General features: G+C 46.3%; 1 long non-coding RNA gene across 1 annotated transcript; it reads right to left on the reverse strand.

The window, feature by feature from the left end:
- Window positions 1-831: 831 nt before the first annotated feature.
- Window positions 832-45,423, reverse strand: LOC146860312 (uncharacterized). Its single transcript, XR_014979132.1, has 3 exons — window positions 45,337-45,423; window positions 36,079-36,224; window positions 832-933 (listed from the first exon to the last, which is right to left on the reverse strand). It is a non-coding gene; the product is annotated as an uncharacterized LOC146860312 (long non-coding RNA).
- Between the last annotated feature and the right edge of the window lie 26,666 nt (window positions 45,424-72,089).

The raw sequence follows: 72,089 nt of genomic DNA on the forward strand, positions 1-72,089 counted from the left end.
ACTGGAAGGAATCCAGAAGGTATGGGGTGCACAGAAAGGCTCCAAATCTGCACAAAGCAAGGCTCCCAAAAGGCGTCGTCGCGCTGTGTGAAGCGCTGCACGAAGCAAGGGTCCGCCACTGGAAGGAATCCAGAAGGTATGGGGCGCACAGCAAGGCTCCAAATCTGCTCAAAGAAAGGCTCCCAAAAGGCGGCGTCTCTCTGTGTGAAGCGCTGAAAAAGAGCGGCGGACTGGAGATATGGCCAATGAAGACGGGACAAAAGCACAGGGAGCGCAAATCAATGGACACCCAAAGGAAGGTGTCCTGCACGCCAGCCAGAAAAGCTCATAAAATGGTTGAGAGGTCTCTACTATGGAGCGGACTCACCAGAGAATGAAGACTATCGCCACAGCCAAACTCCGCTGGAACTGCAAAATCACCAGGTGGGAACTCGCACCACAAGACGAGGAGATGGTTAATGGACAGTGGCAGGAGAATCAGGCTCCGGAGGTGAAGTAGGACTGGAGACGTTACAACAGGTAGGCAGGCAGGAAGAAGACTAGGGAAAGGATCCACAACCGTCCCCAGCACGGTAAGAGAAAACTCGTCGCCAAAATGTTAAGAATACTCTCACAGGAGAAGTTGAAAGAGAGAGTTTTATTGAGGTATGGATCCTTCAGTGCCCGCTCACAGAAAGCCTATAGAAAGTCAAAAAAAGTTACATTTTCATACTTTTCCTACTAACCATTTTATTGTGACATTTTTGTTGCTGAAATATCCCATAATATGGCATTTAAGTGCAACCAGCTGTTCACTCTCACCTGTTTAAAGCTATATTGCCACACCCTCTGTGCCCAAGTAACAATGAGCATGGATTCACTCCGGGGTCATCCATTTTCCATAGATTAAATTGCTTCCAAAGGATAATCCCAGATCCCTCCAATCTGCATCATCTGGGGAGCGGATAATCATTCAGACAAAGTCATATGAAGTGGAAACCTCTGTGATGATGATTTATATACGTAAAATATAAAACTGCAGAGGACACACTTCTGAAGAGTAAGGAAAATGCAACATTACCCAACCACGCCTCACCTTGACATACTTACAAGAGCATGGCAGTGCCTATGCTCGTTAACACTGCCATGGGCACTACTGAAAGCAACTCCATTGCTGCACGCCCACAGGGGAAGCTCTCATCACTGCAGGAGTTACAGAAGCACTGGGACCAGTCAATGAACTGGCTGACTGCGCGCCCACTATGATTGTTTTACCACCCAGTTAGGGGTGGGAGCCCGTTTTGAAGGCTAACTTTAGGAGCCATTTCAGACTTGCTATACCACTGCCAAACTCTAAACTTCAGGACTGGGCAGAGGACAGTAGAAGGTGTGTGATCAGTGCTTTAAATGGACAGGTCCTGCCCGGCACTGAGAACATGCGCTTCTCAGCACCGGTGCAATACATTTAAAATGAGAGTACCGGCACTTCTCATAAGCAAACAGGTACTTTGAAGAGCGAGCACCTGTACTTCTGCATTTGCATTCAGAGCACGTGTGTGAGTGTGTTGAGCCTGTAGAGTATGGGCATGTGTGTGTCAGGGGTAGGACAATTACCATTTCATAGAGCTATCAGTCTATCAATGTTGCAAGGTTTCTCGAGTGAACAAGTCTTGCGATATTCGTTCAGTGGAGTGGATACACAATGATCCTCAGGTTATCTTGGTCTGCATGATGCAGTTTTCTGTAATAAAGCCACCAGTCACTACCAGGTGTGGACTGTGAATAAAACTAGTCCCAAGCATCAAAATAAATGTGGATGTCTTTGGTGACTCATAGCTACAAAACTGGCCCACATTTGCAAATCAACTTAGTTTTAAACTTGTAAAGACTCACTGTGTAAAAGTTTTGCAAGGCATGGGAGACTGCATTTGTGCTGCCTGCAGTCAATGTTCGTGTTAATGTGAACGATATCAACAGTAAATCGACCCACCAGATCATGAACAGGCCCACAAACTGTGGAAATTTAGCCTGCAAACTGAACATTATCTGCGCCATCTTGCCTCCCCCCCCAGCGCCACGCACAGCGAATGCACGGCCGCCATTTTAGGCACCCCACTCTCTCCCCACTCACTCTCGATCGCCAGCGCTTTCCCCTGGCGCTGCGAGCATCCCCCGCGCGCCGGCCACCCCCGCTCTCTCATACAGGCCATAAACCCTCTCCTTCTGCGCGACCCTGCTACGGAACCACATCCGACCGACATCCCATACATGGTCATGCCTCTCCTTTGATAACCCCCTTCCTCTGCGCCCCATTGTCCGAACTGGTCCCAGGCCATCACCTAGCCCTGCGGATGCAGTTTATTGCCCCTACTGTAAGGGAAACACCCCGCATCAAAGGGATTACAGTAGATCAAAGCCCCTACCCCCTGAGACCCGGCCGGTTGCACACACCCCCGGGAATTAGCAGAATTCCCTGCTGCGCGATAGCCATCTCCCACTGCGGGTAGGGTGGGAACCTCTACTGTAACTATGTGTGGGATCGGATCTGAGCCGGGGCTTCAGGGGATGTTCTTTCATGCATCAAGAGAATCTCAAGAATGTACTATATGTAATAAAGCAATAAACCGGTGTATAAGAGACCAGGTCTCAGAGATGCGGTTAGAGCACCTCGTGACGATACCTTGCTGTCTGATCTGATGTGTTCTGCTCCGACGGAATAAAACTTTGTTTCCTGCCTTCCAGTCTCCGGCGCCTGCCTCTTTTATTGGTAAATTATCGAATGGTATGAGAGGCGATTACCGCCGGGCAAATACTTGAAAGGTTATCGACTGAAACTGCCGCTACCATTTAACAATTGGCGTCCCAAACGTGGGGCCCATCAGCGACACGTGGATCCAGTGGGAGAGGTCCCGACGACAGAGTGAACGACTGCAACGATCGGGAGAGCTCCTGCCCAATAGACCCTCGTCTGGCAGCCGATCATCCGAACTTCACTGGTTCCGAGCAGACCTCTCTCGAGTGATCTACGGTCCTGACTGGGAACCATCAGGAGTGCCGCGGCAAATACGGAGAGTAGAGGACGATCGGGCGCTGGAGGCGGAAGACGAGAAACTGTCCACGCGGTCCGGGTAAGGTCGTGATACACGACAAAATGCGAAATAATTGATTGATTGTTTAAAGCTTTGGAAATACTAGTATTGCTCATTGATTGTGCTCATTGATTGTTCTCTTTGAGATATTCGCTGTCTACAAACGGGGAGGAGTAGAAATACTCTCTCTCTCTCTCTCCCTTTGCAGATAGTGAAGGGTAGGTAACGCAGACTTTTGTCCCCGTTGAAACCCGTCGTGCCTATCTTTATCTCCCCATTGATTGATTGTCCGAACATTGATTGTTTTGGAGAATAGTGCTTTTTGAGATATTCTCTGTTTGCAAATAACGTAGAATAGGAATATTCTGTCTAGTCTTTGCAAATAGTGAAGGGTAGGTAATGCTGACTTTTGTCCCCGTTGAAACCCGTCATGCCTATCTTTATCTCCCCATTGATTGATTGATTGATTGTCCGAACACTAGTTGTTCGATATTGGTTCTTTGGAGGTATTCTCTGCTTACAAATAACGAGGAATAGAGATATTCTGTCTAGTCTTTGCAAGCAGTGAAAAGATAGGTAGTGCTGACTTTTGTCCCCGTTGAAACCCGTCATGCCTATCTTCTCCCCACTGATTGGTAGTTGGTTCTGCCCGGACCGCTTATTAGAGGTGAACCATCCGGCTCCACTGGAAGGCACCCCTAATAAGGACATGTTCACTAAATATGGACTAGTCGCCGTAGCTTATAGCAAACTGTGGCATAAATATACCAAGAAGGACCCCGAGAGTCAGTGGCCACTGATGGGATCCTTCGACGACCATAAGATAGAAGCGCTAGAAGTAGCTCTGCGTAGCAATAAGACGACACCTACTATGCTTGACAGTATCGGCATGTGGCGCAAAGAAGCAACGCAACGGAAAAAGAGGGAAGAAGTAAAAGCAGAAAAGGAATTACGAAAGGCAGCTCACCTTGCCGCTAGAAGGTTAGAAGAAGACATAAAGGAGAGAAGGGAAACTAAACTAAGACAGGAGCCCGAAACCTCAGGCCAGTATGCTGTTAGGACCCCTTCTTTGCTCTACCCTGAGTTGTCCTCCAAGCAGCGAACGAATGATGAATTACTGTTAGGTCCCCCGATCATTTACATGCCCCCTCCATATGCACCCTCCCAGTCAGTAGTGCAACACCTACAACCCCCGAACACGAGCGAAAGCAGTACAGGGGCCTCGGTCCTCACGGCCTCCGCGCCGGCTGAGCCTCATGTACTGAACCCAATGTCGGTTACAACGCTAGATGACCATGAGATGGGAAAGAAAGAGTCCACCAGAATGAATCGATTAACAAAGGATGAACGAGCAGGAATTGATAAGATAGTAGGGACACTGGTGGAGCGAAAAGAAAGTGAGGAGTATATAACAGACGTGTATAACTCGTATGCCGACAGCCGCAGACGACACTTCGTCGTACGGCTCTGTTATCACGCCCTGAATACGTATGAGGAAAGATACCACGATAAAGGTCCCGAAGGCTTAGCAGCCCTATATAGGAAGGTAGACATCGGAGAGGAAAGAGAGGGCGACGTTACGAACCTCTTCACTCGTACACTCGAGGTCTACCGACACCTTAAAGAACATGGACAGGCCACCAAAGCAGAAACCCCCATAGCGACTAAGCCCCAGGAAGGAAGGGCTGATGCCATGATGCCCAATAAAGAAGCTGCCCCCTACTGGGTCCCCCCACGAGGTCTGGGAACACATGACGACATCAACCACCAAGATGCGAAGGGAAGGGTTGTATATAACAGGGTCTACCAGCCGTGGGACCGGCAAGACATTTTGACCTTTAGAAAAACTCTACCCGACTTAAGAAAGAACCCGACTGCCTTCTACACTGAACTGGGTACAGCCTTAGGTTCTACGATTATGACTTTAGCAGATATCGACTTGTTCTTTGGGCTATGTCTGCCGGCTGATGTGTGGAAACAAATCCGGAAAGTTGACCAGGCTGAGCCGTTCGGATATACCTGGGTACAACTCGATACCATACATAAGCAGCGAGAACCAGGACAGAAACCCCCAAAAGCCATATTAGAGCTCCCAGACAAGATTGTACTAAAACTGAAGACTCTAATCCCAGAAAGAAAGGTAGACTGGTCGATAGTAACGGCTTGCCACCAGAAACCCCAGGAGGATGTGTCTGAATACTTCTCCCGATTCGAGACTGTGTTTTCCGATTACAGTGGCCAAGACATGACCACCGCAACCGGACATCACCTCTTTGTCCAGAATTATGTGAAGGGTCTGACACAAGAAATTTCCCAGAAACTACAGACCAGCGAGAGTAGCTGGGCAGCCTCCAAACCCGCAGCGATTCTCCAGATGGCCCAATACTACGAAAATCAGAAAAACGAGAACGATAGGGCATCAGAGAAGAAGAAAAAGGAACTGAAGGAGAGGGTAATGATAGCACAGTTGCAAGGGGTGACCATAGGAAGGGAACCCCCGAAAGAGAATTACCACCCAACCGCCCCTAGAAAGCTACCCCCTAGAGACCATACACCTGCACCCTACAACGGACGGAGAGACTTAGATGGGAACCAATGTGCGTTCTGTAGAGGGTTCGGACACTGGAAATCCCAGTGCCCGGTCCTTCTGGAACTAAACAAAAATAGGGATCCCAGAGACACAGCATATGACCCCAGAAACAGAGGACAGGGACGAGGGCACACGAACGACGCAACCAACGTCAGGCCAGGCAAACCAAACACCTTTGACCGCCCCCGACAAAACCAGTGTCAGCAGTCCGACTATGAAAGCACCCATGACTTCGCATAGGACCGCCAGGGGCAAGGGAGGGATCCAGTCGAACTCCGTGTTGACCAGCAAGGCCCTTACGTCACTGCTAAGGTCTTGGGCACAAAATCCCCATTCCTGGTAGACACTGGGGCGACACGTAGTGCGTTATCCAAACGACTGATCCCTAGGGCACCCTTGTCTGGCTCACATGTAACCTCAATAGGCTTCGATGGAACGCCCTCCACTAACCCCTTATCAGCACCAATCTCCTTTGACTTAGAAGATAACACCACTGACACGACCTTTCTGCTCTCCTCCAACACCCCCGATGCTATTATGGGACTTGATTTGCTAAAACATTTTCGAGCTACCATCAGATGCTCCCCAGACGGAGTTCGAGTCATCCTACACGATAACCCAGATCTGTCCAGACCCTGTCTCACACGGCGTATGCTCTCTATAACCGATGCTGACATGTCCCTACTCGACACATTACCTTCACATCTATGGGCTAAAACCGACTCAGATGTAGGGCGCATGGTGATCGACCCGGTACACATAACCGTCCGACTGGACGCAGTGCTCCCAAAGCTTCCACAGTATCGGATATCACCCGAAGGTGAGAAAGCATTGGTGGAAATCATCGAGTCCCTAGTCGAGGCAGGAGTGGTAGAAGAAGTAGTGAGTAATGTTTGCAACAGCCCTATCCTACCCATTGTAAAGAAGCAAGGCGAGGGGGATGAGAAAGCCTACCGTTTCATTGTTGACTTGCGAGAGGTTAACAAAGTAGTCATACCCCAGTACCCCGTGGTCTCAGACATCACCACCATCCTCACCCTGATTCCATCCACTGCCACCATCTTTACTGTTATTGATCTCAAGAACGCATTCTTTTCCATCCCCATCCACCCAGACAGCCGCTACCTGTTCGGATTCACTTTAAAAGCCCGTTCATACAGATTCTGCAGGGCACCCCAAGGCTACACTGAGAGTCCCAGTATTTACAGCCAAGCCCTCAAGAGGCAACTGGATGCAGTCCAACTACCAGATGGAGTGGTGTTGATACAGTACGTCGATGACATTCTTTTGGCGGCCGACACCACTCCACTTGCCGTCACAGCCACCATTCACCTCCTCCGCTTCCTTGCGGAGAACGGTCACAAGGTCTCCAGAAAGAAATTGCAATTCTGCCAGCCCCAAGTAACGTATCTAGGCCACCTACTATCCAAAGACGGGAGGAAACTTACCCCTGACCGAATTCAAACCATTCTAGAAACCCCTGTTCCCAAAACTCAGAAGCAAGTGCGGTCCCTAGTGGGCCTCACCTCCTTTTGTCGACAGTGGTTGCCAAATTTCAGTCTTATCGTAAAACCTCTGCTTTCCCTGCTGGCTAAAGATACCCCCTTCCCCCTCCCCTGGACACCCGAATGTCAATCCTCCTTCAAAGAATTACGAGACGCCCTCTGCTCGGCCCCAGTCCTAGGAACCCCAGACTACACTAAACCTTTCTCCCTCTACACCCACGAAAGGGAGGGATGTGCGTTGTCTGTCCTAACCCAGTCCATAGGCCCTAAGCAACGCCCTTGTGCCTACTTCTCTGCCACTCTTGACCCCGTAGCCAGAGCTTTGCCCGCCTGCCTTCGAGCAGTAGCCGCCGCTGCTGTCTCTATCCGGCAAAGTGAGGGGATCGTGCTCTCGAACCCCTTCACAGTATTGGTACCCCATGCTGTTGATACCCTCCTGAACCAAACCAAGACTCAACACCTGACTAGCGCACGACTGACTGGTTATGAACTGACTCTGCTTGCACCCCACATCACATTGAAACGATGCACCACTCTGAATCCAGCTACTCTACTACCTCTCCCTGACGCTGACCCCAATGCATCCCCTATACATGATTGCGTGACCCTCACCGACGAACAAACCAAGAGTAGGGTTGACCTCCGGGATACTGCCTTCCCGGACCCTGACGGAGAACTGTGGGTGGATGGCTCATGCATCAAGCTCCCCGATGGCACCACCTCAGCTGCCTATGCAGTCACCACAGCTCGAACAGTTGTTGAGACAGCCCGCATCACACAGCGATCCGCACAGGCGGCGGAACTAATTGCCCTCACACGAGCCTGCATCCTGGCAGCAGGGACAACCGCAAACATTTACACAGACAGTCAGTATGCCTTTGGGGTAGTTCACCACTTTGGGCTCTTATGGAAAGAGAGGGGATTCTTGACTTCTCATGGCACACCCATCCTGCATGGAGATCTAGTCTCTGCCCTGACCGAAGCAGTCCTCCTCCCCACACGGTTAGCTGTGATCAAATGCCAGGCACACAAGAAGGTGACAGACATTATAGGACAGGGAAATGCACTAGCTGACATTACTGCCCGAACCACAGCCGAGAACAGGTCCACGACCCGCATGTACGTGACCAGGTCACAAACTGAGAAATGGAAGGATGCTAGGGAAACGATTAGGGATATCCAACTAGCCAGCACACCACACGAATTAACTGAATGGGCCCGGGTGGGGTTGAAGGACGATGACGGTTGTTGGCGGACTAAAGACTCGAACAAATGGTTGCTACCCGACTCATACTTGATCCCCATGCTGACCATGGCACACTCCCCCGCACACATAGGGTCTGCCCCCATGATCGAACTCATCTCCAAAGTCTGGCACAACGACAGAATACCAGACTCAGCCAAACGTCTGGTCCAACATTGCCTAGTATGCCTCCAACACAACCCTGGGAAAGGAACTGCTGTACCCCGGGGAGGGTTTGGGGTCCCCAATCACCCCTTTGAAGTCCTACAAATGGACTATGTCCAGCTAGAAAGGTGCCAAGGTTTAAAGTATGTACTTGTCGTTGTCTGTGCCTTCAGCAAGTGGGTGGAAGCCTACCCAACCCATGACAACACCGCTATGACTACCGCAAAAGTACTACTGAAGGAATTCTTCCCCCGATACGGCCTTTGTCGAATTTTGTGGAGCGACAACGGCCCCCACTTCGTAGTTGAAGTTATCCAACTCATCTTAAAAGGGTTGAACGGTGGGAGAGGTGTTCGGACTTTCATTCGGGTGGTGACAAGCAGTGAGTGCAATCTTATCACGGAGTTAGCACGCCACTATCACCTATCAACGCATTGAAGGAAATAACTATTCTATACGTATTCCCCACTCGGAAATACGACAGCTAATACTTCTATTGGATGTTGTGACCACATGTACAATGTCTTTACTTGGGATTCTCAATTTATGAATTACAGAGCTGGATATACCATCAACTACCGTATTGAATTCATTGCCTTGAAAAAGTCTTTTGTAAGACGAAACACGTGTCGGCTGGTCCGTGTATTTGGAGTTTACAACTTTGCATCAATAAAGGAAAGATGAACAACATCTAATATCCAAAGGGTCCTGGATTTTTCAGGTGACATCTTAACTACCTGAAGGAATTGAGGAAATTCCTTTTCTTTTTCATGTTTTTGGCAATAGGACAGGCATATATGACCTGAACGTGAACTGATAACCTGTATCAGCTGGGTATTTAACCCTCACATATTGTGGGAGTGCTATTTTAGTCTTCTAATTTTGTAAAAATTAAAAGGGTTGGGTATAAAACAGAAATTCCATGCGGTCTTCCACCCCCAATCTGCAGGCCTGGTTGAGCGACACAATGCCACATTGAAGCTTAAGATAGCAAAAATAGTCGCCACCACAGGACTAAGATGGCCAGACGCTCTCCCACTAGCATTGCTATCAATGCGTTCCACCCCCACCAAACACCACTTAACCCCCTACGAGGTCGTCTTTGGGCGGCCCATGAACCTTTGGACTGCACCAAAACCAACATCTATCCACGACGTCCCGGACGTCCTCATGTCTGACTATTTGTATAACCTAACTAAGACGTTGTCTGTTATCCATCAGCAGGTGCTGCACGCCATTCCCGATGTTTCCAGGGGCCCCGGGCACGACATCCAACCCGGTGACTTCGTCTTAGTGCGTAACTTCCAGCGCACCAAGAGTCTGGAGCCCCGCTGGACGGGCCCCCTGCAAGTCCTGATCACCACCCGAACAGCTCTTCGAGTGGAGGGGAAACGCAATTGGCTGCATGCACACCACTGCAAGAAGGTATCACCGACCCTGACAACCACGGACAACATCACCGCCCAAGAGGAACTTCTGGACAAAGACCGACCATCCCTGAGCCGCTGCCCGGATACAGAGACACTTGAATTGATTGAATATCCCGATCCCACGGTGCCATCCAAAGAAGGGTATAACTTGCGACGAAAGGAGAGAACTTCGGCTAAGCAGACCACAGGCTAAGTGGAAATCTCAGAACGGTAGCCTAGTCACCTCAAAGGCCACCAGGAGAGAAACTAAAACAAAGTCTGTGGTTCTGCCCGCTACCGAGTCTCTTGAAGGTGATGGAAGCGCCCGACATGAAGATGATGGAAGCAACCGGACGTCCGAAGATCCACTACAAAAACCCAAAGACTGACCGAATGCACAGCTTTAAGACAATAGCACTTTTCATTTCCCTTCTCTTTTGCCTTCTCCTCGTGGTCACCTTCTGGATCATGGAGGAGAGCACACCCGCTCATAAGACATTGCTGAACACCGTTCAACCTACCACCACGAAAGAACACCATCTGATCTCACTTTCACCCCAACTCCGAGAAAGGCGTAAGGAGTTCTGGAATAACTCTTTTGTGCAGTTGCTCCACCAACACAATCTTGCCACCAACGCCACTAACTGCTGGATCTGTGGATTGCTACCCCATGCCACTGGGCACTCAATCCCTTTCATCCCTTCACCTTTTTCTGTCCATGGTTCCTGCCTCGCCTGGCTGATCCTCCTGCAGGAGAGCTACAAGGACAATGCCACTTCCGGCAGAACCATGTCACACTTCTACCATGGGTTCTGGCTGAACAAAACTGGTAGAACTTCCGCCCTCTTCTGCCCTCTGAGATCGAACACTTCCTTTCACATGGACATCCCCGCAAAGAACGAGTTGAAATGCAAGTGTTCAACAATCCAGCCAGACCCACCTTCTCTTACCTCCGAAAACGGACGGCCGCCACCCTAACAGTGGCCCTGTCCGTCATCAACATCACTGGATCTGTATGCCTCGAAGGCCTGGGGGCACAGCTGGTGGGCCACAGCTCCTGCCTCATCACCCGAACATTGGACTCAGTTGACCCACCCTCCTTTGTTGCCTCCCCGAATATGTACTTCGTCTGTGGTACTAAGGCCTACACCTGGCTCCCGAAAGGTTGGGGAGGCACCTGCTACATCGCCTTCGTCCTTCCCCCGACATATGTGGCTCCAGCAAACCATCACCGACAGAAACGTGCCAAAGACATTGTACAAGCCGACTCCACCGGAGCACAGTTCATGGACGCAGTAAAGGGTCTTGTTCCGCTCTGGGGTCCGATGGCAAACAGCCGTGCCATCCGCCACTTAACCCAGGCAGTCGAAACAGCAATGAACATTACAGCTGGCGCCCTCGCCAACAACACCGCTGAGCTTCAGGCCGTCCGCCTGGTGGCTCTTCAGAACCGCCTTGTTCTAGATGTGGTTCTGGCTGATCGTGGAGGAGCATGCCGCATCATTGGGTCCAGCTGTTGTACCTACGTACCAGATAACTCACCCTCAGTCTACAAAGCAATTGAACACCTCCACAGACTGTCCACAGAGGTCCATCAAGAGCAAGAAGAATGGTCGCTGGGGAGTTGGTTTTGGGACACTATTAAAAGTTGGGGATGGAGGCTGTTTTCATTTATCCTAATACCGATTGTGATACTATGTGGATGTTGTTTGGGGATTCAGTGTCTGCCACCTTTATGTTAGCTTTTTATGAACTGCATCTGCCCTAAGACTTTGAACTTTGAAACAGAGCGGATGAAAGCCCTCTATGAGGTGGAAGTCCGCAGTATTATGGGGATAAATCCGAACTAGACAAGCTGGCGAGATATGTTAAAAGGGAGGACTGTGGAAATTTAGCCTGCAAACTGAACATTATCTGCGCCATCTTGCCTCCCCCCCCAGCGCCACGCACAGCGAATGCACGGCCGCCATTTTAGGCACCCCACTCTCTCCCCGCTCACTCTCGATCGCCAGCGCTTTCCCCTGGCGCTGCGAGCATCCCCCGCGCGCCGGCCACCCCCGCTCTCTCATACAGGCCATAAACCCTCTCCTTCTGCGCGACCCTGCTACGGAACCACATCCGACCGACATCCCATACATGGTCATGCCTCTCCTTTGATAACCCCCTTCCTCTGCGCCCCATTGTCCGAACTGGTCCCAGGCCATCACCTAGCCCTGCGGATGCAGTTTATTGCCCCTACTGTAAGGGAAACACCCCGCATCAAAGGGATTACAGTAGATCAAAGCCCCTACCCCCTGAGACCCGGCCGGTTGCACACACCCCCGGGAATTAGCGGAATTCCCTGCTGCGCGATAGCCATCTCCCACTGCGGGTAGGGTGGGAACCTCTACTGTAACTATGTGTGGGATCGGATCTGAGCCGGGGCTTCAGGGGATGTTCTTTCATGCATCAAGAGAATCTCAAGAATGTACTATATGTAATAAAGCAATAAACCGGTGTATAAGAGACCAGGTCTCAGAGATGCGGTTAGAGCACCTCGTGACGATACCTTGCTGTCTGATCTGATGTGTTCTGCTCCGACGGAATAAAACTTTGTTTCCTGCCTTCCAGTCTCCGGCGCCTGCCTCTTTTATTGGTAAATTATCGAATGGTATGAGAGGCGATTACCGCCGGGCAAATACTTGAAAGGTTATCGACTGAAACTGCCGCTACCATTTAACAAAACGACCAAAGAACTGCCCACACACTGACCTGTCTGGCACTGCCTGATTGCCCCATTGGCCAGTCTGTCCTATGCATTAATTACTGTATATGTAATTTGAGCTTAATTTCCCTCTTTCAATAGTTTTCTTTCAAATAGTTTTTGCAAACAAGCAATTCTTTTGAGCTGCTCTGGTGTCGGGAGAGTGGCCTTATTCTGTAGCGGGAAGATATGGACATGAGACACAGGGCGCATTTGTACAAACTGAGAAGGAATGTTTCCACATCCTGAGAAACCAGTGTTAGGTGGTTTTGTCCATGAAATCCCAGGTCCAAGCATTAGTGAGCTCTTGCTTCAGCATCATGCGTATGTTGAAAAAATTCCTTCCTCTGTTGACTCTAGAGTCGAGGAAAATAGTGGTCCAGGCCTTGGAGACATCAAGACTGGAATACACAAACATTTTGTATCTGGCCTTCCCTCTTACCTTGTACAGCCCTTACAGGCAGTACAAAATGCCGCAGCAAGGGCGATCCTCCAACCCAAACCCAGGTCCCCTACGGCCCCCTTCTTAAATCACTGCATTGGCTGAGACTGGAGGAGAGGATCAAATTTAAAGCTCTTATTGTCTTTTTTAAGGCTTTCCATGGGAAAGGAGCTGGCTACCTTAGTAGAAGAGTCATCCATTACACCCAGGCTCGTTCCCTAAGATCTTCCACCTCCCATAGCCCTTGTACTCCTAAAGTACGTCTGGTTCGGGTGGGTGGCAGATCATTTGGTTTCTTGGGGGCCCGGGCCTGGAACAGGCTCCCAGTCACCTTACGCTTCATCTCAGAAATCTCAGTTTTTAAGAAACTTTTGAAAACGTGGCTTTTCAAAACTTAGCAGTGCGTTCCATGGTCTTCCCCTATCCGCTTATCTCTATCAGCGCCGGGACACTTTTTGAGTAGCCGTTCTGAGCTATAATAAATGGGTTTCATTCATTCATTCATTCATTCATTTAAGGTAAGAATTTGTGACAGCATGGATGAATGCGTGCCTAGAGGGATGTATGTGCAGATGAATGTACAAGATGTGTCTATGTGGTACATGTGCATATTTATGTGTGTGCTGTTGTATGTGGTTATATGCATGTGATGTTTGTGGGCTTGTGTGTCCGTGGTGTGTGTGCATTTGAGTATTTGCATACAAGTGATTTATACTTGTATGCAGACAATGTTGATAAGTTTGAGTATGAGTGTGTCCACTAGATTTGGATAAACATGCACATTTGTTTGATGACTGCATGACAATGGTCAAATCACACGCATTTCTGTTTTAGACGACACAAAGAGAATGTGGTGATGACAGCTGGTAAATGACAACATAATTTTGAATAATATACAGATACACTTGCGCTGCCTGTGGTGGAACCAGATAGTGAAACTGTGGACGGAGTATCTGGGCAGAAGCAGAGGTCACTGGCTCTGTTGTGAGTGTGCAGCTTTTTACCACATCGCTGATGGTTGGCCAAAGACGATCCTGTGTTTTTCTTAGGTGCTCCTAGTCTTTCCGCTCCGCAGCGCCTTTGAGATCTAGTACGCCCTGCAGCGTGGCGCTGCCAAGCGCAAGATAATAATAATCATACCAGAACTGCGCTACAAGAGCCCTGTGGTTTACGTCTTCTAAATTTCATTTACAGCAATTCCTGGCAGAGCAACTGCGAAGATTTTCCACAAGGCACGATTTTCTTTTCTATCGGAAGACACACTGTATGGACAGGGAGGATGGGCTCAGGGGGAGCGCACCCGGCCTAGAAGAATTTTCAGCAGCGGAATTTAAATCCCTTTCTGAAACAAGACTGTAAAATGTGCCCGTCTCCTCAGCATCAATAAATCATACAGTTCAGAGAGAATAATCGAAAGTAAGGCACAATTAACGCAGTGAACAGCATGTTACCAGGAAACATCGGGCACCGGCACAGCAATAGGCATCTTAGGTTATGCAGTGATAATCCTCTGAAGTGAGGAACCAAGTCAATAAATAAAAATAGATGTGTGTGCTGCCGGGTTTACATCAAGCTTATGCCTTAACCTGACCAATGCAGGGAAAGAACAGGACAACATGGCGGGCTATCGCCCTGCAGCACCCTGCACAAGCTTGTAGCGCACTTTCATTTGCATCAGCCGATGAGGTGTTGGGGGCATTGGGAAGGTTCAGGAGTGATAAGTGAACATGGCCCGAGTCTGAGTTCTGAACGTACATTAAAGAACACGTGTGCAAGTGATCTGTAACAAGCTTCATAAACCCGCCTTGTTCATATAATGACATGTCTTCAGTAGTCTGGATGGCACTGGGTGGTGGGGAGGAGAGGCCATCACATGCTATAACAGAGTGATGGCCAAACAAAATATTCTCTTAGTGAAATAGCCACGAGGGAGCTAAGGAAACAAAAGAGGGGCATTTAAACAAATGCACCAATAACAGGCAGCCATTTTTAAATGCTACAGATAACAACCAATGGCAATCGGTGGGTGTGCCAAACCCCACAGAAGGGATACAACAGGTCAAAGCTCAACCTAAAAATGACTGTGTGAAGAGGGGGTAAGGTCTCCATTCTTGCCTGCTTTAGACAATGTAGCAATGCTAGTAGAGTTCTTGACAGCTCCGGCTCTAGTTCCAGCCCCCCTGGGGTCAGTCAGGGGGCGAGACCTTCCTCTCCCAGCCTTGGGAGGCATCCTCATATCTGTCGGTTCGGCTCCGCCCTTTCCCCTCAAGCTTCTGTCTGCTGTCGTGGCCACACTACACCACCAGCGCCAATTCAACTGCACTTTCCAGCGTAGCCAAGCGAGCTGCTGTAAGCTGGTTGTCAGCGCCGCAGCCCCAGCTCTGATCATGCTGTCCTCTGGATTCCGGTACATTGACTTACGGTTATAGATGCATTATTGGGGGCTTTTCTTCCCCTTGCAGTTTCACCCTTTGTGCAGGTGGGGAGACCGGGAGCGTCAGCTCACACGTCCGACCCGACGGACCCCATCTTGCTGCCAGTGCTAACCTTACTGCGGCATTCTGTCGCGTTTGTAACTTATGTAAAAAACGGTTTTGAATATTAATAAAGAGTGCATTACCATAATCTACTTTGGAAGAGATAAGAGTCATAACTACCCTCTTCTGCAGACTTGATGGAATGAAAGGCAGCACTTTCTTTAAAGTTTTCAGAATGAAGAAACATGAAGCGGTGATGTGATTTATTTGTCCTTCAAAAGATAACAATCTGCTTATCATCCGCATATGAGACTAAAGAGAAGCCAACGGTTCTAAATAAAGCTGCAAGTGGGGTAACATAAAGATTGAATTAAGAGGGGCTCAGAGATGAGCCCTGAGGGACCCCACAGGGCAATGAAAAGGCTGGTGAGGCAAAATCACCAAGAAAGACAGTCTGAATGCGGTCAGTCAGAAAAGAAGTAATAAACTTAAGTGAGTTGTCTTTGATCCTAATTGATTCAAGGCGATCAATTAGAATAGCGAGGTTGACTGTATCAAATGCGGCATAGCAAAATAGTCTCAGTATTTGTATAAACAAAATAAGTGTCATCTTGAAATAGCTAATTAGTAGCAAAAAAATATGCATAACATAGTTGGCACATTTTGAATATTATGAACTTCAATAATCTCAGAATTTGATTCATCCTGCACAAAATACATAATTGGAATAATGCATGTTTAAAATATGAACAGTAACTGTCTAGTACAAAAATTAGTTTATATATGCACAGCAGCATACATGCATACACCTTCAATGCCCATTTGCTTAAAATAATGGATATTGTATCTGCATTTAGCAATGTTAAATCACTCTCAAGTGGGTATACATCAATAGGAAGGTCAAATCACAGAACTCAATAGGGTCTATCCCCAGTGGGCCAATATTATGATCCAGTTAACATGTACATACATAGTGCATTTTTTGTTTTTTTAAGGCATGGGGAGAATAAGTCATTTGCCAAGTATCACAAAATGTCGAGCGTCCCTGCCGAGACTCGAACGCGGTTCCCCAGATGCAAAATCGACCGCTCTAGGCGTAAGACCACATCCTCATGTTGTTATCAATATTAATTAAGATAATTAGGATAATAATTAATTTAGCTGCGATGCCAAATATTATTAAGTGACAATATGTGTTTGAGACGCATGAAAAGAAAAAAGCAAGTGAATTGTCTAAATCAATGCATAAGGCGACAGCATAAGATGGCCCCCACTGTTGTAATCTGTAACCATATTAGAATAGTCCTTTGTTGATGTCAAGCATTTGAGAACAACTATGTCATATTACTATTGTATATAAAGAAAAACATGGTACCGAACAAACTGACATTGGAAAAACGCGTCACTGCCGAAACCCGTTCGTCTTTAACAGAATAAATTAATAGAAAACGACCCCGCGAGTGCACGAGTCTTCTTCCCCCCTTTGGGAAACTCTGCATATATGTATGTGTGTATATATAATATGTGTGTATGTGTATAATGTATATATACACACACACAGATAAATACATATATACATATATGTGTGTGTATAGATATATTTACACACACACATATATACACACACATATATATATATATACATACACATGTATGAATATATATATGTGTATACATATATATATATAATCATACACAGAACACAAGTGCATAAAACTCACATCAGCCACATAAAATGTCACAACTCAGCATATATCAAATAACCAATGTTAGATACCACTAATCCCAAACACATGAGCCCCCACATGACATCTTTATATCCAATAAAGTGTGAAAAAGAGTTGGTGGGTTCAATGGGTCAGGCTCTTCTCGACTTAGCTGATAAGTCTGTAAAAAGTAGAGCAGCACCTCTCTGACAAAAGAACTGGAGTTGAGTCTCAAAGGCGACATTCTGAGATGACGTCTAAAGTCAAAATGGTTAACTTATAATCGTGCTCTACCTGGGGTTTACACATTAAAGGTTGGAAGTCGGCAGCTCTAGCTGTTAGGTAGTAGACAGCAATGAAATCCGGCAGCAAGTTTGTTTCAAACCTTCGAGGGATCACATAACCCTGCACTACATACAGTACATAGCACACACTGGCTGGAGTTTGCACATACATTCAGGTTCACGGCACCGGATTGTGCTGTCCATCACCACTGAAAGAAATGGTGCACTGGCTACTCCATCTCATTCCTACTCCTTCTCGCCCCTCATACACATGCACAATCACTCACCCAAAGATTCTTCTATTCCACTAAAATGTGCATGACATATTTTCACTAATTCTGTCACAGAGGGTGCACATCTCAACTCAGATTTATGCTTTCTATTCAACAATCAGCTATGGACCAACCCACAGATAACATGGCACTCAACTCAGCTCCCATGATTCCCTCTGACCCCAGTACCTCAGTCCCTGCATTCCATGTCCAGCACATTGTCCTCTTCACCAAACATGCTGTCGTGCATGGACACATGTTCCACAGTGTTAAAGGCAAAGAAAATAGTGCTCTTCCACCATGCAAGTCACTGCCCCCCTTTTCCCACTGAGCAGGCTCACAAGGAGAGAGACAACTTCGATTATGGTTTAGCCAAGGTATAGCCCCTTATCTTTATTTAAACAGCATCCGTTCTGTGAAAAACAAGAACCATAGTTAAGCTGACATACACATATGGGAATATAGGGCATAAGATCAGCAGAACAGCTCAAAGATTTTACAGGCAATACAACAGACCATAGAACAATTGTCTCTAGTTTCATTACAGTGCAACACTCCAGAATGCATTGTGCACGACCCATCTCCCCTGCCCTCAACCAAGGGCATCCAGGGGATATTGGCAAGCCTACCTTAACACCACGGCACCGCATAGCGCACCAGCCCTGCTGTGTTACCTGTCACCAAGCAAATCATCCAAATGTTCAATTCCAGGCATCCCAGGGTTGAGCAGAAAGGTCCAGGACCACGAGCAGGTCAGTCCCCCCCTCCTGCCTACCCAGTGCCCACACAAATCACCACCCTTCCATGGGGTCAGCACAGTAAATCAGTCCAAATTTTTTGAGTAGATCCCTTTTCTTCTGCTAGGAATTCCGCCTTCCAGAAATGGGTGGGTGAGTGTCTGCTCCATGAAGCTGGATGCTGGTGCGAGGTGGGGTGAAAAGCATCCAAACTCTCGCCTCACAATGCTTTAAAGACCCTGTCCCCGGTGCCTCCCGATGACATCACTAACCTCTTGTGGCGACACAGAGAAAAGACTCCCCCGCCTTGGCTCCTGCCCATGGAGCGACTAATGGTGCCCCACCGCTATTTGCAGGGGACGCGTGGCCAGGAGATGAGTAACTATCAACATCACACTTAAACACTTTGCAGGTCTTGGCACGCATTCAAATCCCCACAGTGTACCCCAGTTACAATTGCACATTCGCCATTCTCACCCACACGCATGCTAATATCAGGATGAACAAGCCACCCGCCTGTGAGGCGGTTCTCACTCCGACATCCCAGCAACATATAGGAACACTCCATTCATACAGCTGTGGCAATCCATATTCGGACAGGCCTCAAGTGCTAGGAGACTACACCAGCAATAGGCATGTGCCATATATGTACCGATATCAGAACTTGAATTAACATTACGTATTCAAGATACTTTGATGAGTACGAACTGTAAAGATTAACTGAATGTTAGTTTTCTTGTATGACAATTTCATTTGAAGGCAATAAATATGACTTGTTTTTTAAATAACTAGAAGAACATCTTTGTCACTACATTAATTTTGAATAAGATACTACAGGCTTAGTTAATATATTTTACAATGGCTGGCAAACCTGAAATAGGCTGTATTTGTTCTTAATGCTAGCGAGTATGCAAACAGCTTTCTGCCCCAACGGCAAAGAATACATAAATAAAATTCATAAACAGTGGGCCAGATGGAGCTCGCCACTTAGAGACATGTTGAATTGCTTTTAATTTCCACTTACATATTGAATCTCTGACAATGTGTACTTTGGACAACTCGTCATCGTAAAGGACTGATGATGCTTAGAAATTAGTCTTTTTATTGTAAAGAACCTGTTAATATTGAAGTCGATGTATGCAATGATACATGTATGTCTAAAAACGGAATCGAATCACTGTTGTTGAAATTGTCCCAAGATGACCTCTCCATCAACCCAGAGTCAGAAATTTGAAGTAAGGCAAGCCCTGTGACCTAGGCCTGAGACAACTGATTGACAGAACACAGGTGGGGTGGCACGTAAACAGCAGGATAAACGTGTGAACAGGAAACACAAAGATTAGTCTCACAGATGGGAAGCGACACCACAATGGTCCCGGGAGATTGGCCCCAATAAAATGCACATGGCCGGAGGCGCGTGCCTCCCCAAAACACCATCAAGTTAGGTACCATATGAACTTAGGAACACTCAGCCAATGAGGACACAGCACACACAGTGATCATGCACTTACCATGCTGGACATCTGCACGTTACCCACTTGAACTCATTGTGTTCACGCATGGTCGAGACCCACCTGCATTTTTCATCAGGTGGGAGTAATCTATGGCTACATGACTAGGCCTACATTTCTTTCCATAAACAGGATCTATGAATTGTTTTATGATGCTTCAAGAAATGTAAATAAAGCTGCTCAAAATGATTGTACTTTGAGACAGTCCCAGACCCCGACTCTGTAACTGTGCTCCCGGCCATAGTGTTTGATTAAACCAACTGTTCCTGTTTGCCAAACACCTCTTTTCTTTGTTTATTCAAGGTAAATTCATTTTCAAGCAACAAACCTACAGTCTGAAGCCCATATTAACAGTATGTCACTGTCATTGGCGATTGCTGGAAATTGGAGATTGCTGGAACACAGGCACAGCAGGAGTACAGATTATATACTTGCCTCTCCTAAATATGGAAAATGTGAAAGTCCATATATTTGAAGCCTTCTTTGGAAAGATTTACAAAGTGGTGTATAAAAAAAAACAGTATAGTGTTTTCTCCTCAGTGGACAGGATCTACATCGTTTTGTCCATTTTGGATGATAGGTAGCCCCCTTACGTTATATGAGCGGGCTTTCTTGAACACAGGGAATGTTGATGAAAGGCAGTCTCCTTAGGTTAAATGAGGGGGCTTACTTTAACACAGAGGGAATGCTAGGACAATCTGCAGAGCTCTCCGTCCGGAGCGGCGATATCCAGTGGCAAGGCACTGGGAGTCCTTCGCTCCCACCTATCCAAAAATGGTCGGCAGTCAAGCCCATCATATAGAGCCAGCCACACACTAGTCTCTGACCTGCTGGTCCACCTGAGCAGCTCCTGGAGGATATCAAGACCTACAGAGAAACTGCCAGATCTGGAACAGATGCGTTTTTTAATGTAAACACTATCGGGCTCCTTACAACACCAACGCAAAACTGGGCGCTCATTCGACAAATACCAATACTGCTGGTGCAGTGAGATTCCTATATCTGTCTTTGTACGACCAAAATTCGGAATGGGGGGCCCGTTTAACTTGATAGCATTAGAGTGCGACGGCGTTGCTATGTCACTGACTTTGATAACACATAAGTCCACTTTCACTGGGATAAGGGGCCAGAAAAAACAATCAGCATTACTTATTTCTGCGACAACATTTTGCACTGGAAGGAGCGCTTCCTTTGCATGTATGGTGCCACGACTGAGATACTAGTGATTGGAGTCACTGAGCACTTCTTTGGCCCTTATACCTTAGAACCTTGCTACCACCTCACCAAAGTATGGAACTTGGGTACTCTTTTAGATGCCACCCTCTCCTTCGCACTCCATATCAACAAATTAGCAAAGGGTAAACATGCAGTTAGCTTTCATTGAGAAAATACTCCAGCTTGATCACAGAGTAAAACTGACAAGAGCATCTCAACTACTGCCATATCATCTTCTCTGACCTTGACAAAACCTCATTATCAAATTTCAAGGACTTTAGAACTAGACTGCCATAACATGTGTAACAACTACCATATTCAGGCCTCGACAGTAGTCCTCTACTGGTTCCCTGTTGATTCTAGAATCAAATCTTAGGGCACGTGTACCATCATGAAGAGAACTGGAACAGAGACCCTCCATAGCTCCAGAAACTGGCACCATGCTACCTTCCAACCAGAGTCTTTCATCCAATGTTTTCCCATCAAATCTATCAATCATTCTATAGTCTGAAGCACAGAGGAAGAGAACTAGATGTCAAAGAACCTCCCCTCTGGAATGCCCTCCATCTGTACGTCTGCTGTGAACCCAACTACTTGCAGATAAGAAAATCTTTGAAAATGGATCTATTTAGGATTGCACTGAGCCGGTGATGATTGAAGAATGCTTCAAACTGTCAATTACTTATCCAACTAGATTCTAAGTCCCCTATACCTACGTTCTGTTGTATCCACCCACTCCTCTGTCAAGCCCTCTGTAGCAACTGAAAGGAAGCACGTAGTGGTTTTTAAGACTTTTTTTGATACATTAATACATATATTATTTAGCCAGTGGATGTGGTTTTAGTGCAGTACTGTGTTTACATCAGCTGTAACTTTGTCCAGTATCCCTGCATGAGATTCCCATTCTTTTTGTGAGACTATTAACATTGCAGCTCAGTGCCAGGGCTACAAACGTGTCTTTAAGGTACCAAAATGCATGAGCAACTGTTTAACCCGCTGGAGTTTGTACTTGTCCAACACCCATGTGAAATATTATTCCAAGATACAAAAAGCTCGCACGGGATCACTAGAAGAAATGCTTGAAGCACTTTATGAAGGCGGATCAAACCCCTGGAAGAGCTACATGCAAGTGGCAGTGTTCAAACTGAACTTAGTAATAGCCAAATGGTCGCTAGCAGAAGTGAGTTACTTGGCAATAAAGAAAGCACTAAATAAACAAGTTTTACAGCTTTGGAGAGCGGAAGACCAGGCCAGACACAATGAAAAGGAATTGCCAGGTCTGACTTCTTCTTATGAAGCAAACATCATGCAGCCACATTTGAATAGTGCACAGGGCAAGAAATGCCTGAGAGACATCCAATGGACTAGAATAGTACAACTTCCAATCAGGTTATTGAACCCTAGGATGGAAATGCCTACAGCAGGCACTTGAATGCCGGATGTGCAAATATAGAGCAGAGTCCCTGCTACACCTTGCATGTTGCTGCCCTGCTTTCTTACAACATCTGGTCCTCTTAAAGCCATTGTTTCTACGGCATGAGGTTAGGACTCGTGCAGAGGCAACCTCATGGCTTTTCACCTGCATAGTGCCGTGGAAGGTACATGAAAGCGGTCCCAATTAAACTAAATAAGGCCACGGGACACATCAGGCGCTAGGAATCAGTAAAGAAGTGAAAATAGAACAAACAACTTGGATGTGGCAGAGAAATTCTGCTGGGAGGGGCAGGAAAACACCCTAGTTCTGTGGTGGGCGGGATAGAGAACACGGAGCCTTGTCCCACAGTGTGGTGGCACAGGCATGCGGTCTGAACTCAGAACTTGGTGGCATCACTTGGCAAGTCACAACTGGAAACATTAAACAATTAGGACTTATTAAGCAGGAATCCATCCACAGGTGTACCTCCCACGCTACGACCAGCGGAAGTGTGAAGGCTAGGGACGGGACCTACCATCTGGGCTGCCCTCAGTGAGGAGGGGTAGACTTGCAATGGCAAAGCCAAAGCACAAAGGACTTAATACTCAATCATAATACTATCTAAATTTACGAGGAGGTCTTATTAGCTAGACTCATTTGAACTCCTGGGAGGCAGATGTAAGACAGACAGGCAATACAGATGTATTGGTGGCCCTCATCACATTAAAAAATATATATTCTGCAATTATAGATGCCCTTGTTCTTAATGTGATTTGTTTTTAATTTGTCTGTATATATGTGCAATTATAATGATTTTAGTTTATTATGCAATACATGTTTAATTCATTCATTCGGTATTCCTGCACGTGAGTCCCATTCTTTTTGTGTGACTCATAGTTTATTACGCCATTACTTTATATTATCGGAATTGTCTTTGGTATTATACAGTAGTGTGTTTTATGTACTTTTCCTTTCATTTGTGTTTACGATGTAAATATATAGCCTATGCATGAGTTTTATGGTGTTGTACACAAACAACTCTTGTCTCGACACCCCTACTTGCAGTGCCCCTAGACTCGCCCACACTCCTCTCTTGGGTTAACCTGTGCGCCGCTCGACCATGTGTAAGCAGGGTCAAGATACCATGACCCCCCACGCTCCCCACACTTTCTTTCAAGGACTACTTTCAGCATTAAATGCTAGGTAGCTTGAGTGTTCTCTCACTTAGAAAGCCCCGAGGCCATTGTTATCACCTGCTCTGGGTAACCCGGCCCGACACTGGGACAGGGAAACATTTAGAGAATCTTGCGATCTGCATTTCATTTTAAACGATCTGAAATAAATTAAGGAGTTACTGTCTGAAAAAACCCAAAGCAAAGGAGAATCGTCATGCTATTCAAGAGCAACTGCATACAGTTGTCTGAATTTAATCTACGTTAGAAAGCAACATATGCTAGCATTTGATCAAATATATTAGAAGGCCTTTGAAATGTCAAACCGTGCTCCCCGTGATTGGCTAGTTGTAGTAGCGCATGTCTTGCATGATCAGAAATGAAACCACAGAAATATTTTCTCCTCAAACCAGTTCCCTTGGCTGTATGATGTCACACTTTGAATGTTTTTCCCCACAATCAATTAATCAATCAATCAAAACATTTGTAAAGCGCACTACATACCCGTGAGGGTCTCAAGGCGCAGGGGTGAGGTGGGGGGAATTCTGCTACTGCTCGAAGAGCCAGGTCTTGAGGAGTCTTCTGAAGGTCAGCAGGTCTTGGGTCTACTGTAGGTGGGTGGGGAGGGTGTTCCATGTCTTGGCGACGATGTGGGTGAACGATCTGCCGCTGGAGGTAGTTCTTCGGATGCGGGGAACTGTGGCGAGGGTGAGGGCGAGGTCAGCGGAGCGGAGCTGGCGGGTGGGGGTGTAGAAGCTGAGTCATCTGTTGAGGTATGCTGGTCCGGTGTTGTGGAGTGCCTTGTGTGCATGGGTGAGGAGCTTGAAGGTTATCCTATTGTTGACGGGGAGCCAGTGCAGGTCTCTCAGGTGGCGTGTGATGTGGCTGCGGTGAGGGATGTCGAGGCTCAGGCGTGCAGGGCGTTCTGGATGCGGTGCAGTCGTCTCAGGAGTTTGGTCGAGGCTCTTGCGTAGAGGGTGTTTCTGTAGTCCAATCTGCTGCTGACGAGGGCCTGGGTAACCGTTCTTCTCGTTTCGGTGGGGATGCACTTGTAGATCCTGCGAAGCATTCGGAGGGTGCTGAAGCATGAGGAAGAGATGGCGTTGACCTGTTTAGTCCTAGAGAGGGTGGAGTCGAGGATGACCCCTAGGTTGCGGGCATGGTCGGTGGGTGTTGGGGCTGTTCCCAATGCGGTCGGCCACCAGGAGTCATCCCAGGCCGAGGGGGTGGATCCAAGGATGAGGACCTCTGTCTTGCCCGAGTTCAGCTTCAGTCGGCTGTTCCTCATCCATTCGGCGACGGCCTTCATTCCTTCGTGGAGGTTGGTTTTGGCGGTGTGGAGGTCTTTGCATTGACATGCGATAGTTTATTTCACCAAACTCCACATAATTTCATATATGTTTTTGCGCACCTACTAAAGATACAAATAATGATTACATTTCTATTGTCTGTTCTCCATGTGCAGACGGGCTCTTGTAACAGCCTTTGTATGAATCAGCCACCAGGCCCTTATCAGTCACTGCACAGAAACAAGGAGGGTAAGCAAAGGACAGAGTCAGGCCATGGAGGAAGAAGATTGCATCTGTGTATAGCTCCGATGGCCCTACAGACAAAGAAGCCAGCAGAATCCCTTCCCCAATGAAGGGGGTGTGAGCGGGTCCTGCGGAGACTCCAGAGAGCCAATGAAGCTGAGCTGCAGATAATGAATGAGTGCTGCTCCACCCCCTCATTAGAGTCGTACGAGGGTCTTCAGTCTTCTCCCAAGATGCGGGCGCTCTCAGCTCAAGCGCGTGCCTGATGTTAGAACTCCCTGGGGCACCAGCGCTCCCAATGAGAAGACACAGGGAACCCTAGATCTTTAGTGTTGCGGATATTAAATGGACAGCGAGAGGACCCCTGCTTGAGTGCGGGCGAGCGATGCACTGCTTCCGAGCAGACTGAAGCGAGCTTGGATGCACTATACCCACCTTACTGAGGACATGCTATCATTTGGAGCTGTTGCAATGCCCTTCACGGTCTCCTGGATTTTAGGTGTTGAGACTTTTTTCCTATTCGTATGACCTTGCTTACAGACCACCGTGGTGCAATGGCATCTTGTACAGTGATTCTACTGTCTCCCTCAATGATGCCTCATAAAATACAGTAAAATACAATGCTACCTGCTGTTGAACCTCTTATCACCACAGCTCTGCAGCTCCCACAATCTTACTGACAAGGGCACTAAGAGTCGAATCCCTGTTGGAAATACCTGACATCACTGATGCTAAGATTAGGGGCTATGGCTTAACATCCTGCATCAGACAGAAGGGGCAAGATGAAGGGGGGTTGCACGGGTCATCAAAACATCAGTGTCCCTCACCACGAGGCTTTGGATTGAGTCCTGGGCAGAGTACAGGGCTTCCTAATGCTACACAAGAGGCCACTTGAGAACACTGGGTTCTGGTGCCCCACTACTGAGCGGGCAGATGCCATCACTAGAGGTAAAGAACTGCTTGGAGCTCTTCATACTGGCTGAATCCTCCACACCCCTTCCAATTACCTGTGTCTGCCTGTTTAAACCTATTCTAGCCCCCCCAAGGGACATTATTTTTTTATTCAACTGTATCCACCTGCGGTGATCACCAGCAACTACTTTTCATCGAAGTGGTGGAAGGGGCCAAGACAACTGCACTTGCAGCAGCACCAGAAGCACAGCTGGAAACCATTCCTAAAGAAATCACCCTGAAAGGGCCCCATGGCAAAAAAAGTGGCAGACCTAATGACAGAAATAAAGACAATGCAAACGGAGATGGACCTACTGCCAAAAGGAAGAAGAGTTAAATAGAAGAATAACCACAATAGAAGGCAAGCTAGAAGGAGTGGTTGCCGATGTCTGGTATCTCATGTAAAAAGTGACTGCCTTTGAGGATCGAGCCTAATTTGATAACGTCAGATCTTATGGAGTTCTAGAAAAACTAACAGCATGACAGGTTTTTTTATTAATCTCATAACTTACCTCATAGGCTTTACCTTCTCACCACCATTGGAACTTCAGAGAGCTCAAAGAAAGTGGACCTGAACTGCACTAGATAGCAGCATGGAAATACACAGGATCATCATAGCTTGCCTCCTCTGTCATGAAAAAGCCCGACAGATATTACTGGTGGAATGTAAACATGGACTGTATGACAGAGAAGGAAGCAAAGTTTGAATCGCCACTGACTTCAGTAGAAACCAATCTTAAAAGGAAAGCTTTCCTGTCCTTGAGACTGAAGCTTAAGAAGTGGGACATTAAATACGGCCTTTTTGTATCCTGTGACAATGTGGGTAATGTTAGATGACAAATCTAGGCAAATCTACAGACTATACGTGCCATGTATAGACAACTCGAGAATGGACACTGTGTCGCCATCCCCGAAAGTAAACAGGAATTCTCAGCGTGATGACCAGACCTCAGATCACCTCGGAAGACAGCAAGATCAATCCTTCCGAAGGCTTAAGGGAGAGGGACAAAGCAGTCAGGATTGTGGCAGAGACTACACAGGATATGTCGCAGGGCAAATACAGATCACCACTGAAATCGGCTGTAACACTGGAAGAAGAAGCTTCTTTGCATCTACTGGCCGTCAACAAGAACAGAGGAGTATTTCTTGGTAAGAAACAATGAACAGTTACTCTATTCCATTTTGTTCCTCTTTTTTTAATTGCTGATTTATACTTCTGAGTTTTTCTTCCTTACTATACCATCAAGCATCTTATAACTAGACTGGCTCCTCCCTCATTTGCCTCCTTCATTCCCCTGCCTTCCCTTTATGTGGCCCACATCTAAGATGGATAAAGCTGGAACTGAACTAAACATTATGAGTCAAGTACTTCAATATTAATCCCGAATGCCTGCATGACAGAGTATCCATACATATGAGCATATTCATTATCTTTGCCCTGCCTCAATCATGTCTCAGACTTAAATGAAGTGACCTCTTCGAGGCTTCGCTCCCCTCATACCCAAGATCCCCCAGGATGTTGGGTGTCTCCAGTATACTCCAGGAAAACAATATTCCTATCTTTCCACTGTACCTCGTACACAATGAAGATTGGATTTTTTTTTAAAGTTTCAATTTCTTTTTTTATTAAGGATAACTTAAGTATATAATGCAATATTGTAATAAAAGAGGGGGTTGTAGATGGTTTGGGGTGAGAAAAGCCTGAGTTATATATGGAGAGATCCAATACAATGCATGTAAAATATAAAATAACAATAATAAACATATTAAGACATTTGTAATATCAATGATGGGAACATCAAGGAGGTTGAAGAACTTCCTGTTGAGCAGGTGTATGTGTAAAAGAGCATTTTGTATTGTCATGTAGGAGACCATAAAATCAAACGTTCCACAGAAAGAGATATAGAGTATACATATGCTGTATCCAATCTATGGTTATGGCAAACTGCATACCACCATGCTGGAAAAGATAATTTTGTTAGATCTCTCCAGTTTTTGGTAATCTGCTGAAATGCAACTGCTAGTGGTAAGTCTAGAATTCGCACAATAGGTGAGCATGTGATCCAATCACAAGATAAACTTCCCAGAAAGATGTTAGCAATGGAAATGGGTACTGTGGAATGAACAATTGAGTTAATCTGCATCCAAAAATTGGTTTCCAAAAATCTTGAGCAGAAGGACAGATGAAAAGTAAGTGTTTTAAAGCAGCTTGTTCTAAGGAACGCGTCCAGCAAGTGTCAAGAAGATCAGAATGTATCTTATGTAGGACCATAGGTGATAGGAGAAGTCTATTCTAAATTTAAAAAAGTGTTTGTGTGGTATTTGCTGCTCTAGAGGACTTCCTAAGTTACGGCCATATTCTATTCCAAAGGGGAACAGAATAAGTCATATTCGCAAGATAGTTCTATATTTGTTTATTTGTTTTTTCTCTGTAAGTAGTGGAGCTAAGTGTATAGGAATAAATAGTAGATGCTTTAGGGAAAGTGAACAGAAAGGTGTGCAATTGCCTAGTAGAGGCTGAAACAGAAGTAAGAGAAGAGCGAAATTGAGCTTATGCGGTACAAAAAGCATGTTGTAAAAGCCGATATTTACTCTGAAGAGAGGAAGGAAGACGACGAGCTTGTGAAAACTGAATAAAAGTTCTTTGATAAAAAAGTTGATGTACCCAGATTAAACCTTTTTTTCTTCAGGATTTCCAGTAGATGGGTTTTTTATGAATGAATATGAATTTATAATGCCAAATAGGAGAATTAAGAAATGTTTCGAGATCTGTGGAAGTATATGCTCAAAATGATTCTAACAATTTGCATGGATATTTAAAGACGGGAGTAGAGAAAATTTGTGACTTGCAGGTAAAAGAAAGGTATTCTTGAAAAGAGAAAGGGGAAAGATGAGATTTTTCAAGTTTAACCCATAGTGGACAATCTATTTGAGAACCTGAAATCCAATGAGAGCATTAACGTAATAAAAACTCCTTATGATATTTGGAAAAATCAGGAAAATGTATCCCACATTCCGATTTTGCCTGTGTTAGCTCTATCACCAACATACAATGCTTTTTGTTACGCCAAAGGAACAAGGAATATAATAAATTAATCTTTTTAAAGGATTTAAGAGATATCGCATAATGGTATATTACAAATGCTATAAATTATGATGGGCATGTACATAATTTTAATAGTATCAAGACAGCCCCCACCAAGAGAGGTATCAGGGGTGCCAGTTACTAGTTAGCATAGATAGCCTTTGTATACAATTCTCTATATTTAAGGAAATTGAAGTTTTAATGGATTGAGTGAAGAATAAACCCAAATATTTTATATGCTGGGGACGCTACACAAAATTTGATTTTGTAAAATCATCTTTAAAAGTGTATTTAGTAAAAGGTAATATATCACATTTATCGTTTCAGTTTATAACCAGATACCAATGCATATGATTTCACTTCTTGTAAAAATGTTAGAAGTGAGGATTTGGGTTGTGGGAGAAATAATAAAACATCCCCAGCATATTGCGCTAATTTAATTTGCTGATTATTTAAAACAAATCCATGAATGTCTCAATTTTGTCGTATTTTAGATAAAAAATGTATAATGCTAAATTAAAAAGAAAAGGGGAAAGAGGGCATCCTTGATGAACACCTCTGCCGAAAGTAAAATATAAAGAGGTGAGGCCATTGGCAAAAATAGCTGCTTGTGGCCTTGAATAAAGAAGATAAATAAGGGATATCATTTTTGGGCCAAACCCAATCCATTTAAGTGTTTGAAAAAAGAAAGTCCAATAGACTCGATCAAGAGCTCTTTCTGCATCTAAGGCAACTGCTACAAGAGGTTCCGACTTATGGCAAGTATTTGATAAAATGTCAAAAAATAAACGCATGTTGTCAGAAATATATTGTCTGTTAACAAAACCTGATTGTTCTTTACCGAGTTTGGGACCGATTACGAAGGCGGACGTACTGGAGTCCGCCCGCCATTGTGGTGGTTACCGGTACTGTCCGCAATACATGTGGTGGTCCCGCACACCCAATTAGGATGCGACCGTCACGATGGCGGTCGCATTTTGCACTTTAACATTGTGGCGGATGCTGCTGACTGCAGCACCCGCCGCGATGTTCAAAATGCATGTTGTGCATTTCACTGCACTACGTGGCAAGCACCACACGGTGCCTACCTCTTGGTGCAGTGAAATGTAGGGGGGTACCCATCATCCAGTGCACAAACACCACCCCAGATACAAGGGGGGCCCGCTCCGGAACACGCCGCTTTGCTCGCCCCATTATGCAGTCCCACGACATACTGGATGCCAAGATTAGTGCAGTCGTCTCAGAGATCTCCTTTCTCTGTCAAGACCTAAGGAAGGCACTAGACAGCATTACTGAGGTGGAGACCAGAGTGACATCGTCTGAAGATATGGTGGCAACTTTACAGCAAAAGGTCAACAAGCTCACAGTCGTGACCCAGGAGCTCCCTTCATGGGTGGAGGATGCAGAGGGCATAGCAAGGCGAAACAATTTATGATTTATCAGCTTTCCGAAGGGGTGCGAAGGTGCCTCAGCAGAAGGCTTCTTGACACGGTGGCTGGGGTCTCTCCTGCTAGAGGGCTCACTGTCTTCTTGTTTTGTAGTAGAACAAGCCCACAGAGCCCTTCTTAAGAAGCCCCCCCCAGGGTGAGCGACCCCGTCCTATCATAGCTAAACTGTTGAAATACATGGATCGCGACGTTATCCTCCAATTCGCCAGAAGCCACTGAGATAAACTGATACATAACTCACATAATATCATGATTTTCCCCGACTACACATCGGCTTGTCCAGCAACAGTGCCAATCATTTGCAGCGGTCAAACGCAGACTCTGAGAGTTGAATGTCCAATCTATGCTTCTGTACCAGGCTCGGATGCAGTTCATCTATAAGTAAAAATCCATATTCTTCGACACCCCAGAGGCTATCTTCACATCTGGCGATGGGACGGTACATGTTATGCCCCATACTCCACATCCACTAGAATCTGACTCCTCTCAATGCACCAGGAGGAATCGGCCAAAGAAATCTACTTCCAAGTGACCGCTCGGGTTGAGATCCAGTTGACGTTCTCAGGCGTACATGGCGTCGACTCCTGATTATCATACTCATCCTCGAGGAATCCAGAGGTGTGCCCCCGGGCAGCCCTCACATGGACTTGGATCGATGGGCCCGCCCTTGGAACATTACATGGCTTGGCGGATGCAAACAAGCACTACCTACACACCCTGAGACATTATGGTTGAAGGGATTGGTATGTTGGGGAACCATTGGTGGGAGTCCCCATGGGTCACCCATTGTGGCCTGGGGTTTACCTCGACTGCGACAGATACTTCGTGTTGTCTGAGTTATTTCGGTGGAGGAGGAGGGAGGAAGAGCTGTTTCTAGTTTTTCAATGTTTATTTCAGCTGCGGCACAGCTACACCATACACTTTACACACACCCTTCGCGTATGGAATTCCCCTAGAGGGATAGATGGCTACCCATACTGCTAATATAGAGCCCGGTGGGCTCAAGATCATGACGTGGAATGTCCGTGGGGTACTAGACAAAATTAAGAGGGGAGCAGTTCTAAAACAAGATGAATGGCTAGATGTGGACATACTTCTTATGCAAGAAACCCATATGCTGGGAACCAAGGCACACTGTCTAGCCTGATATGGGTTTACTCAGGTTTTCCACTCTGGGTTTGTCCGGGGGTCACGTGGCACAGTGAGACTAGTGCACCCCAGGGTCCCTTACAGTGTCTCCAGACTATGGTCCGACCCTGGTGGGAGGTACACCTTTATCACGGGCACAATTTGTGGAGAATCCCTGACACTTGTCTGTCTTTATGCCCCACCCTCACTGGGGCAAACACTGGTAGACACAATCATACACCTATGGGGGGAGCTCCTGGACAACCTAACAGTGATAGGGGGTGACTAGAACAATACAATGGCTCCCTTCGACCGCTGGCGGGCGGCGGGCCAGAGAAGGAACACAGGGTAAACTAGACTGCACGGCCTGGTCTCTACCCTGGGGTGGTCGGATGCATGGCGGGTCTATCACCCAGAGGAATCGCAGGTGTTTCTATCCTTCCTAGGGGGCTCTCAGATCACTCCTCAGTAACACTGAAACTACATATAGGGCCCCGCTCGTCCCCCTTTAGATGATGTATGTCACCCTGGCACCTGAGCGATCCGGCCTACCATGCCTCCATTAGGCAAACAATTTTAGACTACTTAGACTCCAACGTAGACACCGCCCCCTTTTGTTCGATACTTTTGGAAGCACTTAAGCCCACAATACATGAAGTTGATATCCGTCACCATTCTGGGGAGAAGCACTACCATCAGGCACAGGTGGTGGAGCTCGAGGCACGCCAATGCGCTCTAGAGACCGAAGTAAAAGAAGGTACTTGACCCAATGCTACTAGAGATCTCCTTCTTACGCAACAGCGGCTACAGCAACTGCCTACAAATGAAGTTCAGCACATCTGGCAGGTGACCCAATACAGAATACATCAGTGGGGGGATAAATCCAGTAAAATGCTGCACTGTTTCTGTCAGGTTGCGTTGTCGCCCACACCGGAACTGGTGTTGAGTAACTCAGTAGGACTCTGTGTACTACACCTCCTGCAGTTCCTCAAGTGTTCGCATCATATCACTCCACCCTTTACATGAAACAGGATGACATTACTCAAGACCAAATCGAGGAATTCCTCCAAGACATACTCCCAAAATCGTTACCGGGTCACATTTGCAAACAGTTGGATGAACCAATCACAGTCGAAGAACTTAGCCAAGCACTGTTGAGCCTACGACTGGGCAAAGCTCCGTGCCCCAATGGGTTTTCTGAGTGAATTCCTGCAATCCCATATGTCCCTCCTAGGCCCACATCTCCTTACGGTACTCCATGAAGACCTAGAGCAGCCCATCCTTCCCCCAGATTGGCGTCATGTGTAAATTGTGATGTTTCTCAAGCCTGGTCATCCGCCTGAGGAGCCCTCCTCATAGCGCCCTATCTCGCTTTTGAATTTAGAGCCTAAACTCTTAGGTAAGGTACTGGCAGACATCCATGAGCTCATCCACCCAGACCAGGCGGACACAACATCCGTCGGGTGCATTACGCCATTGCGAAAGCCCCAGATCTTAGACGCCCTGTGGCCCTCTTACTTGCTGACATTGATAAGGCCTTCGACTCCCTTAGCTGGGAGTATCTATTTCTCCTCTTGTGAACACTCAACTTCAGCCCACGTTTCCTTTCATATGTCTGCCTGCTATACACGGGTCTCTCGGTCTCAGAGCGAGTGTCGGGGACGCACTCGGAACGATTACCCATCCACCAGGGCACAAGACAGGGGTGTCCACTTTCCCCCTTAATCTTTGCTTTAGCGATCGAGCCCCTGGCAACATGGGTAAGGAGAGAAGACCCACTGGTGCGGGGATATGACTGGCCGGCAGAAACATCAGACAGAATCGCATTATATGCAGACGACGTCCTGTTCTTTTTCACAGAACCCTTGTTTTCTGGCCCATGTATTCTGCAAATCCTGCGAGTATTCAGAGAAACCACTGGGCTTAAAACCAATCCGGTGAAGTCCGTGCTGTTGCCGGTCTGTGGAGATGAGGGGAGGGGCACATGGTCAATGCAACTTACACACATTACGGTGCAGTTCCGGTACCTGAGGGTGTTTATTTCCCTGCACCTGACAGTCTCATGGTCGCATATCTTCCCGATTGTGCCACAACTCAGTGAGGAGATTAAAGCATGGTCACTTCGGCCATCTTTAACATGGTCTCCCTCCTACCAATGCTATAACAACTTCAAAACTTTCTGAATGACATCTCCCCTTCATGGTTATTGCACATTAACACTCTCCTGAATCAGTTACTGTGGGGAGGAGGCGCAGTTGGGTGGACATGTACACAATCTACTATCTCTATCAAAGGGATGGCCACTGCTGACATTTATGCCTACTACACTGTCTATCACCTATTCAATATTAATGAGTGGTGGTAAAGTGCACAGACAGACCCAGCTTTCACTGTCGAAAGACGAGCAATGAACCCTCACATCTTACTTGACCTCCTATACTCCCAGTCAAACCTGGATCATCTGCCACCAGCGTGTAAAGTGCTCATACAATTATGGTGGGATTCAGTTAGGAAAATTAGCTGGAGGAGGCGACTGACTCAAACAACTCCACTCTGGCCCAGTACTTACATACAGCAGGTCGCCATACTACCCAGGTTTAGGGCTTGGGACAATATTGGAATCTCAGCACTTGGTGATGTAATGTGCGGGACAGTGCTCAAGTCCTTCCAACAACTACAACCAGAATTGCAGCTACACTGCAGTCAGTTCTACAGATAGCTCCAACTAAGGCCTGCACTGACGCCTTACACACGTTCCCCGATTGACCTGCCGGACTTCCACCCATTGGAGGGACGTTTACTGATGGGAGACCTAGGCTCATACAAGATTCAACAGATTTACCAAACGTTAATCACTCATATTCGCACTTCAATAGACACAATGCGAGTGACCTGGGAGGGAGATATCCCATATCTCACTGCGTATGATAGGACTGAAGCAGTAGCAAGTCCCCGTGGAGCTGCCATTGGAACCCAGTATCGCCTCATCCAATTTAAGTATCTACACAGGGCATACTAAACGAGGTCCCGGCTGTGGCGAATGGGCGTGATCCCATCCCCCACTTGTCTCCGTTGCGGAGACGAAGAGGCAACTTTTCTACACATGGTGTGGAGGTGTAAGGCGCTGCTGCCCTTCTGGCGAAGGGTGTCTTTATCCCTAGAACAGGTCTTATCGTGGCAACTTGCCCTAGACCCCAAAATATATTTTTTACACAGCACAGAGGGAATCGTGTGCAACCGATATAAGCAACACCTTCTTTTTCTCGCATGGGCCAGAATGTGTCGCTGAAAATACCAATAAATTAGTTGTTTAAATATAAATAAAAGGATCAACAATCTGATTACAATCACCTGCCAGGATAAAATTATTATCGGGATATTTTATGAGTTGCTGGGTCTGGCACGACCAAAAAGAGCAATCAACAGTGGTGGGGCATATACATTGAACAGAGAGACTGCAACCTTCCCAAACAGTAGGTTGGTGAATAGCCATCGACCCTTATCATCAGATTTCTGGGAAAGCAACTTTGCACAAAGTGATTTATGACAAAGAGTTATAACTCTGTTTCTTTTACCATTTCCCGGCAAGAAGAAAACGTCAGATAAAATTTCCATAAGGTGCAATTCCTGGATTAGAGCTATATTGGCTCCAAGCTTTGATAAATCAGATAATACGCAGAATCTCTTAATGGGGGAGTTTAAATCTCTGACATTCCAAGAAACAGTTTACATAGACAAAAACATTTCAAGAAAAAAGAAACAAGGTAAACCAGACAAACCATCTAAGAAACTAGATAAAAACTAATCTAATCAAGAGGACTTTAAAACATAGTAAAAATGAGGTAAAGAATAGAAAAGGACAAGGTAGTAAAAAGGCATAATGATAAAGGGAATGCAGAAAGTGATAAATATGTAGAAAATACCTAGAAGGGAAGAGTTAGAAGAACAGTAGTAAGATAACGAGAAAAGAGCAAAACATACCTAAAAAATGCCAAAAAAGATGGGAGTTGATGAGACCACATGGAACAGATGACACGTCTAAATTCCATGGGAAAAGGCATGAGGATTACTGCAGCACATAAAACATGGAACGAGGACAGGCACAGACGCAGACAAGAGAACAACACCTGTAAAGGAGGAAAAAATAATTAGTAAGGAATATCTACAGTGGCAACTCTCAAAATACAGAACATTACACAACTAAATATCAAAATAGTAATATATAAAGTTCATTTTAAGTAATCAAAGTCAACATAGAGGATCTATAAATTTAAATGGATAGAGAGTTAGATGCTCCATAAGTATCCATGTTTTCTATCTTGCCAGTGTTGATGAAGCTCTTCAATCCTCATATGTGGTTGTTTATGTTATTGTAAGTAACTTTAACCCCTTCGCTGCTGCGGACATTCCGCTGCAGCGCTGGGGGGGGCAGGGGGGCAGCGCGGCGGGCCTGTGCTCATGACGGAGCCGCTCCGTCATGAGCCACAGTTGAGCTGTGCTCATGACGGAACGGTTCCGTCATGACTCCGCCCATTTGCGTTGTCGCCCCGCACAGGCGGGGAAACAGCGCCGCGCAGGCGGAGCGGCCGCCGACAGGATTGTCATGACGGAACCGTTCCGTCATGAGCACACGGCAACCGTGGCTCATGACGGAACGGTTCCGTCATGAGCAGGGAAGGGGTTAAATAAACAAGGATGAAAGAGACCATACCGGTTTCAAGACAACGAAGGTCTGGTCTCATATTTAGGAATTCTCTGTGTCTGTCATCCGTACTCTTGGCATAGTCTTAAGAAAAATACAGAGAGTACCCTGACCATGATTGCTGATTTTACCGCTGAAAGATCCTTAAGGAGGTCAGTATACTCAAAAAAATAAAGGATAACTCCTCCCGGCTGTCTTGAAGTGGAAGTAACAGCAGGTTGATGACCTAGTCTGTGAGCACGCTGGATATTAAAGGAAGTTCCATCCGGCATGTTCAGTATTTTAGGAAGAAAGGATTTAAAAAGATGAGGTGTTCAGAACTGTGGTTGCTGCTTGACCAGGGCTTACACCCCAGTCAACCAATAACACAACTTCTAACAGGTTGTAATGTCATGTTTTGTGTCTAAAGAATGTAATTTGGAAACATCTTTAATGTTAAAGTCAGATTTTAAGCCACAATTTTGAAAATGCAACCTTTAGAAAGTTGCCATTTTCTTGTGCTAACCATTTGGGGCCGGAAGCCTAGTTCCTGGTTCACTTGAGTAGGTATAGTTGCCATTTGTCTTTTTTATATTCCTTCCAAACAGCCATACAAAAGGTGGACTGGGTGTTTGCGGTAATGGCCATTCTCGCAGGATAATGGGGCGTGACTTTGTACAGCCTCACTTGCACTTCAAAGGCATTTCCTCAGCTCACACATAAAGATTGGCACACTAGCCTTTTGTGACTGTAGACAGCCTGGGACCAGGGCAGGGAGACTGGACATTTCAGGAACATCTGTGGTGGGGAGGAGGACTCCAGAAATTTCTTTGATTTCAAAGCTGGCACCACATATAAAATTAGTACACTCAGACCCACTCTTCAGTTCACTACTGGATCTGCGGAAGAACTCTCAGAGGACTGCCCTTCTGCCAGTGGCCTTCTGTGTACTTCAGAGGACTGCCCTGCTGCACCAAGAGGACTGCCCTGTAGCCCGAAGCATGCCCTGTGCCCTCAGAGGCCTGCCCTGCTGTTTGAGTCCTGTTTTTCTGCTTGAACCCAAGACTTCCAGAGTGACTCCAATGGATAGTTGGTTGGCCTCCTGATCAGTGCCTCAGGGACAGGAAGGACTCCAACTATCTTGAACCCGCACCTGGACCCAGCCTGAGTGAGTCCTGACCTGCCAAGTGTTGCCCCTCCAGTCTTGGACAATTAGACATGATTCTAACCCATCCCAGATAGCCAAAATCCAAAACTTGGGACTTCTAAACGTTTCTAACAAAAAGTGCTCTGAGAAACGAGAGGAAACTGGGACCTAGCCGATCCACCCAAGATGCATCGCCAATTGGCCTGACTTTTTGGCAGCTTGCACTACGTTCTTCTCCACAGCAGCTAAGCCTCCTCAGTGGCTCCTCACAGAAGGGGTATTCGGCCTCTTGCAGCCCTCGATGGCTACAGCATTCAGCTTCCTCCCACTGGAGATTTTCGACATCCATAAAAGAGACTAAATCTGAACATAGAAATCGTTACTGCAACTTTGTCCATCGGCTCCCAAAAAATTACACCTCCTCCTCGAACACGACTGGTTGCCTTGCCCTAATGAATTTTTCCTTCTCAGGCATTTCTTTTCCAAAATTCTTCTAAGTCTGAAGGTACGCTGAGATCGGACTCAATCCATTCCGTGTATCCAAGCTGTGTTCCATCACAGTCTGCCGTAACTTTCGACTTTGCCCCAGTCTCTCCCGACTAGATGTCTGCTATTGGGACTTTAATATTTTAGGGGCTATTTTTCACTTTAAACTGATTGGATTTTGTTGTTTTGCTGTCAAATAATTTATTAAAATGCACTCAGGTGCACATGCATCAACAAAACCAAAAGCGATTCCTTAATAGCGATTAATAAGGAATCGTTATCAAGGAATCGCTTTTCACAATGCATCAACAGATTCGGTAAAAAATAGCGATTCCTTAAAAATTGCTATATTTTACCGATAATACAAGTGCGAGTATAGCAAACACCGATTAGGCAAATGCGAAATCGGTATCACCGAATTAGCTAATAGCGAAATCGCTATTAGCGAAATCGGTAATAGCGAAAACGTGAATGAACGGGTCGCACAGGGAACGGTATTATGACATCACCACCAGGAAATACTGCAGCCCCACCCCATTCCCTCACCAGAGGAGCTGACAGGAGCAAGGACTGGAGACTGCCTGAGCCCAGTGAAGTAATACTGACAGGACTACCACCCTACACAACCAGGATGGAGAAAGAAGCACCATCCAGCGCTGAAGCTGCACGCAAGAGAAAGTGCAAGTTCTCCGACCGGGAGCTGGAGCACCTGATCGAGGGGGTGAGCAGCAAACACGATCGGCTGTTTGGGAAGCTGTCCCTAAAGGTGCCAGAGGCAGAGAAGCGGCGCATATGGCTGCGCATCCGAGAGCGGGTCAATGCGGTGGGAGTGACGCCCCGCAGCATTGACGATCTAAGAAAACGGTGGTACAACCTCAGGAAGCGGGCCAAGGAGAGGATTGCTGAGAGGCTCCGGGAGGCATCCAGAACAGGAGGCGGCCCATCAACAGTGCAAGCTAACACTGCCCTGGAGGAGCTGGTGGAAGGGACCATCGAGCCTGAGGCCGTCGTGGGAGTCACACAGATGGACACCTCCGGCGCAGCCACAAGTGCCCAAGGTAAGATGCATGCCTGTGCCCATACCCAGCATTGCGTAAAACCATTCCCAACCCCCCAGCACAATCACAGTGTGCATGCAGATTTGCCCCACACAACTACACTCATAACAGTAGTGCATCATGGGAGTTGTAGTCATGTCAGCCCGGTGTGCATGCACAGGAAGAAATAACAGTATATTACAGTACATCATTAGAAGCTAGAAATAGACAGTTTATTAAGGGAATCATAGAGGGACATGTGTGTTTAAATACTACTGAGTTGTAACTATCCCACTAACCATGCACTGTTTCCCACACAGATGCATCTCCTGGCGATTCCGACGACAGCGGCCGGCTGATCATTTCGGAGACACTAGCCGATTCGGACGTGGATACGCCACAAGAGACGCAATCACCACCTCCACCAGCAACCACACCACCACCACCACCAGCACCACCACCAGCAACACCTGCTGGCGCACCATCTGCAACAAAAGAGCGGAGACGCAGGTCACAAGTCCCACCCATGCAGGTGATGGATGCATGTCAGACACCTGCAATACCATGGGCCAAAGTCTGAGAATCGTCCCACCGCCTGCAGCACCACCAGCACGTGTCCGACTCTCACTGCGCCGCAGGTCTCTGCGCAGTACACAAAGTGTAGGCCACGATTCAAGCTCCCCAAATGGTGGCATTGAGGAACGGATGCTGCGTGTCCAGCGCCTGCAGGGGAGACACATGGCTACAATCAGCACTAACATAGCGCGCCTTGCAAAAGAAATGCGTTCCATGACTGCGGCAGTGAGGGACATGACCACTGTGGTGGCAGAGGGCAATGGGTACCTGAGGGAGGACATACAGGAACTCACCCGTGCCATGAGAGAAGGGCATGACAGCGAGAGAAGGAGGCACCGGCAGAACTCGCTCCGGTCCGCAGCCTCTACGAAGGCCATCACCAGGCTGAGCAATAGCACCGCAGTTCTGTCACGCCGCTCGGTGTCACTGCAGGTGGACCTGGGTCATTTTTGCGGTGATGTTGCCAAGGCCCTAGGCCAGGTGACCGCTGCAGTTGAACACCTGCAGAGCGGCACATTCAGTGCTAGCGCATTGGGAGGGGGAGGACGGCAGTGAGGCTGCCTCAAGTGTGAGCAGTGTTTCGGTTGCGGAGGCCAGCACCAGGAGGCGCAGTTCGCGGTGCTCCACAGCCACAGGGACAGGCCATGGTGAGGTGGAGGAGACACCTGAGAGAAAGCTGGGCGTTCGGGGCAAGCGCCACTAGACAAACTGACAGCCAAACATGACCGTGGTGGGGTAACCAGAAATGATGTTGCGTGATGTATGGCCGCCTCCTATGGCCCTCAGCTGTGTTAGGGACGTGTGCCTGTCGGTGTTGCGCGGGTGGTTGGTCATCCCGGTAGTCGTCATTCCTGTCCACCTCTATGGGTATCCCCCTTCTGGTCGCAATGTTGTGCAGCATGGCACATACAGCTACAATCCTGCAGCAGGTATCAGGTTTGTATTGCAAGGCACCGCCAGTCTTATGTAGGATTCTAAAGCGACTCTTCAGAATCCCAAAGGTCCTCTCTATGACATTCCTTGTGCTTATGTGGCCCGCGTTGTATCGTTGCTCCTGTGGGGTTGCTGGATTGATGTAGGGGGTGAGTATATATTCCCACAGGGCGTATGCACTGTCACCTACAAGATAGAAGCAAAGGCTTAGCAACGGTGATGTGTATACATGTGTGGTGCTCATGTGTGGAAGAGGTATGTGTACGTACCAAGCAGGAGTCCCTCTCCGAATTCTCCGTTCAGTAGGCGCCTGTGGATGCCACTGTGTCGGAATATGTAGGAGTCGTGTGTGCTCCCCGGAAATTGTGCCACTAGGTCCGTGATGATGTGCTTGGCATCGCACACCACCTGCACATTGATTGAGTGGTAGGACTTGCGGTTGCGGAATATGTACTCATTGGCAGAGGGTGGACAGATGGGGACATGCGTGCAGTTGATGCATCCAATGACATGGGGGAAATGGGCCACCTGGTAGAATCCCTGTTTGTTGCGGTCCAGCTGCTGTGGGGTTGTGGAGAAGCTGATGTGGGTGTGTATCATTGTCAGCATGGCATCAATGAATTTGTGGAAGAAGCGTGAGAGTGCGCTTTGCGATATGCCTCCGGCTACGGCGATTACCCCCTGAAACCTACCTGAGGCCAGTAGGTGCAGGCTGCATAGGACCTGGATGTGCGCAGGGATAGCATTGGTCCGATGTGTCTGGTGCTGCAGTAGTGGTTCGAGGTCTGCAATTAGGCGCATGATCATGGCACGATTCAGTCGATACTTGTTGTACACCTCATCCTCATTCTGTCCTAGCAAGGTGATGCGCACTCGGAATACTCTCTCCTGGACCCTTCTCCTGCGCTTTCCTGCTGCATTGATTCGCATCCTCCTTGCAAGCACGAAGAGGGCTGCCATTTTGGGCAAGCCAACAGGGTCTCCTGGCCCAAATTTAAGGGTTTACTGATTGGTAACATCTGTGGCACACGTATATTTTTTTTCCCTTTTTTTTTTTTTGGTAACTTTATCTCCAGGTTCTGATTCCCCTTATTCTGCTCATGCTAAATAGCGATTTTTGGTATTTGCGATTTTTGATGCATTGAGTAGCGATTCGTTATTAGCCATTGGCACTTGCCGGGAGCTAATCGTGATTTCGGTGATTGCGATTTCGGTATTTTGCGATTCTGTATTTTAGCGGGTTGGTTATTTGCGATTAGTTATTTTTACGGTATTTATTTTGCGATTCTTTATTTTTTAAGGATTTGTGTTGATGCATTGGGATTCTGTTTTTGAGACTCGCTAACGGCTGATTTTACCGATTCGGTATTTTACCGACTGGGTTTTTGCTTGATGCATGTGCCAGTTAGTTTTCTAAATTAGTGTGGGATTTGTCTTGTGTTATAAGCAGAGGTTAATGTAGTGAATCTTTGTGGTTCACCATGAGAAGGATTGTGGCTGTTGCTTGAGTAAGGTTACACCCCCATCAACCAGCAACCCAATTTTTACTAAACAGTGGGCAGGCTCCTTTCTGTGCAGCTTAGACAGAGGAAAGCAATGGTAGCTATTTAATTGATAAGAAATAATGGAGGCCGCTTGATCAGGGAAGCAGGAGATAGCAACAATGTTTGATGCATACTACAGGGAACCATATAGCTCATAACTAGGGGAGAATAAGACTCAGGAGGAGAATTTGTTCAATAATCTAAACCTCTAGCGTCCTAACATGGAAGGTCAAGCACTTCTCGAGGGAGAGATTACTAAAGAAGAAATTGCTAAAGCAATATCTAACCTTCCCTACATTAGGCCACAGGAGAGGATGACTTCCTAGAGGAATTCTATAAATTGGTTAAAGATGATGCCATGGAATCCCCCTATGATACATTCAAGGAGGCCTAGCAATCTGGTAGTTTGTCACCCTCTCCAATAGAACACTGATTAAAACTCTTCTATAAAGAATTCACTGCAATGTAGCAGCTGCCACCCATTATGCCTCCTTAATGTAGATATTAAGATCCTGGCAGGAATCTTAACCCCTCAGTGTAAGCAAGTTATCTTGGACCTTGTTCACCATGCGCAAGTAGGTTTAGTGACTGAAAGTACATCCTGCAACAACATGCATACCCTGGCCCACCTTTTTTGGCTTTCAAAGAACTCCAGGAAGGATAGACTTGCCTTGTTTCTCGATGCTGATAAGGCGTTTGATAGAATCAAGTGGTAATTTATGCTATGTAGCCTTCAGAAGATGGGTCTAAAGTTAAATGGCTATGTGAAATTCCTACTTCTCAGGTCAATTGTAGAGGCTTCCTATCAAACCCCTTCCTTATCTGCAGGGGAACTCAACAGTCACTCCTGTTGTTTCTACTACCATTGGAACTCTTAGTTACAGCCATCCATCATTCAAATGACATAAAAGGGATCCGTACCCTGGCAGTCCCTTCACATATTCTGGTATATACTGATGAAATCCTGCTTATGCGTACTGATCTGGGGTGAATGTTTGATTTGCTCTGCATTCCGTCCATCATCTGTGTGTCTTTTGCTTCTATCAGTCAAAGCAAATTTTCCAGAATATTGAGCTATAAAGGTCACTTGGCAGAAAGCAAGTCGTTGTCCATGCCCCACGTCAAGACGAAAGCCGCCAAAGCGGAATATCAGTACCAGTAGAAATCTGAACATGTAAAGTATTTAGGAGTTTACGTTAACAGGGGCCTTGCAAGAATGATTCCAGACAATCCAGGCCCACTTATAGCTAAAACTAAAATAGATTATGTTAAGTGGTGACAGTTACACCTCTCCCTATGGGGTAGGTTTCAAGCCGTAAAGATAGTGGTGGTATGGTACCCCTATTCCCATGTGTCCTAAGTATGCTACTGCTGTTAGTGAGGACCACTCTACAACAGTCCATTGAAAAGGGTATTAGAAATTTTATCTGGGACTACATGAAACCAAGGTTGAGGAGCTCCAAATTGATTGCTCATAGAAAATGCGGGGGTTTCAGCCTCTGCTGTGTTCAAGATGACTACTCTAGCTTCACCTGTCACAACTAGTCTTTGGCTGAGGACTATGGATACTCCTCTGTAGGTCCCAATTGAGCACAATCTCCTCATACATAATGCATCAGGTCCACCATTGATATATACACACAGCACACCTTGCTCCTGACCTCCAACCCCATGGTAGAAGCAATGGCACAGATTTGAATCTCTTCCAATAAAACACTACAGATTAATGCCAGGTTACATACCTGAGCACCTATATGAGACCACGCCACCATCAGTGTGGAAGTGCAAACCATCCTGTGGAAAATGCGGCAGAGAGAAAGCGTTCTCACCCTAAGTCCCCTGATGCAGATCCGTTGAAATGTTACAGGAAGAATTCCATCTTGCACAGAATCAGGAATGGCGATCCATCCACCTGGAGCACTGCCGTGAGAGCACACTGGAGCGCAGCCATGGACTCTTCAGGACTGCCTATTCATCAATATTGAAACCCCAGGGACTCGACCAGGGCGTCATGACCTGGTTCTACAAGAGAGGTTTTGAATGCAACTGTTGGACAGCGTACAGCAGTTGCATTCAAAACAACAGTTGCATTCAAAACCTCTCTTCTTACACCCTTACGAAAAATGGCAGAGACTTTTACAGGTTAAATACATGAAGAATGACGGGAAGGATACAATATAGAACCTGGACAGGGGCTCGAGAGGATCGGGAATGAAATTCTGACTTTTCAAATCACCCCAGGACTTGTAGTGGGCCCCTCAGAAACTTTCAACAGCAGGTTTTCTGGAGGTGTGGCCAGCCGGGCTGTGATACAGCACGTCCTCCACGATTGCCCAGATGCATTACTCCTCTGGTCGCAAACTGGGACTGCGTTAAACAAATCACTGGAACCACCCAAACTCATGACCGAGACGTTGGTCTCGTTACAAGACCCGGCAGATCTGCCCTCGTTGACAGGTCATGAGTGACACCTATTGCCTTTGGCTGTGACTACTCGCAAATTATGTAAATAGCGACATCGGCAAGCGCTGCACCCGCTTACAAATAACAAATGATATATCAGAAATGTATACAACGGCCCCTCCCCTCATTATCGCCTGTAACACAAACTGCAGGATAATATGTACATTTCCCAAAATATTTAGTCACCATTCCTTGGTCCTCACATTACCACCAAGAGAGAGGAAATACGCCAGAAGGGGACGGCGTGGGAAGGGGTCTAGAGGATAAGGACCCCGTGCTGACAACGTACCCCTCCCTCCCCCCCCCCCCCATATTTCCGTATTACTGTATTCCAAAGTTTCAGCACTGTGCACACATCTTACAGTCTCGTACGTCAGAGCTCTTTGGTGCGCCCCCTATCAACCCTGCCCAGGCTTTGCTGCTTGCATGTTGGTATATTTCTCCATTTCTTGGGTTGCATGTTCATATGTTCATGTATCCTAGCCGGGACCCGCGATACAGAGGCTGGTAACGAGGGCTGTTGTGTTGCGTTTCCAGCTTGGGGATTGGCTGAGAGCTGTGCCTGCCTTGAAAGCCGCCCATGCGCTCGGGGCTTTGTTTTGCTAGTCTCACATTGCTCCGTCCTTTCCTTTCTAGCACTGTAGGCTCTGCTCACTTTTTGCGATGCCTGATTCTGTTACACACGGCCTGGAAACAATGTTGTTGGATAAAGATAACTACATCGTTTGTATTCTTCTTGATAAACCAGCAAATAAGAAAGAAATATAAAAAACAAAAAAGAAACAAATCTCAGACCTTGGAGGTCGCACCCATCAAGATTAAGTAAATAAATGAAGAATGAAGAATGACATCTCAGCTACAACCAACACAAAAGAAAAGGTGACAGGCGAATCACTGCCAGAGTCAAGTGTCCTCTGAGGATAGTTCAAAGAAATGTTCTAGCACCAGGGAGAGATAATAGCCTGTATAGCCCCATAAACATACCAACACTCAGAAGACGTCAGAGCATATTTACTCTCTCGCCTCAAGGACACCAGAAGATGGCTAACTACAGCTGGGCTGCGACCCAGCGGCCAATGCCCGCCCGCCCCGCGCTCCGGCTATCTGTAACATTCCAGTGTAAACACGCACGCAGGTGACCTGCTGGGCTTTGATGTCACTTATCACCTTCAGAGGTGGTTAACAACATAATACGACAATAACCCACCTCCTGCTATCAGTCTCTCATAAAATATGCAAACACAGTACACACGTCAGCTCACACGGTTAGGGTCACAATGTGCTCTTTTACCCCCGCAATTGCTCATCTGTGCACCCATTGCCTTCCACCCGACCCGATGCACTTCGTTCTTTTCTGCCCACTTTATAGCACAACATTCATGTTACATTAACTACTGAGCAGGTTTTGTGTGTTGGCTTTCTGTAGCCTCACTAACGCCGTCAGTGCTGTCGCAGTGAGCAGGCTGGAAGAATCCAATCCAAGGACTGTGCCACATCTAGAATTAAATAAATCACCTTTGCTCATTCACTATACTTTTGTAAGTCATCGTATTCCAGAATAGTTATAAAACTTAGAATGTATGAACATCTATGAATTCAGCAATATATGCCTTTTGTTCCAACAAGCTGGAGCAGACGCTCTGGGCACCGTCATATTCGAGAACAGGGCCTCCCCTTTAGGCTATGTTGTCCTCTTTGTAATGTTATTTTCGGCTATTTTTTAAATAATTGTTTTGTTTTATTTTGTAAACTGCTACCAAGGTAGTCTCAGATAACTGTGGGAAGGGGGCGCGTGGTAATAACGTATAAGATTTGCAAGGTCCGGAGTTGGAGCCACCCATCAACTATGACAATGCCCTGAGCATGCAGCTGCCGAGTATGACCTCCACTAGGCCATAAACCCTTGAGCCTCAGGACTCTCCGAAAGCCGGGCTGAAGAGGCCCAGCCAGCGTGAGTCATTTCATCAGGATGGACATTTGAAGCAGGCAGTGATGGCTGTCAAGGAGGAGGTGCCAATTAACAAAACTCCAAGGTAAGGAGTTGAGTCTGAAAGGATCTTGAAGGAGTCTCTAGAGTGTTTAAGGATCTTCTGACTTTACATGGGTATTTTCCATTCCCAGGTCAGGGGGACAAGTAATACTGAACTCTCATGTCGAATGTATGCACCTGATAACAAACCCACAGACCGCCTTGTTGATAAGGCAAAGTGGTTTGCAGAAGGTTTTCTTTTTTACTGGGGGCAATGACGGGGTCTAATGACAGGGATGACGTGGTTGCTTCGTTCCAGGCTAAACAACAGGACGGCTACATGGATATGGATAGTGTATCGACAGAGAGTACTGGTTTATATAGGCAATTGCCATAAACCCAGCGTGGTATGACCACAGCAACTATTTGGGCAGTGTAACATGTAACAGCAGCAGAATCCCTGTCAGTAGCTGAATATGATAGCTCGCAGCTTTGGACATCTCGTTATTCTTGGGATTCACTGTCAAGGCTCACACGCAAATTCCAGGGGTTAAAGCACCAAGACTACACAGGTACCAAGTTCCTTCGGCTAAGATAGAGGGAAAAAGACTGGACTAGTAGCTCTAAAAGCTGGGTTTCAGCTTTTTCATCGTTTAGGCAGAGACAATAAATAAGCATCGATGGTGAACCCGAGAGAGGAAGTGAAATTGACTGAAGAGGTTGCCAGGGTCTTGTTTGGGCTTAAGATGGAAGGGGGGCATCACATACATGTGATATCCTATTTTGTAAATGGCTAAGGTGTCTGCCAAGGCGGCCATTATAAGCATCAAAAATTGTTACGGATAGGAGCTGGGTTTGCCATATTTGATGTTAGCTGTACTCAACTGGAATCTACCAATATTGACTTGATAAGTCCAGTTTTGCCAGAATGAGTGGAACCACCATAATGCTTTGCTGCTAATGCTGGATGAAGGGGACGGTCTGTCTATCAGCACTTGGTGGTCAACGGTGTCAAAGACAACAGAGAGATCGAGTAGAACAAGTGAACCGAGGTGGCCTGATTATGGGACTTAAGAAGCTCTTCCCCACACAAGTAAAGTAGTCTCAGTACCCCCTACTGTGTCTGAAGAATGACTGGATGACACTAAATACATCATTTGCCTCCAGTTGGGTGGCCAATTGTCAAGAAGCAGCAGTTTCAATTGTTTTAGTGACACAGGGGAGGCCAGAGATGGGTCTGTAGTTCACTTGATTTTCAAGGACTGTGGTGGCTTTCTTTCAAATGGGTGTGGCAATGGGAGGTTTAAAGGCCTAGGAATGACACCACTGGATATGGCAGCGGTTATTACATTTGTGATGATTGGTGTTACTACACTGTTACACACAGACTTCGGGAGCCAAACAGAGATAAGTACAGCGTTTGTTCCCTGAAGTGCAAGGTAATAAGTAAGGAACCCACTCGAAGCCTCCCTCATGCATCAGAAGACTCAGCAGCGCTTGGAGAGCATATAGTGAAAGAAGCGAACACAAAGCTGGAAAACATAAGCTACAAATATAGCGACTCGTTAAGGGGAGGGGGGAATGGGAGTTGAACCCAGTGCAATTTTGTTGAAATGTTTCTAAGAAATGGTAACACAGAAGAAAAGAGGAATAGAACAATAGCATAACCCATATGTGTATGTAAATACCATGACATGATAATAATGGTACTGTACATGAGCCAATTGCCCAAAAAATCTGTTTTAAAAAAACGAAGACTCAGCAGCCATGCGGGACAGCAGTGCAGGCCATAAAGCAGTAACTTAAAAGGAAATGTAGCACCAGGAATGCTTTTACTTTTGACAAGTGAGCTTGCTCTGCATCGCAGGAGCTCGCACGCTCCGCATAGCAGGAGCTCGCACGCTCCGCATAGCAGGAGCTCGCTCGCTCATAACAAATTCTTAAAGGTACAGCGCACTCCATACATTACATTACTGAAATGTCTTATGACACAACACCTTCCCCTTTTTAAAAAAACAAAGCTAAATAATTTAAATGAAAAAAATAAAAAATAAAAATATCTAAAATAAGCATAACAACACAATATTTACATCTATGATTTTTTGCTGTTGTAAGAAATATAGTACTTCTTAAATGTAGAAGGTATAGTAGTATTGCAAACAGCTCCGTGTTACGGCACGCAATGCAATCATTAGATTGTTCAGGAAAAATGTCTATAGCAGGTTGCCTTCGTGTAAGTAACAAACCATTTGCTTTAATAATCTGAGATGACCCTTGACTGCCAGTTGAATGCTCTTGAGTTGTCTCCCACCAAGTGCTTTCAAGTGAAGAATTGTTACCATCATAGCTTCACACAGCTTGAATTTTGGCTGCCTGCGCCTGGGTAATCTTTACCAGATCCCTCTTACTCCACTAGCCTTTGACCTTTATAAGTACTACACCTTTAGACACTCTATCTTTCAATGTTAATTCTTTTACATGGTGAAATTTGTCATAAGGTTCTTCAATCTGACTTTGCACTGCTCCAGCTCTGGATGCAGTAGACTGCAAGGCTGTTGTGCTCTTTTTGCTTACCTCTCTCACCCAGTCAAGACAAACTGAAGCCCTTGGAAATCTTTTGCGAAACATCATAAATTGGGACATACCTGTTGTACAGTTTGGATTTATTAGATATGACTAAACTTTCTCCCTGAGAAAAGTTTTGACATCAATACCCATAGTCAAGGCTGTTTGCACACCCTCTTTTAAGAATGTATTAATGCATTCAACCAGACCATTGGCAGAAGGTGAGTCAAGTGCAACTCTGAGTTACGTAATGTGAAAACCTTCAATGAAGTTCTTCATGCGCACTCATGTGAAGTGGGTGCTTCTGTCTGTAACAATTTCTTCATAGCGTCTGGAAACAGAGGTAAAACCAAAATACACACATTTTGAAAAATAATCATTTAAAACCATCATGTATCTTTTGTTAATAAGCGTTTTTGCAAAGCTTCCTCTGGTAGAGGGACCATATGAATAGGTGACTCATTTACCTTCTAGTGCTTATAAGATACTAAGCAGGTGGTGCAATTATTAATAAACTTGGAAACTTGAACTTCGAATGCAGGCCACCAGTAAAATTCTTTATATATCTGCATGAGCTACTGACTCCTAAATGACCCTTGTGTGCCTCCCTAATAATGTAATCTCTGATAGACACAGAAGGCACACACACAAAATGATGACAAAAATTATAGGTCCACTGAAATATGTACAAAGGGTCTCAAAGAGTCCTCAACATTTCTTTCCTTGGGCCAACCTTCTTTCATGAATTTGAAAACACACTATAACGTGGCATCCTGTTTGGAAGCTTCTAACCCCTTTGTTCCGCAGTATGTCCTCCACAAAAGCAATCACATTCTCATTATCCTGAATTGTGTTGTATTCTTCACTTCTGATGTGTAACCTGAAAAGACTGTCCGCTCTTATGTTTTTCCCACCAGGTATGTATTTCACCCTAAAATTTAATTCGTGCAGCTTTGATAGCAATCTGACCAAATATGATGATGCTTTCCCTGAACCATTGCCATCCAGCAGGTAGAGCAATGGTTTGTGATCTGTGAAAAGATCAAAATGGGAACCCTAAATGTCCAACAACATGTCAATGCCTCTTGTTCAATGGTGCTGTAATTGGCATTCCCACTACTGAGAGAGTGAGAGGCAAAGGCAATGGTGTTTTCTTTGTCCTGACAAAACTGTAAAAACACAGCCCCCAATCCAACTTGACTGGCATCAGCAGTTATGATACATGTTCTGCCTGCAACAAAGGGAGTTACAGCTGGAGCTGAAATAATGAGATTCTTCTCTTTCTGAAAAGCTTCTTGCACATCATCAGACCATATATACTTTGCTCCTTTCTTTTTTTTTTTTTTATTTTATTTTTTTAAAAACCTTTATTTTCAAAAGGCAGGACACAGCTATTCAGCCGACAACCCGGAGGTTCGGCAGCATCGATATATAGCAACAGAGATGCGTCCCCAGTACCGTGAAAGGAGAAGTGCAAAGGTTCAATTTTAATTAAACACAAAAACACACAACAAACCCCAGCAAGGCAAGAACACTGAAAGCCCATGGTGAAGCCCCCCAGGGGAGGCCGGACCCCACTCATCTACCAGTTACAGTACAGTGTAAAGAGGAAGAAGGGGGACAGCAGAGGCCAAAAAAGTCCATAAACCATACTGAGCTGGAAAGAAGGTTAGGAGGAAAGCTGTTCCTCGGGAGGATCCAGATCCGGGGCAAGACACATTCCCCCCCTGTATTGATTCCACCGCCCCCAGATGGCGTGCCACTTCCGGGGGCGGCCTCTAGCGCAATAGACCGTCTTCTCTCTTAACATACTCCAGTCCATATTTTCTTTCCACGCGGTCAATGTGGGGGGCCCCGCGGAGCCCCACAATCGCGCGATATCTCTCTTAGCGACCATGTTACCCAGAGTCACCCATTGGGTCTGTGCCTCATCGTGGTCAGTGGGCCCCCAGACATTCAGGAGGCAACACCGCGCTTCCGGCTGCATAGCAATGCCCGTCACCTCCCCCATCACTGCATGGACTCTCCTCCAGAATTCCGTAATGACACCACATTCCCAAATGATATGCAGGAAAGTACCCACCATACCACATCCCCTCCTGCATAGGCCGTCCTCCGAGAATCCCATGTGAACCAGCCTTGGCCCCGTCACATACACTCGATGCAGTATTTTAAGCTGCACCAGCCTCAGACGCGACGGGATCGCGACCTCCTTAGGAGAGGAAACAGCCGACTGCCAATCCTCATCATCCAACTCGAGGCCATCCCTAGTCCACTGGTCCCTCAGCCCCAAAAGCATGTCCGCCCGGACGTTGATCAGTTTCTTATAGATGAGCGAGATCGTGCTCTCGGGCATATGGCCATCAAGGACCCGGTCCTCCAAAGGAGAGGACTCAGGCACCTTCTCACCCTCTACGAGGACTGATCGGAGGGCGTGACGCACCTGAATATATCGGAAATACTCGGAGGGCCCCAGCTCATACTCCGTCTGCAACTCTTCAAAGGACTTCACCTTCCCCTTATTCAGCACATCTCCCACCCTGGAGATGCCGATCAGGTCCCATTTATCAAACCCTTTTGTGTGCCAAAGCCTTCCCAGTCTCTCCGATTCAAACAGCGGGGTAGCGAGGGTGAGCCTATCCTTCCAGCCCAGCGAGTCAGTTGCCATCTTCCACACACGCACTGCCACACCAGTGGGCCCCGTGAGGGACGAGTCTAGGGACCGCGAGTACAACGCCCTGTAGTAGTTACCTCCACGCAGCAACCACCTGTCCATGGCATACCCAGGGCTGAGGACAGGGCCATAAAACCCATGATTAATCGCGCTCAGCTGGGTGGCCCAATAGTACCGTCGGATGTCTGGGAGCGCAATGCCCCCGTCGTACCATGGAAGCGTCAACTTTGCAATAGCTATTCGCGGCCGCCCATCCCAAAGCAACGCTCGTTGGAGGCCTTCGACCTCCCGAAAGTATTTGGCCGGAACCCAGTCCAAAGTATTCTGCAGTGCGTAGAGGAAGCGGGGAAGAGACATCATTTTGAACAGGGCCGCACGCCCAACGAGGGAGAGCGGCAGCCTCCGCCAGCCTTCAACATCCCGCCTCAGGCGTGCCAGGGGGGGGAGCAGGTTCTTCTCATATCGCACAGCAGAGTCCATGGAGATAAAAATCCCCAAATACACGAAGCCCTGCTGAGCGACCTGTATCGAACATGTTCTAGGGATCGGTGGAACCTCGCCACTAAGAACATACAAATACGATTTACTCCAATTGATAACAAGACCCGAGTTCCTACCAAAAGATGTGAGTAAGTCACAGACCACTATAAGTGATTTCTTGGGTGAGGCAAGATACAGCAGGATATCAAGGGCATAGAGCGAAATACGGTCTTCGTGTTCAGGCGATCATCTAAGGCCCCGTATATCCGGGTGCCAACGTATCCACGCAGCCAGCGGCTCAAGGGCGAGGGCGAACAACAAAGGCGACAGAGGACAACCCTGCCGAGTACCCCTCCCAAGCTGAAACGGAGTCGACGCCCGACCATTCACCACCACACTCGCAAGTGGCCCCTCATACAGCAACCTCACCCAGCTCACAAAACCGTGGCCAAAGCCGAACTTGGTCAGCACGGCCCACAAATATGCCCATTCCACCGTGTCAAAGGCCATCGTGGCGTCAAGAGACGCCACAATAGCTGGTTCACGCAGAGTGCCCGCCCTGGCGATTACACCATGAAGGCGCCGAAGATTTAACGCTGTGTTTCGGTGCGGGATGAAGCCGGATTGATCCGGGTGGACCAAGTCACCGAGTACCCTAATCAATCGGGTCGCCAGGATTTTAGCCAGAATTTTCGGCTCTGCGTTAAGAAGTGAGATAGGCCTATATGAGGCGCACTTATCTCGGGGTTTGCCCTCTTTGTGTATAACCACGATCGTCGCCAGTCGCTGGTCCAATGGGAGGGTCCCACTCCCCCGCGCCTCCACAAACATGGCGCGCAGGTGAGGGGCGACCCTATCCGGAAATAGCTTGTACAGGTCGACCGGCAAGCCGTTCGGTCCCGAGGCCTTGCCTGAGTTTAACGCGCGGATAGCCCCCGCCACCTCGTCAACCGTTATGTCACCATCTAGATCGTCCCTATCTATATCGGAGAGACAGGGCAACTCGATATCACGGAGGAGATCACACGAGTCCTCGGGCGGCCTATCCGACACTGAGGCATAAACCCTACAGAAATAGTCCGAGAAACACTTTACAATCCTCTCAGGTTCCACAATCGCCTCTCCCCTCTCTCCCGTCAACTCTGGCACAACTCTATTGACCCGTTCTTTTTTGTCCAGCCAAGCCAGGAGTTTCCCTGCCTTGTCACCAACATCATACAAACGGCCCTGCTGTTCCCTACTGAGGGTCTTAGCGGCGTTCGTCACCAGGTCCTTATACTCAGCTTGCTTCAAGCAAAGCTCATGCAGTGAGGACTCTGTAACCTCCTCCTCCAGCGCTCCCTCCAGAGCCGCGATCTCCTCCTCAACCTGCAGAATCTCGCCATCTCTCCGCCGCTTGGCAGCTACTACTAGGGAGAGGGCTTCCCCTCGGAGCACGGTCTTAAATGCTTCCCACAGCGACACTGCCGAGTCCACGGATCCCTGATTGTCCTTGAAAAAATTATCTACTTTCTTTACCAGCGCGCTGCGCATCTTGGGGAAATACCACGGGTTGATAGGGGCCACCCTTCCTCCTCCCTCCCGACCTAGATCCAGCCGGATCCACACTGGCGAATGGTCAGATATACCACGCGCCATGTGCCTCGCCTCGGAGACCAATGAGGCATGCGCAGCCAGAGTGAGTAGGTAATCAATCCTGGAAAGACTACCATGTGCCCCGGAGTGGAACGTGTATTGGCTCTGTGTGGGGTGCCGGAGCCTCCAGCAGTCTATCAGGCCAAGCGTGTCTAGGAAGTCTGGAAGCCACTTCTGAGCCCCCCCTGTGTCTCTGGGCGGGTATCTATCCAGCAGGCCGGAGCCAACAGCGTTGAAATCACCTCCCACCACAAGCATACCCCCCGGGAGATCTAGCAGGGCCCTACCCAGATCTGTGAACGTAGAGGCCTGCAGGGCCGGCGGGACATAAACCGAAACTAAAACCAAAGTTCTTCCTTCCCACCGCCCCGCCACCGCCACAAACCTCCCCCTATCATCAACAATGGTGGAGTCCACCTCAAATGGTAGCGAGGCTCTGACTAGGATGCCCACACCCCTGGGCCCAGAGGAGAATCCCGAATGTGCTATGAATTTATAACCCTTCCTATTCAGAGCGTAGCACGTATTACCTATAAGATGCGTCTCCTGCAGCAGGGCAACATCCGGCATTGACCGTTTCAAGAATTGCAAAACAATCCCACGCTTAATGCGATCCCCCAAACCATTAACATTCCAGCTTATAACACTTAAAGCCCTACCCCCCATCCTCAAACGTAAAGAGGCCCACCCCACACCCGAAGAGCCACCATGGAACAGTCCTGGAAAGAATCACCATGCCTTGCAGAAATAAACCCCCCAACAATAAACCCAAAATCCCAGAAACCCCCCCCACCCTGCACCCCTGCTGCAGCTTACAAAGCCCCCCCAACTTGCAGTGTGCCTGTCGCCCTACAAAACCCAAAATCTACAAAAAGTACCCTAAGGGAGGAAAAGAGCGCCCCTCGTCCTCCCGCAGCCCTCCGCATTGACTGCACTCTATTCAAGTCTTCAAATATAGCCAAATCGAGTCAGACCGGCTCCGAAAAATCAGCCCTGCCCATCCCGGCCACTGTCCCCATCCTCGGCAATGTCCTCCCCCGTCCGTCGCCGGGGCAAAGCGTCCAGCCATTCATCGGCCATAACAGGAGAGTCAAAGAAGAATGTCCGATCTTCGTGCACCACACGTAATCTGGCAGGGAAGAGCATGGCATACTTCAGATCCCTCTCCCGGAGCCGCCTCTTCACCCCCAGAAAGCCCTGTCTCTGCCTCTGCACCTGCTGGGTGAAGTCCGGATAGAAATTCACCGACGCGTTCTGGAAGGGGACCGGGCCCGTCACCCTCGATGCTTGCAGGATAGCGTCCCGATCTCGAAAATGAAAGAGCCGAGCGACGATCGGCCTCGGTGGGGCACCCACCTTGGGCCTCCCACCCGGCACTCTATGGGCCCTTTCAACCGCAAAGAACTTTCCAAGACCCTTAGGCTGCAGATGATTAAGCACCAAGTCCTCGACAAGCAGGTCAACCGAAGCCTCATCCGAGGACTCCGGAACCCCGATGACGCGCACGTTGTTGCGCCTGGCCCGGCTCTCAAAGTCCTCCAGCCGGCGGGCGGCGAGATCACTCTCGGTCCTCAGCTTACGAACCTCGATCTGCAGTTCCGTGACATCATCGGTGAGGCCCGTGGTCTTGAGGTCCAGGGTCCTAACCCGTTCATTCGTTTTGCCCAAGTCCGCACGGATCAGGTTAACATCCACCAAGATGGCATCCACCTTATGCGCCAGGGCATCAAACTGTCTCCCAATCGAAGTCTGCATCCCTTCGAGCGCGCCCATGACATCCTGTAGTGAGAGCTCCGGGGCCAAAGGCGAGGCCGCCTTCTGGGTGTCCGGCGACTGGCTCGACCCACTCGGTGATCCCTTCTGCAGAGCATAGCGGTCCATACTATTGACTTGGGTATAGGCTCCCTGCCTGGTAGACTTAGCCTTCAGCCGATCCACCTCTGCTTTGCCCGACATGGTTGATACCAAGCAGGTCGGTTCAGATAAGACGGGTTCCTCTCAATGAAAGGAATCAGGAGTGATCAGTTCTGCAGTGGGCCACCAGAGTAGCCTGCAGAGCGTCCATAGGGTAATAAAGCCACCAAGAGCTCTCCGGGGGCAGGGCTGACAAAGGGAGAGAAAGCGAAAGTGAAAGGACGGGGACCTCCGTCCGACAGTTCACACCTCGCCTGGCCGTTGTTGTTCAACTAGAAGTCGGGCATCCTGCCAACTCTAGCCCCTGGCATCCCTCGGAGATAGGCCGCAATCTTCCGCCAGGCATAAGTCCGGTTCCCGGTGGGCGATCCGACCGCGGGTAGCATCAATCGCCTCCCTGACAGGTCATCCACACGATGCCATGCATACCGACAGGATTAGAGACAGGATAGCGACGGAGGGCGCGAGGGTCTCGGGAGCTCAGAGCTCACGCGGCCATCTTGGTCAAGCGCTAGGCTCCTCCTCCACTTTGCTCCTTTCTTGAGTAAATTCCTCAATAGCTGCACAATAAAAGCATAACCTTGCACAAATCTTGAATAGTATTCGCTTAGCCCGTGAAAGGAGAGAAGTGCATCTTTGTCACTGGGTGGATGTGCATCTTCAATAGATTTAATCAATGAAAATTTGGGAGAAATACCATTTGGAGTGGTATAGTGTTGTAAGTAGTCAATGTTTTCTGCTACAAATGTGCATTTATCTTTGTGAAGAGGTATACCAAACTCTTTAAAGTTAGTGAAAACTGCTTTAAGACTGTGATTCTGTTCAGGTAAAGAATTTGCACAAATCAGCACATCATGTTGAAACGCTTCAATATGTTAGCCATGAGGTGTTGAAAAACTCTAGCTGCTGAAGCCAATCCAAAAGGGAGTATGCAAAACTTGAATGCTCCGAAAGGAGTTACAAAGGTGGTTAACCCTTGGGACTTTTCATCTAATGGGATCTGGTGGTAAGCTGATTTGAGATCCATAAGGGTGAAAACTTTCTCCACTGTTGCAAGTAAGTCTTGAAGCTTGGGCAAAGGATGACAATCAACCACATTGTTTCTGTTGAGACTACACAGATCAGCGCACAAGCAAATTTCACTATTCTTTTTGTGCACAATTACAATGGGACCTACCCATTCAGAGGAGTCATAGGGTTTGATAATGCCATTTCCAACTAACGTCTCTAATAGCTTTTTCAGTTCAGCTCTAACACTTAGGGGACAGGTTTGTGTGTAATAAAAATTGTGCACATATTTCTGAATAACCCCAATCTTACCAGAAAACAATTCAGGAATTCTTTGAACAATACCTTCAGTGGGATTAAAACCCTCAGTGGTGAGTAAAGGTAATTTGCTACCCTGACTGGTGCATCAGTAGCAGACATAAGCATAAGACCAAGTTTTACAAGGTATTGCCAGCCAACAATATTTCTACCCTTTACTGCAACATAGATTTTAGTTGACATTGACATGCCAAGACACGACACAGTGTCTATGAAGAAACCAGCCATATCAATATCCTGATCACCATTAGCTTTAGTATGTAAGTTCAGCATGCTCAGGATAACATTAGACCCTCACTGTTGGTAAACTAAAGAAGCAGATATGATCGTAATAGGTGCACTTGAGTCACACATCATGTTAGGAGTTATTTTGGAATCTAGAGTTACCTCAGAGAAATATTCCTTAATTTTGTTAGTAGACAAGAAATCATTCTCCAAATTTAGGACAATATTTGATACATACCCAGGACAGTCCCCTTAATTTAAGTCAACACTACCTTGTTGCACCACTTTAAACTCTTCTCTTGAAATATTGGGTATTACTATCAGGTGAGCGTCAACCTCTAGTCCCCAAAATTTACCAGTGTGACTTTTCTAATCATTTTTCTACTGCTCTGACATTGCATATAATTTCTTAAATGGGATTTAAAAGCGTTTTATTATGTCGAATATTCTAAAAGACTTTGCCCTTAATTTGTAAAGCATCAACATGTACAGAACGCCCCAGAGAATAAACAATTGGAGAAGATGTTGAGTGGATTCTGAGCCTTCATGCAACTGGGGATTATTGAACATTCAATGCTTTTGGCCAGATTAACATTCTCTGACAATGGAGGGTCTCTGCAACTGAATAGCCTTTCTTGTATTCTGTTTTTTAAAGCATCTATACACAAACTGATCTCCAATATATATTGATGGACTCTCCAAAATTGCATGTCCCAGCTAATGCCCTGAATGCTGATATGAATTCTTCAACAGTTTCATCAGTTGTTCGTTTCTTCTTGAAAAAATTAAATCACTTGAATAAGAACACTAGGTTGTTCTGTGAATTTGACTCTAAGTCTTGTAATCGCTTCTGAGTTCTCATTAGAATCTCTGTATTGTCCAGATGTGACAACAGCTGGAGGCAAATTGTCAAAAACCTGCTGCCGTTTCCAAAATGACTAAACAAAATAGCAACCTTTCTTTCAGGTTCAAAGCCATCTGCTCCAACTGCAATTAAATAGTTCTCAAAAGATCCTAATCAATCTCAATTAAAGACTTGCCAGGAAATTGAAGAAATTATAAGATCTGAGCTGAATTGTTAGACACCATTGAAATATATTGTTTAAGATGCCACTATCCAATGAAGAGTTGATATAGGTAACGACATAGCTCTGAGAGGTCTCTAAGTATTTCCAAGTTCGCCTGAGCAAATTCAAAATAAAGCTCTCAAGTTGAAAAGAAACGTTGCCGTAAACATGAAATATCCAAAGCAATATAGCACTGGCATTGAAATATGAGTGTGTTGGCACAGCATAGATAATTAAAACAGAAACAGATCAGACAAGTAATGTAAGTTCCAGGAGGACATATGCACATGCGCCTAAGTATTTACTTGTAGGACAGACTTGCAAACTGAAGAAATTATATCAAGTGCATACGCAAGCGTGCTGGCTCTGTGGCTCGCCTTTGTTGATGAAGAAGTGGAACACAAGGAGCTGAAAGGAGGAAGTGGGCTGAGCTATGATCGAAATAGACCAAAAGTTGCCTTCGGCTGTGAGGGCTCAAGGTGGTACAGGAGACGCACACCTATCCAGTAACAGGTTTGACAAGTGAAATATTCCTGCCTGGAAGAAATCTCCAATTGGATGGATCTATCCCAGCTCAAACTAAATGGGGGAAAAACTGAGATCATGGTACTAGGGAATCCACACTGTTTCCAGCCACATCTCATGTGGCCCCCCGCTATGGGTCCCCCTCCCTCCCGGAAGACTGAGATCAAGAGTTTGGGCATTTGGCTCGATAAGGACCTGAGTTTCAGAGTTCAGGCCAGGAAAACTGCAGCCATCTGTTTTGGACTGCTGAGAACGGCCCGCAAGGTTCTTCCCCTCCTGCCCCCCTCAGCGAAAAAAGTCATGGTGCAGTCCCTTATTCTCTCACGACTGGACTATGGAAATGCTCTTTATCTGGGCTCCCCGGCATCTGCTATTTCCAACCTTCAACTAGTCCAGAACTGCGCAGCCAAAATACTCACAGGCTCCTCATCCAGACAATCGGCCAAGCCCACAATTCAATCCCTCCACTGGCTCCCCGTGCGGTATCGCATCAAATTCAAGTCTCTGTGCATTGTGCACAAAACATTACATGGGACAGGCGCTCCCATTAACTCATCCCTTATTAGTCGCTATAAAGCCACTAGGGTACTAAGGTCTGACAATCTCCATCTGGTAAAAGTTCCCAGAATACAAAGGACTAGAAGCGGAGGGAGACTGTTTTCCTACAATGCCTCCAAGCTTTGGAACTTGTTGCCACTCCAACTTCGGACAATTGCTAACCATCTAGCCTTTCGTAAGAATCTAAAGACTCTGCTATTTCCTTAACTCCGTCCCCTGGTCCTTGATCAATTCCATAGCGCTGGGACACTTCCGAGTAGCCATGCGCTCTACAAATGTCCTTTCATTCATTCATTCAAATATTACCCGATGATACCGTGGGTTATCTAGAGTACGCTGCAGGCTCCAATTTCTCAAAAGCTTCAAACTTCTTGAAAAGCATTGCCAAATGTTACACAGAGACTTTGGGAGCCAAGCAGAGTTAGGTACAGCATTTGTTACATGGAGTACAAAGCAATAAATAAGGAGCCCACATGTAGTCTGTCCTCAGGCATCAGACACCCAATGAAGACTCAGCAACCAATGTGGGTCTGCGGTGTGGGCCATAAAGCAGTAACTTAAAAGGAAACATAGTAACCGGAATGCATTTACTCTTTACAAGTTTCCTCGCTCCGCAAAGCAGGAGCTGGCTCATAACTAGTTCTTGAAGGTACCATTCTCCCCATACATTAATGCAATGTCTTATGGTACAACATACAGGGAGGCAAACATTGGTCCTTTTAGCATTGGCAATGTCTCATGAAGTAGAAGATTTCTCGAATGAGGACAGGACAGTGCTATTTTCAAAGTTTGAGATGGGCAAAAACTCGTTCATAGATCTTGAACCGGAAAAGATAAGAAAATAATGGCACAATTCAAGGACTGTATTGTAGAGGCTTTATAACCTTGTTGGTTTTCAGGTTTTATTTACAAAGATATATTCAAAATTGTTACAGGGATCAGGCAAGGGGGTGAGCATACTGGAGGAGTGGCAGGGACTCACACCTACTTTTAGATGTAGAAAATTGTTTTGGTAGAGTTGGAGGATTCAGCAATGTGAGACTGTGAGTAACTCTTCTATGCCCTGGCACAAGCTGGTTTATTACCTACCACTATATGGACTTCTACTGTACAATGTTCACCTAAGAAGACATCTTACAGCATGCATGTTCCTAATGCATTTGTGGCTATGACAGAAGGGTGCTAGGCTGCATTTATAAATAAAGGCTTTTTTTCTGAGGAGGTTATTTGACTCCAATAACCAGTGGCAAAGAGTTCTAGGGCTGAGCAATTATAAATATGCAAGACAGAATACTGTAGGCCAATTCTTCATCCAAGGTACAATGAGCAGGAGGTGCTGCGAAGAGCATCAGAAATGGTGTACTGAGCCCATAAAAGGCTCCATTTACAACACAGAGATTCTTAAATTTTGTTCAGGTTGTTAAAAGAAGACTAATCAGAAAGCCAGATGTGGGCATAGAATGATATTAATTAAGAAGAATGTACCTTGCTTCCAAATGATCTCTCTGAAGTTTGGACAGCGCACACTTTGGAAGGCCTAACTAGACACTGTTTGCATGTTAAAGGCATGAACAATGATGCTGAGGAAGCAGTGATGCAATGGTCAAAATCCACTCATGGCAAGATCTGTTTGTTATCCCAATATCTGTCAGTGAACCCAACCCTGAATTTGACCCAACAGAATTGAGCAGAAAGTTCATCTGAGGCACGAAGAGAAGGACTTTGCCATATAAGATCCAACCACACCTATACCAAAACCAACTCCAATATTTTTGCAGCTGTAGCTGACAACTGGTAAGTGCCCAGAACAGAGCAGCAAAACATTGGCTGAGGAATGATTTGAACTAGGGTTGGAAACTTTTGTCTGAGAATTCTACAGCACAAGCTTTACTAGGGTTTCAGTGTTGTAAAAGGGCAGTCGGTAGGAATTAATACTGGTTGCTAATGGCTGAATATAGAGGTTCAAAAGTAGCAGACAAAGGCCTGAACTTTGGCAAGTAAGTGTCTGAGTCTCTGAGGATCGATGGGTCCAGTGGCGGCTGGTGACATTTGAAAGTTGTGAAGCGTAAAACCTCTGTATGGTTGCCCGGTGGCGAGCAAGCGTAGCGAGCACCCCCGACCACCATAAGAGTTTTTTTTAAATAAAAGAGTGGGCAAATGGTGCATTCCAAGTAAATTTGAGAAAGCAAGAAATTGATAAAGCAATTGTGAAAGAGTAGTTATGACATCACCTCAATAAAGAGATTTCATATGATAATAACATAGGTAGCTGCTTACGTAATGAGCAGGTATTATGGGCAATTTTAAAGGGACATTCTTTGTTAAAAAAGTGCTCATCTTTAATTCCAGCTACATGCACATCGTGTTATTCCACTTAAACAAGCATGTTTTGCTTTCAGGATGCCCGCATGATCCCTTGTGTGTGGAAGGAATGGCTGCTTCTTTCCCGCCTATACAATATAGATGACATACGTCTTGTAAGAACATCTTTTTGAAGAACCAATGTATGTGTCCCTTCCTTTGAAAGTAATCCCTGTGCTAAGAATATTCTGCTATGTGTTTTATCTCGTACCAGGGGAGAGTTTCTGCAAGAGAAGCCCATCAGACTCTTGTTGAGAGAAGCACAATTCAAATGATTGCCTTTCTTTTGGTGTGCTGCTTCCCCTTGCACCAAATCTACTCCCACCCCCTTCTCAGCTACTCGGCACCTTCACAGAGACCTTGTCTGACCTCTTTCCAAACAAGGTACCGAAAATGCTTTTTTTATGGTCCTTTTCAACATTACTATGTGAATATTCAAAAGTATTGACGTAGGGTGAAAGAACATGCAAGAACATTCATTCACGATTTCACACATCCAATCCCTCTCGTACAAAAACACATACAAGTATTTGAATAAGAAGACAAATGTAAATACGGTGCTCATGTACAGCGCTCCAATACCTTCGGGTCGAGTTTGCGCTATATAAATATGCAAAAAAAAAAAAGTTTCCATTCCTGCCAAGAGCTTCAACGCGGGAGCGGTGCAGCCGAGGGACGAAGCCGAGGCTACGCTCACTTTGGCTGCACGAAACATGGTTTGATGCATACCATGCGTGAGAGTACGTTTCTAAATATAGCTATATGTGTGTATAAGCATTGTATGCTTCAGAGTGCAGTGGTTCCTTGTACCCTTGCACACATCTTTTGTGGGCTGAGAGGTAATGTTCCCAGGACGGGTTTTATCCTGAGCCCTTTCTTTACACAAGATGGTAGTTCCCAAAATAACTACAACCCCTGAGACAGGAACTTGTCTGCTCTTTTGCAACTCTTTGTTCTCTGAGGATGTGGCCAAAAATCCATGATCTTAACCCCCCCACCCCTGTCTGTGCCTTTTTTACCCATCCCCTCCCGTTGTCTGTGCCTTCTTTGCCCCGCCCCCTCCCCCAGCCGTCCCTTCACTTGCCCGTGGTACCTTCTGTTTTTTGACAAATGTTGCTGTGGGGTGCATAATTATTTCCATGTATTATGGACGGCTAACTAATAGCTGCTGGGTGTTTTGGAAGCAAAATAAGAAAGTAATTCAGCACTCGGTTCATACATATGCGAACTGCAAATAGACTGCGCACACCCAGTCACGGCCGGAATTACGGGCGGGTGGAGGTGGGTGGAAATGGGGTTGTCGCGGGGGAATGGTGGGAAGCGGGAGGGGTTTAATTAAATACAATTATCAAATAAAAAAGTACTTACTTACTCAGCTTATGGATGTGTCCGCCGGTCCGGGTCTGACTCCCGCTGTCCTACACCAATTCCTGCAGCTCTCCTGAGTCTCCTTGTGACCTCGTCACCAGGAAAGGAAGCCTCCCTCCCTCTGCCTCCGCCAATCACGACGCTGCTGAGGCGCTGGGGAGTGCTCCCCAGCCGCGCCATTTTCTCCCGCATAGAGAACAAGGGAGAGTGGGCAGTCGCGCTGAAGGGCAGGGGGGGGTGCCTTACCCAGTGTTGTGGGTACTGGCTGTGTGGTCGGCTCCAGGGGCCGACCAACCAGTCAGTACCCACAACAGTGGGTAAGCCACTACCCCCTGCCCTCAAGCACAACCGCCCACCCTTCTGTCCCCAACCAGGCACTTCTGCTTTCTCGCAGTGCGAGAAGCAGAAACATAAAATGGTAGTTTTTACCATTCTATGTTTCTGCCTTCTCGCACTGCGAGAAAGCAGGGGGGCGACTCCCAAACGCCCCTATGAAGGAGCCGCCACTGGATGGGTCTGAAGCTGGTCTTTAAGAACGAGAGGAGAATAGAGAGTGCCATCACTCCAGGATCTGTCCCACGTGACTGCCTTAACTGGCTACCCCAACATTGCAGGGCAGGGCTGTCATCATTGCTGAACGGCTTAGGGAGTTCCAAGAACACCAGGGGGCAAATTGCACTTCTGTCCCCTTTAAGTCTTTCCTCTCGGACCCCCAAAGCAGTAGTTAAGATACTCAGCTGATTAGAGGAGATTGATCTCTCTTGCCTAGAGGAGGATGCAATACCTAGAGGAAGCCACAGAATAACTATAATTACTTCCCCAGTACCTTTAGTGTTTTTATATACATTGTATTTTAAATGGTTACTCTCCGTTAAAATTGGAATGCGAGTTATGGGTCTCTTAAGAATGAAAGGCTTACTTTTCATGACTCAGTGCCGAGAACTCAAGCCAATTGAAGTACCAGCCCTCCAATACTGCTTGCTGCATTACCACTAAGAGGCTTTGTGTAGTGAGAAACACGTGAAACAGAAACTAATCTGCTTAGCACCCGTGCAGGTTAGGGGATGGTATTGTGGGCATTTGCATTGGGCGGTGACATCAAACTCGAAGCTATTTAAATTCAACTGTAGATGCCACTCAGCATCTCTCAACACCAGCTCCTTCAGTTTTTCAATCCAAAGGGTTACAGAGCTAAAGTAGCTGGTGTAGAGAGGTGTACTGAGGGAATTGGGGTTTTGTACTTCAGACAGCTGACACCACTAGAAAAATGCATGTTCCTGGTAACCCAGCAGGATATGCATGCAATACCTAGGGCACACATGGTTACCAATGCTGAAGTGCCAGAGGGAGTGCTGGCAAGGTTTTTACGGGATTGGTAGAACTGTTGTGGTCAGGCAGGGTTTTTGGCATCTAAACTGTATTGGCACATTACGTAAAAAGTTGTAGGTATCCTCCATTAATCAAGACACTTTGTTTTTCCTTCCTTTGGATTAGGATACATATACATACTTTCATACAGGATCTTTCAACCAGACCGTTTCATCCACTGGCCGGTTGAAGCGTCATTCACATCACGCTGCCACCCAACATAGCACAGAAAATGAGGAATGGGTCAGTCCTTTCAGACAGTAGCTCCATCACTCTAAAGCCATTATTAGTCATTGATACTCTCTGCCATCAAGAAAGTTTAATTTTTCAAAGGATCTGACTGGTTCTTTGACCTTACCAATCCCCCCAGCACCTGTTTCTGGCCTGGGAAGATGCTAGAGCATTTTTTACCTTGGCGCTCAGCTATTACTGGGTCACGTGACCCGGTTAGGTCAACCGCGTACATGTGTGACTGTGTCAACTCTTTTATCCATGTCATGTCGTTAGGCATTAATGCTCTGAATTTCTACAATATCTTCCTCTTATAGATGTCGTTGTTTTATGGACACTGGGATTTTTTTTTTAACTCCAGCACAAAAAGGTACAGTAGGGCGAGCAAGAGAGGGACTTCTTCTACTATTCAGAGAGTCAAGTCGGAGTCCTGGTTAAACGGCACAGGAATTCCCTCAGATAACGTGGAAAGCCCAATCTTTTGGAAGAGGAATCGTCTCACTTCAGCTGCTGGGTATCACTATGGATCCTTGGCCCTGAAGAATGCCCAAGACCTGGATAGGCTAACTATAGGGGCAGAAACATGTTGGCTTAGGGAGATGGATTAAGCCATTGTCCTCACTGCCCATCTCATTGATGATTTTAGATATACCCCAACATTAAAGGTGATACACCTGAGTAACACAAGGGATTTCTAACTTTTACCAGGTTGGTTGGTATTCAGATGTGGTCTAACAGAATTCCTGTGATGTCCAAATAGGTCTCTGACTTGACTTTCCTGAAAAGGAGAAGAAGTCCTTAACTTGGTCGAGCTACCGTACCTTATTGCGTTGGAGTGTTTAGCCTAGGGAGGACATACAGTGGCTTTTCTTCCTCCTTTCCATTTGTGTGTTTACATTTTTTTAAAACACATTTCATGCAGTTAAACCTATCCATATAAAACATGTAGATGTATTAATTCCCTGTCTTTGTGTGCAAAGAAAATGCTGGAAAATGTTTTCAGCCCCGTGCAATCCCAGGTATCCATGCCAGTCTCAATGGTCATTCATGGGAGGGATCCTTTATGCATTTAAATATTGATTACTACTGGGGACTAATGTATCATTTGTGCCCCTTCCTGTCTTATATATGGAATTCTTGGGTTCCATTCCCTCTTTAATGAGATACTCCTATTAGAGTGGTTTAACCATGAGCCTTGAACCTGTTTTAAACACATTATGACAATTGTATCCCTAGTCAATATGGTCCCTTGAAAAGATCATCTGTTCATCAGTGCTCAAGGGATAGTATCATTCATCCCTACTAGGTGGGATCAGCGGCGGAACACTGAGTGTTTTTCTTTCTCAAAAAGTATTTTCTAGGGTTCCTTGTACCTTTCTCTAGTTATTCCATTGCAACCCACTTCAGGTCTGTTACTTTATAGCCTTTGGTAATATAGTTATTGGCCATTTATGATTAGTATTTGTGCAGCATCAAATTAATTCTATGCTCCCCTATTCTTAGCTTGACTTTCTTATGTCATCCCCACATACCTCAATTTTCAGGGTCAGGTTATCATATGTATGACGTAGGTTGAGTTACAGTTTGTATGTCATCTTAGAACCCAACATTTATCTAAATCAAGTTCCAGTGATGTTGTATGTGTTGTTAGGTTGCACTCACTGCACTGGCCACAGAGAAAATGTCCTGTAATCTTGGGGAGGCCCCAGTGTATCTGTGTGTGAATCTGATGTTTCTGCTTAGGACAATGCTGGGTTTATACTAGAATATGGCTAAGATTCCTAATCCTTTCATGTGAAAAGAAGGGCTTGTCAAAACTAAGGGACCCTGTATTCAGGAGACACCAATGTTTTCAGATGGTTCTTGTCTCCTGATTAAACCTCACGTTGTATGTTGTAACTCAGATAAGACTTGCATCAGTCTTTTCTTTTCGTGCTTTATTCAACAGACTGTTCCTGTTCTCATGTCTTGCTCCTTTTTGTATCTTCCTAATAATATGTTCTGCGTAGTTTCTTAGCTGCAATTTCCTCACATGTTCTTTGTATTGTGTTTTATAATCTTCCACCTTTGTGCAATCCCTCCTTGGCCATAGGAACTGTCCATACGTTTTATTTTCCCTTACTGATCTAGGGTGGAAGCTGTTATATCTCGATAGGTTGTTCTTGTCGGTTGGTTTGTGATGTGTGGTCGTACACAGCCCCCTTCTCCTGCAAAGATGTTCACATCTAGAACATAAGTTCAGAGTTATTAACGATGATAGTAGATTTTAAAAATCGATCCTGGTTATTAAGCCAGGGAAAAAAGAGTACAATAGAATCCAAGTCACCTTTCCAGACCAAGAAAGTATTGTTGATGTATCTCTTCCAAACAAGAATCCTGTTCCAAAAGGAATTAGTTTCAGTCAGATTAAACTTCCTTTCAAAATGATATAAGTACAATCCTGCCACACTGAGGGTGAAGGTACTCCCGATTAATGTACCAAGTATCTGTTTATAGAGAGTCCCTTCAAATTTTAAGTAGTTTTCTGTCAGTGCCATTCTGGCACATTCTAGTATGAAGTGGCACGTGTGCTGTATGTCCAAGACTCCTGCAACAATATGAGTTCCAGCCCTCGCAGTGTCTTTTCCTGGGGAAGGCTCATGTACATGCTCTCTATGCCCAAGCTTACCAGCATTTTCTTTTTCAGGGTAAAATCAAACATTTCTCTGTAGGATCGTCGGCCCGGGGGTGGGTTCCCATTCTTATGAAGCTTAGGTGTGGGTGTAAAATTATGGTGGAACTGAGACTTTGTTTCTCAGGAAATCCCCTTCTTCTATTATCAAGCCCCCCTGTTTCGGCTTCCTATACCATGTTGCGAATTTCTAGAATAAGCCTGTGTGTGGATCTTTGTTGATCTTCTGATAGTTCCTTTCATCTTCTAGGAGGCATGTACATGCTAGTCTGTAATCCGCTCTTGTCTGCAATACCACTGCCCCTCCTTTATCCACCAGTGGAATCACCACCTCTTTGGCCTCACTCAGTTCTTTTGGTCTCCTCATGAGACATATTCTGAAAGGTTTTTTTTAGTGTCCTGATCAAGTGAGTCTACTTCCTTGAGGACTGCCTATCCAAAGGACAAGATTTCAACAGGAATGCCGATGTTGGAGGGTTGAAAGAAGAATTTGTCTTAAGCTGTGTATCACCCATATCAGTAGTGTCCTCTACATCATTGAAGAAAGCACAAAGTCTAATCTTCCTGGAGAATTCCACAAGTTTGTAATGCAGCTTGAACCTGTTCAGTGAGGTGGTTGGTATAATTCCAAGGCCTATGTTCAGAGCCCGTAGTTGCACCTCACTCCGCTGCTTAATTTTTTTGGTTGACTACTAGGTTCCACATACTCGTCTGTGCTATTGCCTCTTTACTTGTATTTTGTGTCTGTACTCTCTGTTGTTCGTTCTCTCACTGTACTTGTGTTCCTCTTCTCTTTTTCTCTCTCTGTTCTCCTTCACCTCTCCCTAAAAAGGGAATCTGTTGGCTTGTTGCAAATGTTGTTGTAAAAATTGCTCATATGGTTACCCACTCAGGATACTGTGAGGGGTAGAAAGGGGGTGTTGGTTGGTAGAAATAAGAGGGAAACGTATTGCAATTCTGCCACGAGTATCCCGAGGGTATTCCGCTCGGTCTACCACATAGTTTGCCTCATATTTGTTCCTCACCCCCACTCAGACACTTGTAGTGTACAGGAAACCTATTGCTATAATGGCTAGAAATTACTATTACTTCTTGATGTGCTTTCTTTTCACCAACAGGAACCAGACAGGGAAGTACCTCAGGAGGGCTTCATAAGTGTGTGGCATGTCGAGATGAATGCTAGAGTGAATGTACTATGCAGCAAATAAGGGCTGAAATAAGAGATCATATCCTATATAATATTTAACTGCTCTGTGTGGGATCTCAGTAGTTTGGTCCTGTTAAAAGCCAAAAGACCCAAGATGGGCACAGGATGCTGAAACATGTGGACCAGTTCTTTGATGCAGAGTGCATAATGAAACTCACATGCATCAGCATTATGTTTTTAACCTTGTCAGGGGGCCCTGGGAATAAAAAGACAATACTATGATTGTGGGCGCTCCGAGACACATACCACGCAATGAGATCCCATGGATAAACGAGGTAGGGCCCGTTCAAATACGATACCAGTATCTATAGCAAGGACTCAGTGATGAAGCATGCCACTGGAGTAAAACCCAATGGGTGAGAATCTTTATAATAAACCATACACAGGGAGTTATTACTAATGTAATACCTCCCTGTTTACCAGTATCCTGCATTCCTAGGCTCTCCCTATTATAGTACCGCTTTTTAAGAAAGGAGAACCCCTGTCTCCTACATTTTACTGAACGATCTCCCTTATTAACAGTACTGTTAAGATTCAAGGAAAGGTGATTTTAATCACCTTAGATTCTGGGGAAGCCTAACTAACATCCTGCCCCCCCTCCTTCCCCCCCCCCCCCCCCCACCAATATGTTTTTTTGCTCAGGGCTGGGTACAGTGGAACAGTGCCTGAATCTGCACTTGATCATCCGCAAGTATGCTATCTCCAGCCACTGCCCACTATACCTAGCCTTCATGGATCTATCTACATACAGCATGTGATTGTGTAAAAAGGACAAAGCTATGGCAGACATTGTTCGATATGAGGGTTGAAGTTGCCTTTGTGAACTTTACTTATATTCTCCACAGGAATTTAGTGAATAAAGTGCGCAATGGCTCAGCAGGAGAAACTTCTGATACCTTTCCTTTAAGTAGAGTGGTGTGTCAAAGGTGCATTTTGGCACCTTTATTGTTTATTATTTACATCAGTAAACGGAGTTCCTATCTGGCCACTGCTACCAGTGACATGCTGAGAATCGCTTATTAGTTTTTCCTGGCTTTACTTCATGCCGACATTGCTGTTTTAATGGCTAGGACCCCAAGAGCCTTGCATACATTAGTGCAGTCTTTTGTATCCTTTATGAGCAGTTTAGATCAGACTACTAACTTTGGGAAATCCTCCATTATGGCGTGTGGTCCTGGTAGGAAACAAATGTCCCCTATGTCCATTAGTGGCCATTCTATGAGCAGTGTGAGTAACTTTAGCTATCTTGGTGTTGTCTTTGACTCAGCAGGTTCTTGGCAGCCTCAGGTCAACGCCTCGCGGATGAAGTTCAGCAGGGCAGTTGGTGCTATTTTTAATCTTCCTCAGGCTACTGGAAGGGGGATCATATCTCCCTAAATTAAATATATAAATTGCAGTGCGTGCCTGCAGCTTTAATTCGTGCCGGGGTTTGGGGGTAGTATAACACTTCACTTTGCAGGTAGAGGTAAATCGCAAATATAGACAAATCTTTTATCTTCTTCCCACCAACTCCTATTCGATTTTACACTCCAAATAATTCTACCCTATATTTCTCATTTAGCTAAATTGGTCCCACTGCTGCTTTGGGTTAGTGTTTGGTCGCATGCAGAGGCACTATCTAGGGAATAGGGAGATTATTTTAGACTGTCCTACAGTAGACAGGGCTCTCTTAATTTCCTGGTTGAAATATGTTTGCAAGTTCTTTCACAAACTAAATCTGCCTGAAATGTTCTCTGCACTGGTCACTTTAACCAAGTCCGATAAAATGATAGTTAAGTCTTGTTTCCAATAATTTTGTATTTCCCAAAGATTGAGTCGGGAATTCAGAAAAAGCTCCCTCAGAGGTTGCTTTAGGTTTTTTGCTTCTGTGGAGCCAGTGTATTATTTTTCTCTGAAACTCTCATGCTGGGAGAGATCACTTCTCTTCTGCTGTAGGGCAGGCACAGTGTGGCGTCTCTAGTGCTTCTCAGAGGCCCTCTGGTTCCCGGACCTGAGCATGCTCTCTTGTGCTTGTGATAGGGTTGTCTGAATAATCTTTGAAGAACTTTGTTTTTTAGTAGATTTTACAGACCCTTTTTTAATTTTTCCTTAAACCAATCTTAAAGTCCTTAGAATTTCGAAAGTGCAGAGAGGCATTATTCCATATGCAGCTCCTAGGTAGCTGTGATGTGTGTTGCAGAGTATTTTCCTTCCTAAAAAACGTAAGTTAGAAGTAGGAAATCGATGGAAGTCTAAGCTAAGGGTACACTAATACATCTCTTGATCACGCTATGTGCAATCTGTATCTTACTTATTCCACAACGCTAATGAATGTTTTTATCACTTTATTTACTTTTATTGCAGGTAAATCCCTGCATGCATTTTATAGTATTGGATTGAACTGTTTTTAGGGTTCAAACCTTTGGGTTAGCTACACCGGCGTATGCGTGAACTGTAATTATTTTAATGTGTGTTTAGTATAAATATGTGGATTTTATTTTAGTGATTCAGACAGAACCTTTTTTGACTTTTTAACTTCATGATTGACTTAGCTGTAGATTGTTCTGTGGTGACAACGTATTGTATTTCTTTTATGATTTTTTTCTAAAATCAAAAAAAGAAGAATTGAAACCTTGAAACTTTTAATAAACCTTAGAAAACAGGACACATTAATAAATTCGCCCTCGCTAAAGATGGCCATTCTCTTTTGTGATTAGATATGATAAAATAAGTGGAAGCTAGGTGGATCCAGTACTACGCTGCTACCTCTCTCGTGTGATTGATATTACCACATTTATTAGACAGCCCTTGCTTGATATCATATCTCGATAAAATAAAACAGGACGGTGTGACACTGTCTTGCAACAACAGAGCACCAAGCACCCCACATTATATAGCACATGTCCCAAGTAGAAAATCTTTATTCAGACAAGCTTTGAAAAACAGTGCAGCCGGAAAGCTCACCATTACCTTTTATCTGCTGCAATCAAATCTTAATGAAA

Source organism: Triturus cristatus, chromosome 3_1, assembly GCF_964204655.1.
Source record: "Triturus cristatus chromosome 3_1, aTriCri1.1, whole genome shotgun sequence".
Classification (NCBI taxonomy): domain Eukaryota; kingdom Metazoa; phylum Chordata; class Amphibia; order Caudata; family Salamandridae; genus Triturus; species Triturus cristatus.